This window comes from Liolophura sinensis, chromosome 9 (genome assembly GCF_032854445.1).
Source record: "Liolophura sinensis isolate JHLJ2023 chromosome 9, CUHK_Ljap_v2, whole genome shotgun sequence".
NCBI classification, from domain to species: domain Eukaryota; kingdom Metazoa; phylum Mollusca; class Polyplacophora; order Chitonida; family Chitonidae; genus Liolophura; species Liolophura sinensis.
Window position 1 is genome coordinate 13,532,886 of NC_088303.1, and position 72,089 is coordinate 13,604,974.

Sequence of the window (72,089 nt, forward strand, 5' to 3'; positions counted from 1 at the left end):
GTTGAGTAAGGTTTTATGTGTGGGTCGGTTGAGTAAGGTTTTATGTTTGGGTCTGCTAGCCTCACAGTCTTTACATCGCCTTTATGAAACTTGATGGAAATGATGAACATGATCTGGACGTTTACTCATTTTGACTATAAAATAGGGATGTGTGCATTTTTATTATAGCCAGTACTAGTTCGTTTTGTTGGCCAGGGTAAGATTTTGTTTGGGTCAGATATTCCAACAGTTTTCACATCATCTTTATGAAAATTGGTGTGAATAATAAACAGAATTTGGAGATTTACTCATGTTGAATAATTAGAGATATTTGCATTTTTAGCTTGCTGTGTTCACATTCACTTCACAGACATGACAGGTGTATATATAGCCTCACAGTAAGGTTTTATGTTTGGGTCAGCTGTTCACAGTTTTCAACATATCTTCATGAAACTTGATGAGCTTGATAAGCAAGCCTTGATGATGTACACGTATGAATTTTGATATTATATTGGATTTTTTGAATCCAAATTACCTTGTTTTCTGTAGTAGACACATTTTCTAGAAATTAAGCCTCCATGGAGGCATAAACAGGGTTTCAGTGACTATTGCTTATGAGATTTATGGACTTTACCACATTTACAATTTTTGTAATCAAGAAAAGTTTCATGTAGGGCTACAGTTTTTAGGCACATGCCTACTTACAAGTAGGAGAACAAGAAGGGTATTGGGTTCCTCTGGCGATTTTACCTATTTCCTGTTTTGTGGGCACACATTCAGGTTGACTTCATTCTGTTCTCCTGTAAACATGGATTTCTGCAAGCCTTTCTTGAATGGCTACAGTTTCTTATGCAATCACTTATCTAGATAAGCTTTTTGTCTCTCTAGCTACTTTACAAGATTTGTAGAGTGAAGAATTTAGCTTGGTGTATACCAATTTTGCATATCAAAGACCACTGCCTCAATTTTGAGCACAAACTCCCCACAATGATATCTTTACCACCACAACACTTTACAACTTTTACCTTTATTCTGATTCCATTGTATAGTTGACTGGTATAGCCCTGTTGTTAATAATGTTGTTTTTGCCTTTTTCAGAAAATGTAGCGAGTCAGTAGGATGATACTGCCATAATCCACATCTTTATTAGTGAATGAATGATAGATCATATACACCAGACCTGGTTACCATGGAGATCGTGATACAACCAGGCCACCATACATGAATAACCCGGTAACCTGGATTTCAATAGATGCGTACCTCACCAAGGTAACCATGGAGATCACCTGATGACTTGGATTTGATGTGAACCTTTTGTGTGTGTGGACATCTCATTTTGTCTTTGTGTATTAAGCTGAAAAATATAGCTTTGGTACGTTGAAAAAGTGTCTTGTAGTTGTTTTGGTTCAACAGTAAGGCGTGGCTGGATCTGTTGATCAGAATTCTCTTAGTTTAGGTTTGATCAAACTCACTGGTTTGGCTGGAGAATTTTATTGGTCAGGAGATTTGACCGCTACTTGGAGAAGGAAAATGGTTTTACTCACGGCTTTCTTTACTCATAATCTGCACTAATGCTAAAAACGTTAGAACCTGGTGAGTGAGCGGCTGCTTATGGTGTTTGCTTGACAATCACTGTTTAGTGAAGTGGGGTTATTCCCCCTGTCAGATTGGGAATTTTCATCCTCAACATCATTAAGTACTCATTCAGCTGCTTGTCATCACCTTAAGCTGACCAGACCAATGCAGTTTTGGAACATGTTTATAAATGCCATGGGAATTGTTCTTTTGACATCTTTCAGTTTATTTGATTGGTGATTTACACTCTACTCAAGAATATTTCACTTATATGACAGCTACAGCATTATGGTGGAAGGAAACCATGCATAGCAGGGAGTTACACATGACTATCTGCAGGTTGCTGTCAGACCTTCTCACATATGACTGGATAGAAAGCCAGAATTTTGATTTGAACTCACAACGATTACATTGGTTAGAGGATTCTGAGTTAGTGCGCTGCACTGGCAGGCTAACAACTCTTCCGTGAAGCCCTTGTTAGGTCTATATCATGTACTGGCTGCGGTGGCATAGTGGATACAGATTGTGCCACTGGCTTTGGTGGCATGGTGGATAGAACTTTTGCCACCGGCTGTGGTGGCATGGTGGATAGAGCTCGTGCCACTGGCTGTGGTGGCATGGTGGATAGAGCTTGTGCTACCAGCTGTGGTGGAATAGTGGTTAGACCTTGTGCTACCAGCTGTGGTGGCATTGTGGATAGAGCTTGTGCCTCATAAATGGTAGACCCATGGTTCTATCCCAAATCCAGTTTTACCTAAGACTTAAACATGGGTGATCTTGGCAATAGGATAAGAGGTATGGGCCAAGTACTGGAGCTGGTTTCAAGTAAGCCTTGACCTGCCAAGACAACAAATGTTGTAGAGATATAAAGTGCACTAAGTTAAGGGCTACACCATTAAAGTTAGCTTCATGAAACCGGCCTCTGGTCGGCCTGGTGAAAATGGGTGAAGGAAACTGAGTGACTTGGGTAACCACAACTTTATACCGGAGAAAACCACTTCGCCGCTCACAAAAGAACGGTATACTGAAACTTTGCGTAGTAATTTGCTTTCCTGACTCAACTAGCTGGGGTGGTCTACATTGCAACCCATCTGCTCCTTATGTTTACATTAGCAGACTAGAATCCAGCTCTCGCTAGATGCAGTTTGGCTGCAGCTCAAGATCAAAGTTTTGTCTGGTATATCTGTGATTGTCAAAATACAGTGGTTTCGCTTTCCGGCCAGATGTCATTTAAGTTTATTTTATTTCTTTATTTGATTGATGGTTTACGCCATACTCGAGAATATTTCACTTATACGACGGCAGCCAGCATATATGGTGGGAGGAAATCTGGCAGAGCCCGGAGGAAACCCACGACCATCCGCAGGTTGCTGCAGACCTTCCCACATACGTCCGGAGAGGAAGCCACCATGACATATTGTTGGATGATCTTGAATGAATGGGACATTGTTACCACTGCTGGATTCTTCTCTCCCTTGTTTATATACATGTGCACACCTGTGTAATCACAAATTTCTCCCCATTCACGTCATGATGTAATTCCATGCACATGCTGCAAACATAAGTTGACGTGAACTGGTCCAGCGGCAGGATTAAGTAGAAGCATTTCAAATCAAAAGCCATCTTTCAACCACCACTGTGTGACAAAAACATGCCACAAACTGTTAATTTTTGTTTAACAACACTACCCTAGTATCCCTGACATAAACAAATGCACCCAACAACAGGTTACAAATGAAACTTTCTAGCATGCAATGTATAGTAGAAATTAAACATATCAAATTGATATGCCTACACAAATCAGGTCTATCCCAAAATCAAAACCTTACAAACAACTAATCAAATTTCAACAAAAGGAAAATCTCTTGCTTTCTTTTATTTTATTTTTTAAAATAAAGCAGAAATCCCTAAAATAATGTCAAAAGAAAAATACATTCCTAAAGCTTGTAAAGACCAGAGTTTATAATGAATATGCCACTTCATATATTTGAAAAAAATCTCAATGAAAATACTACTCTGGTTCCAAAAATATAAATGCACAATATGCATATACAAAAATAAAAATACACACCTCTTTATTACATAAACAGAGGATTTTAAGAGATCTCTGACTGACTATGGCTGAAATCTATGGCTAAAAAACATCACTGAATTATCACAATACCCCATTAACAAGGATGTCTGCATTCATATCACATAGGTTATTTGAATGTATTTGAAGATTTTTGTGTCATGCAATGCCACATTTTCTTGATATAGGCTAATATGAAATACTAAGTAAAAATATTTCAATATATTTATGCTTAATGCTAATTAAATTATAATGATATACAGTAACAAGTATTAAACAACATATTAAGCCTTAGTCTACATTAATAAAATTTTGATACAAAGGAATGTCACTTAAAAATATATGTATCAGGCTTCATATTTGGTATAAGTGTAAAGCCTCAAATACACATACATTTCTTACCCTAGTACCTTCTGATATATTCCTGAGATTATAATACATTCATATCACATTTAAGTAATAACATTTTCTCATCTTTAGTTAAATATTTCTAAATATCCATTTGAAAATTTTAAATGTACAAATCTCATGTCAACCTGAAAGGGCTGTAAATTTTCCAAATATAACTCACATCATATAATTAACATAATAAATCAACGAAAAAAGGACAGGGTGAAAAATTAGCTCAGCACTACATGTACATGTATCTCAGAACAAGCACAGATCACAACACAGTCAGTTGATACAGTTTTTTTGAACATGGCTGGTCAGTTAAATATTTGACATCCTATCTTGTAACATGGCTGGTCAGTTACATATCTGACATCCTATTTTTTAACATGGCTGGTCAGTTACACATTAGACATCCTATCTTTTAACATGGCTGGTCAGTTATATATTTGACATCCTATTGTCAAAATGTGACCAACTCTTTGTGGAACATTGCAACTATTGTGAATTTGAAATTGTGTGTATAATTAGAGATTTTTAAACTGACATACTTTTCTGTTCTGCAGTATGAGCGCTCACTGTGAGTTCAAGTCCAGCTCATGCTGGCTTCCTCTCCACCCATACGTGGGAAGATTTGTCAGCAACCTGCTGATGGTTATGGGTTTCCCCCGGGCTCTGCCCAGTTTCCACCCACCATAATGCTGGCTGTAATCGTTTTAAACGAAATATTTTTGAGTGCAGCGTGAAACACCAATCAAATGAGGGCTCATCTCACTAGGTTCTAGTCTGCTCAGATATCTTTACGTTTCTGCTTGAAATGTGGTTGATATCTGTTCTGTGATTTGAGGGCTCATCTCACTAGGTTCTAGCCTGCTCAGGTATCTTTACTTTTCTGCTTAAAATGTGGGTGGTATCTGTTCTGCAGTATGAGGGCTCATCTCACTAGGTTCTAGCCTGCTCAGATATCTTTACTTTTCTGCTTAAAATGTGGTTTGAGGTTTTGAGGACTCATGTCACAAGATGCTGGTTCTGCTCGAATATCTTTTACTTTTCTACTTAAATGTGGGTGGTCTCTGTTCTGCGGGTTGAGTGCCCACGTCCGCTCAGATATCTTTAGTTTCTCCTTGAAATCAGTGCGGAAATGGTTTCATGGTTTGAGGGCCTATGGCACAAGGTGCACTTAGTCTAGTCTACTTAGATATCTTCAGTTTTCTGCTTAAAATGTGGGTGGTGTCTGCTCTGCGATTTGAGGGCCGATGGTACAAGGTTCTAGTCCGCCCAGATATCTTTAGTTTTTTCCTTGAAATGAGGGCGGTATTTGTTCTGGGGTTTGAGGGCCTTCCTCACAGCACACCTGGCCTTCTCAATGTCCTCAATCAGGGCAGGCTTCCTCCAACAGGTGGCTGAATATCCCCAGGAAAAACGGTATGAAGGAGAGAAACTCCACAAACTCTATGCGGCCTGCAAATACACACGTCACTGTTACAGTAATTCGGCCAACTTTATATCACTGACTTAAACATTTAACATCTGAAATTCTGAATATTAAAATTACTTATAGCATCACTGCCACATCTTCTTGTAATAATAATGATTTTTGATACAAATTCCAGAATTCTGATTCGGACTGATTGACACTAGAACCATTTGAATAACAAGGACATGACTGTTCTGCAGCTGACTCACCACTACGGTCACTATCCACTGTTTGGACGATGACATCCACTAGAGATTTGTCTGTGCCAATCTCCTCTGATAAACCAACTGTTATCATCAACATCAGCTCCTGTATACTTAGAGACAGGTCCCTGTCTGTGTCACACAGGTCAAACATCTCCTACAGGACAAAAACACAGCAGTAATGCTATAAACACATTCTCTGTTTATGACAGTGTTATCATCAACATCAGCTCCTGTATACTGAGAGACAGGTCCCTGTCTGTGTCACACATGTGAAACATCTTTTACAGGACATACACAGCAGTAATGCCATAAACACATTCTCTGTTGATGACAGTGTTATCATCAACATCAGCTCCTGTATACCGAGAGGCAGGTCCCTGTCTGTGTCACACATGTGAAACATCTTTTACAGGACATACACAGCAGTAATGCCATAAACACATTCTCTGTTGATGACAGTGTTATCATCAACATCAGCTCCTGTATACTGAGAGACAGGTCCCTGTCTGTGTCACACATGTGAAACATCTTTTACAGGACATACACAGCAGTAATGCCATAAACACATTCTCTGTTGATGACAGTGTTATCATCAACATCAGCTCCTGTATACCGAGAGGCAGGTCCCTGTCTGTGTCACACAGGTCAAACATCTCCTGCAGGACAAACACAACAGTAAATACTGTAACATTCTCGCATGTTTTTGTGTACACAACAACTCTCCTGACTTAAAGCTGGAGCCACCCTAGTGGGAGCTGAATTCGCATCCTCAATGGGCAAAGGCTGCCCTGAGCACAATGCTTAGAAGAGCAAGGTAAGCTAATAAATTCCTTATCTTTTTGATCAGACGGTTACCCTGAAAAAGTAGTTTATTACCTGAGAGAAAATTAAATGAAGTAAATAAAACAGCTTTGGTCATCTACGCAAGCAGCTACCTGCGTAGTTATTTATAAAAGTACATGTACATGTATGTGGTTACATGTAGCTGGTAGATACCTTCCAATGACCCTTACCCCTTCCCCCATGATCACAAATGTCAAACAGTTTACCTTGAAAGCAGTGATGTGGTATGCCAGCTTTGGTAGGTCAAGCTTCAGCAGTTTGCTGTCATCCAACGTCCTGAAAATAAACACATCTCTCCCAGATACTCAGGGTTTATAATATGAAGGATTGCTAGAATCAAACTCTCTTCTCTTAGGCCTGCATGTACATGCATACAGTTCAAATATAGTTCATGCGTCCCGATTCCTCCCCGAGGTATATGTATGATCCTGGAGTGACCAATCTGTGCTGTGACGCTGACCAGTTCCTTTCCTAATATAAAGAGTCCCATAAAATAAGGAATTGCTATCTACACTGTTTAATTACAAATTTGAATTATAAGATCCTCCATTTGATTTGGTGATGCTCAAAAGCAAATGACATTTTTGCTCTTTCCTTTTATAACTTTCCATTGTATAGTACATAATAACGTTTTCATGAAAATTCACAAAATATCCACCTTAAGTGAACAAGCAACATTTACAGCAAGCAAATTTTACTTATTTATTTTTTCACTGGTATTATTCATCAATATCTTCACCACTTGGTTACAAGCCACCTCTAGACTGACATTTAATTATCATCACTCACAATTAATTTTTCACTTTATGAAGGAAAAACTTACGTGTAAAGGAGGTGGAATTAAACCACTGCCCTATCCAAATCAAATCAACCGTTAAAAAACTACATGTACTTTGATTTTTTTATTTGATTGGTGCTTTATGCCATACTCAAAATAAAGCTTTTTTTGACCTAATGGAAGTATTTATTCATTTGATTGGTGTTTTACGCAGTACTCAAGAATATTTCATTATACGACAACGGCCAGTATTATGGAGGTCGGGCAGAGACTGGGGGAAACCCACGACCCTCCGCAGGTTGCTGACAGACCTTCCCACTTACGGCCGGACAGGAAGCCAGCATGAGCTGGACTTGAACTCACAGCGACCACACGTAATGGAAGTATACTTGTACATCAAATGATACGGGTAAGGGTTTAATAGCACTGCTAAGATTCAAAAAGCCCTGCAATTGATTATTTCTACTTCCACTTCAGAAAAGGTGGATTTCTCCAACTTGCTAAAGCCCATTAAACAAAGGCATAAAAAACTCTTACGTGTTTCCGCAAAGTTTGTCATTTAGAGCCGCCACTGTCACAAATTCTCGCATATCAACTGTCCCATCCTTGTTCAGATCAAACACCTGAAAGGAAACGTACAATTTGAGAGATTTACATTTATAGGTCCTGCACAGGAAGAGAGTTGAGTTGTTGTGGACACACCTTGGAAATTGTGTTACGTACATCACATATATATTGTGTACTTTAATCTTCCTGCCAACAATAATACTAACAAGCAGCTTTCGTAAATCAAATTTTGCAACATATTTTCTAAATTATACATTCTTCCGCAATACTCATAGACTATTTTACAATGGTTCTTGAAAAATATATGTACATGTTGTCACTGTTGTTTATTTGTTTGCTTACTTGCTTTGAACTTGACACATTTCAGCATTATTTTGGTCAGACCATGTTGCTGTAAATATTGATAGCAGGTCAGTCTCAATGCCTCCTACACTGGGATGGCAAATGTATAGTGCTGTCTCACTACAACATGATGAAGCTGACACCAGACATGACAACGCAGCAAACCTACACATGTTCCATTCACCAAAGCCTGTCCCCTTTTGTTGAGTACCAGACCAGGAAGTATATTTACCAAGGCATAAATGGAATGGGAAGTGAACTTGGATGTCTGCAGTACAAGACAGGAACAAGTGAGCCCTTTCCAAAGTGATGGTGGAGAGTGAGAGAGGGGGCTGGCCACTCAACTATCAAACACACTTTACCCACTTTTTAATGATATAACATCACCTGTACATGTGCGTACCTTGACAAAGAGGTCAAGGTCTTTCTGAGTGGAGTTCTCAAAGAGCCGAATTTGTAGCTCATTACGTGACACCACCCCATTACCGTTCTTGTCCAGCGCACGAAAGTGTTTCTCAAACACCTGCCTCTGTTCAGGGCTGACGAACGAATACACCTCAGTTTTTACCTGTGAACAAGGATCAGACAGCTTTAATAGTAGCCTAATTGACTGGATGATTAATCACTCTGTGCTGGCTGATTGATGACAGGGTTGAGTTCAAGGTCCTCTTGTGTCTTTCAGAAATAAACTTTTACAAGCTCAAATGGCCCAAAACTCAAAAAAAAAGTTCTGCATTTGAAAGTAAGATTTTGATGGTTTTTCACATTCAAATTAATTAACAGTTAAAATAATCAACTGAAATGTGATGTTTACAAAATTAGCAAGCTTGAAGATTACTATACGATATTCTGAATAATATGTAGTTTTCTTACTTGTGACTTGATTAGTTCTTTTAAAAAACACTGACAATAAATGACTACAATAATTCCTGGATCCATAAAAAGGATGATCTATACATCACAAATTTTTCTAAAGGTGGTTTACAATGCGGCACAATGACAGAGGAGCCTACCACCAATGCTCTCACTGTGAGTTCAAGTCCAATTCATACTGGCTTCTTCCCCTGCTGTATGTGGTAAGGCCTGCCAACTGTAGATAGTTATGGGTTTTGCCTGGGCTCTACCTGGTTTCCTCAAACCATAATACTGACTGTCGTCGTATGAGTGAAATATTCTTGAGTGCAGAGTAAGAGTCCAATCAAATAAAAAAATAAACAAAAGTGGTTTAATGCACAACATCAGGCTAACATCAGTGAAGTTGACCTTCACGAAGACATAATCCCAGACATGAGTATTTTACACAGCTGTCATGCTGTTGTTAATTTGTCTTACCCAGGACAGATCAGAGTTGGTATGAGCATTCAGGTGACTGGTGTTAGCCCGCAAGGACTTCAGTTTCTGATCAGATTTGAAAAATGAGCTTTTCACACCTGTAAATAACAAATTATTATTCAAACATGAATAACAAAAGATGCAACACATTCATCATAAACACGGGACTGATCAGAAAATTTACTGTTTTATGTGACGTCAAGAACAAAAAAATAGTATATAAAACATCATTAAATGATTAATCCTAAAACAGACATTTTTCCCTTTGTTCCTTCACTTCAATAAAAGTATTTGGTCGTCAAGGCTCCATGCTGGCTGACTGATTATTTCCCCCCCCCCCCCCCTCCCAAAAAAGAGGCAAAAAAAAAATTAAATGTGATATGACACACTAACTGTCTTACTCCTGACATCTACAGCTTACATGTAATTCACAGAGGAACCAACACCCAGCACAAAGATGTATGCACACCCTCACACAATGTTACATGCCCATCACCTTTGTAATGTCTATGTGTATTGTCATGGTCGATTGTAACTAAAGCTCAGCACAGAACTATTTTTATTTCAACCCAGCTTGTTAGTTCAATCAAATTTCAGAATTCACTTTGTCCCAGGAAGGTTTTAAGTAAGCTCCAATGATGGCAGTCACATCATCTTTTCACCCATATAACATAAAATTTGCAGTTACATATAGCAATCTGCATTAAAACCGTTTTTTTTTTTTTTCTTTTTTTAGCCACTGACTATTACTGACAAATGAATGCTTGGGGTGTTAAGTTATTCCATACACTTCTACAAAGGTTCTATTTCTCACTAGTCTTATACGATGGCTAAGTTTTCATGGATAGGAGGGGAATGTTTGGTATTGACTAGACATTATAGCCATACAAACTAAATGATCAAACTGTCAATATATATATGCGTGTATGTACACACAGATTGCATGCTTTGATGTACCAGCTTTTGCTGGCGTACTGAGGTACTGCATATTGTAAATACAAATGTTAATCACACACAAAAGTGTTCTTATAAATATAAGAGAATGTCCCAAGTCAACACAGATGATGACATACACCAGATTTACAGATAGCTAAATCCATGTACCAACCAGAATTTAGACTGCGCATGTTCAAAACTTGGTATTGACAAACAGTTATGTGTATGTATAAACGGTATGTATACAATTCACATTTTATGACACGCTGAAGCATTGCTTGTCATAACGGTTCTTAAAATTAGCCGATTAAGGCAGAATAGATATGAAATACTTGCGAATAAATATGAACTTTTGATAGTGTCATAATGCATTGTTAAATATTCGTAAGTCTGTCATAAATGGAGTGCAGAGATCATTATCATACTTTTGAAGTTCATTAAAAATTCAAACAATGTTGTAAAAATGACGTTGTTGATCATAACAGTTTCATAACTTGTTCTTGACTGTCATAAGCCTATTTTGAAATTCCACCCAATTTACCTCTTGCTACACAAGGCAGCAGCAAGTACCATTTCTAAAGTCTTTAGTATGACCCAACCTGGGTTTGATCCCAGGGTCTCCCACTTTGAGACAGAACCTCTAACCATTAGGCCACCGCAGTGGTCCAGACCTGTTTGAATGCACAATTCTACTATCTCATTCAATGACTGTCGATCTGTATAAATTATCTCCTATATATGTATTTCATTGTTAAATACGAATCTTTGTGTGTCTACGGGATTCTAATTATGCCACAGCACTTAGTAATATGAGATCAGAGATTAAACTCATAAATCTTACTGGCAAATTCCAGCATTGTAGCAGTGACCATATAATTATTTGAAGTCATAAATTATATATATCTCTGAAACCACACAAAGGTTCAGTAATATCCCATCACCAAAGACAACGGTCTGAACACATCAATTCCAAGTTATAGAAAACAAAGCCAATCATGATAGCTACCTTCACTAGTTTCCTCATTTGACATATTCAACCACATAAACTATAAACTTTTGAGCATTTCTGTTCTTTTTTTATAATTTAAATTTTTATATTTTAAACTGAAGAAGTCACATAACATAAATTGTACTAAATTATTGTCAAATGAGAAAATGAAAGGTAACCATATTCCAGGTGATCGTTCCAAAATTCAATCTGCGAAATTATTTACCTCGCCTGTAACAATGTGCTGTAAAAATATATTAACATGTCTTATTTAGTCAATTTCTGCTAGAACAATTTACAACTTCCTTGATAATTGCACAGAACTGTTTTTTCATTTTAACATCTGAACCCAAAACCACAACAAACTATAATCATGAACTAAATTCTGTGCTGCAAGCCAAATACGATCAATCGTCATCAGTAGCAGAACGTTATAAACTTTGATGGGGCTAAGGCAGCAGAAGTAGTTTCCCAGTTCATCAGGTGATGACCCAAGATTTGGGGGCTCCACACTGTAATTTCAGAAGGGGTTCCAGAGAGACAGGACATAACATGAATGAGAGAGGTCAAAGAAGTACAAGAAATTCCATAAATATGATTGATTTTGAGCCACATATTAAGATGACTGAAAGAGTATCAGAGATTCTATAGACAGACATGAATCACTGTCTTGTTGCTTAACTAATAACGTTATCGGACACAGTTCAAATAAGTAGAAGAGATAGCATTTTGAGTAATTTTAGACCAGTGATGTCTAATATTAAATGTTAGTACATTGGTACATGTGGAACCTATACCTGAGATCATACGCATATCCCAGTCTGTAAGACTGTCTGAATCCCAGTCCGAGTCATCTGAATCATCACTGTCTTTAGCCTGGGATATTTTCCTCTCTTCGCTGAAATCCATCGCTAAAACACTGCCAGACAACAAAATAGCAGGTCTTGTTATATGCAGAAATGAGGTGCTAAAGAGAAAAAATAAGTTCTGGCCACTAAAATCTCGACTTTGAACTCATCACAAAATTTATTTATTTATTGGATTGTTATATAGCTAAATGCAGTCTTCAAGAATTTACACTAATATAATGGCGGGTAGTAATGTCAGTTTTATAAAAAACACCCTAAATCACAAGTACATACATGAACAATGACCTGAGAAAATAGTTCAAAATCCAAGTCTAGCAGTAGTCGCTGGTGTATTAATAGACAAAATTTATTGAAATTGAAAAGGCTTATGAGAAAACACAGTAGAAAATTACATCAATGCTTGAAGGGGCATAACTTTCAGATATACATGATGTTAACAATGACAATACTGTTCAGGTGTGACATCTGACCTCAAATTCCACCCTGAAGAAGTTTTTTTTTAGTGCAAATAAAGATTATAAAATATTACTTTATTTTTTCAGTAGGTTATCATCCTACCTTCCAAACAAGCCCAAGAACATCTTTCTAAGATAAAACAGAACTCAATAGAATTAGGGAAAATAAGCCACTTAGTCATGGTTGAAATTTTAGCTCAGATATTGTCTAGTGTGTTTTAAACCTAACAACATGCAAATGGTTCAGATATCTTTGGAGATTCAGTGAAAGGAGATGTACAGTAGACTATATATTGACAGTGTTGACACAAGTCAAACTTACTCAGCTTTCCTGGTGCTGACTCCATCTGATGTTACAGTAAATATGGCCATAGTATTGTTTGAAGGTTCTGAATACCTGCGCTGATCAGACACTGAAGGTGAGGAACCATTTTTAATGGAATCTTTGAGAGGTTGCTGTTTGCAAGCCTGTCCATTAGCGACTGGAGTCCGATCTTCTGTGGCAGACTTGGAGCTCCTGACTTTGCTCGCAACACAGGGTCGTTTGTGTACCTTACCAGGGCTCCAAGAATTGTCAGGGCAAGGTGAAGGCTGGAAATCCTGTGGCGACTGCTGCACTTCAACTACCTGACGTGGACTTGCTGCCAAGGGGCCATCACCAGGGAACTTGAATTCAACACTTCTTAAGAGATTGGCTTGCATTGAATTATCCAGCTGGGAGATGTCAAGATTGGTATTTGCCGAAGCAGAGGGCACAACTCTGGATTTCTCAGCATCCCTGAAGTTGGCTTTTTTTTCATGACGACACTCCTGAACCTCATCATTATGCCCATTAAGCTCTACCTCGATGTAACTGTTCCCCCAGGCAGACTTTCCACTCTCACTTTCTTTAAATGGTTCCTGGGGACTGCTGTTGACAGGATTGACAGAGTTGTCTGCCTTGTGGATCACTTTCACAGGGGGCCAATCACTGGCAACACTTGAAGTTTCACTTTTATCATCAAACTCTTTTGCAACAAGCTCTGTTTGTGACAAACAACTGTCATTAACTGGAGCCAGTTCTGTGTTACAATTGGCAGCCTGTGAAGAAGAGGCCAAAGCTCCTTCATGAATGGTCAAACAATGACAGATCAACAAAAGAATATTACTCTATGTAACACTGCAAACTGATGCTAACAGATAAACTTTATGTCAGTGATAAACGTCTGTCCCTTAAAGATGCCATGGACAATTATTTTCTTTATTAATTTGTATTTTGGGGCCACTTTCACAAAGCTGTGTATTAAAAGTCCAATGTTAGGAAGCTTGTATAATAATTAAAACACAATAAGGCTGTGTGATTTACTTAAGAAAAATTGAGTTAAAGAGTTTTGAGAAAGTGGGTGTAAACTACTGTAATTATTCTAATTTTTGGGACAGATATTAGTAGTGTTGAAAGTAGAAAATCACATTTCTTTACCACCCTTTTGGAAAAGTATGTTGTTCATTAGGTGGTCTAACCATGTGAAAAAAAAAGAAACTCAATATTCCTGTTACAATTACATATAAAGTGGCTAAAGTGAGCAGACTTCGTGTTCCAAAATTTAGAGGAAAATTCATGTGATTTTTGTATGAACAGAATATGTATGAAGTCTACCATTATCAATAAATAAAATATATTCACTATTTGAATAAAAGCACCAACATGCTTTACATTATTAACAGAGGTTACATTATTAACCTAACAGAAAGTAGTTAACTGCCATAAATTCCACGTAAATGTTTTAACATATATAGGCCTATATATGACTCTAGCTGGTCATTCTTTACCTGGTTGGTTTCCACTAATTGCTGATTAATGGGCCAATCATTCTCTTCTGTCTTTACTTCTGACTTGGACTCTGTAACATTGTTAAACGGTAATCCTAATAATATGCATTAGAGATTTGTTGATCATCAATATAAACAAGCTAAATCTCAACAGAGCAATAAAATAATTGATAGAAAAATGATTTTATTCTTCCTTTAATATAATTATATCTGCACAAATAGGTAATACTAGGTATTTCCTAGTGTATAAAAAACATGAGAATTAATTTATACTAGTGAATGCTATTTACCTTGATAGTAATGAACGCACACACAGACAGACATGACAGCAACACAGGCCTTTTCCCTTTACCTTTATTGACAGGTAATCCACCAGTAATCTGCATCCCCCTTCTTGGTGTCTTCTCTGACTATCAGTCAAAATATTACACATGTATTTAAACATGTAAAAACAGGAAAAGCAATACAATGTAATGTGAGAACTGCTTCATTACTGTTTAATAATAATGCTGAAACTGAACAATACATTGCTTGTATTATATAAAAGAAGTGTCAGTGATTGATCAACGTAAACTTGCATGCTATGACAACATGAAAATGTACATGTACACTGACAATGTGCAATTAGATTTGCAATGAACTCTAAAGACCTTTGTAATTCGAAAGGCGAAAAACAAAATATGGCATGTGATTAACTCTTATAAATCAACCTGGTGACAATGAAAATAGCTGTTTGTCCACATGGAAGGTAGTGATCAAAGAGTTAGAATCATGTAAATCAAAACTTCTGCGAAAAGCCCAGGTGCATCAGTGGAACTCTACTTTAACTACGTATTTTTTTTTTTTTCTTTTTTTTTTTGGTGAAGTTTCATTTTTAATCAGAAGAACATAAGTGTTGTCAACAAAAGTTTCAGTTTAAGGTCTTAATGTGCTTCTGAAAGCGCATTTTGAAAGGTCAAACCTCAGGTGAAATCCATTAATGATGACCGCATGCTAGTTACATGCAGTGGAGATTTCCTACATTGTGACACATACACCAGTAGCACACAATTTTCTCTCTTTCTCTCTTAGAAGCAACATCAGGAAGTGCACGAGATCTACAGGTGAACATGGCTAGAGTTAAACACCATGTTTATAGCGTACAAGCTGATACAGATAACAGGCATTCTCCAAAGAAAGAGCATTTCAGTGTAAGTTCATTTGAAGAGACACTATTGTGGAAAAAGTGCCACACATCAGACATTTAAGATCAAGACAAGAATTTATTTTCAAGTAAAGAAATAAAACAAAAAAACAAAATGTTTTTTGTTCTCGTTGCTTATTCTTGAAAGAATCCAACTCAGCATCATTATTACACGTCTATGAAAAATTTAAAATATTCTTTTTTAAAAATGGAGATCTTGTAACAGACTATGTTAAACAATAAGCTTTATTCATGAAATTAAAATAAAAATTGTTTCTTGTAAAGTATGTGATTGACAAACGTTACCTACAAAACCATACAAAGTAACTCCCCAAAGCTTTTACATTTCAGATATATTCTAGACTGTTCTTGAGTGATACTCATGATCAATGATATAGGTAATTAAGCACGATATCCATGCAACGCAATCATCTAGAACACAGCATGAGTTTCCATATAATGTATTTCATTCGGTTATTTCTTGATTCATGCACAAGTTGAGGCTACAACAAACATGTAATACCTCTGCCAAATGGGTTTGTAGAATTGTAAATCAAATCAAGATTTACAGTACTTGTTGGTATGAATTCAGTATGCAGTTTTTGGAAGCACTGGATGAGGAGTCCTGATGTACGTACATATATGTATGCTCAGGGTTTTACGTCACACTTAACAATTTTTCAGTCATACAACAATGACGAGTCATTAGGATGTATGTACATATACTGTGTAAGAGGAATCAAGATAAACATGTGTTAGACAGAAAAGATGAAAACGAACATGTGCCGGTGAACACAGGTGAGGACTTACCTGAGCTAAGGATGGTGGGGCACAGGCTGGGGCACTTCTATCAACAATATCAGACATATACATCAGTGAGTGCATGGCAGCAAACAAATATATCTATGTACAAACACTGCAATAGTCAGAAAGAGTACACGTTGTGGTCAAAGCAGTGTTCACAGTGTGATTTGTGGTATCAACTCGTCAAAATTTGCCTTGTGAAACAAAAAAAAAACAAAAAAAGAACAAATTTTCTGCAGGTATAATTGCTTCTTATAAACTAGGTTGGTATGATATATCAGATGTGGCAACATGGACATGCAAAAACAGAGGACAGTTCTGTGCACGTCTGTCAATTCGATTCATCCTGTCACATTTAACATGCTGAATCAGCATGTACCTTAAAATCAGCATGTACCTAAAAAAAACAGTACCTGTGTGACATAATGTGGCTGTACCTGGCTGACACAATGTGGCTGTACCTGACTTACACAATAAGACTGTTCCACGTTGACACAATGTGGCTGTCTGATACAATGTGGCTGCTCCTGGCTGACATAATGTGGCTGTGCCTGGTTGACACAATGTGACTGTGACTGTGCCTGGCTGACACAATGTGACTGTGCCTTGCTGACATAATGTGGGTGTGCATGGCCAACACAATGTGGGTGTGCCTGGCGGACACAACGTGACAGTATCAGGCTGACACAATGTGTCTGTATCTGGCTGGCACAATGTGGCTGTACCTGGACGACACAACATGGCTGTACCTGGACAACACAATGTGGGTGTATCTGGCTGACACAATGCAACTGTGCCTGGCAGACACCATGTGACTGTACCAGCCTGACACTATGTGGCTGTACCTGGCCGACACGATATGGCTGCACCCGCCTGACAACAGGCTGACACAATGCAACTGTACCAGGCTGACACTATGTGGCTATATCTGGCTGACACAATGCAGCTGTGCCTGGCTGACACAATGTGACTGTACCTGGCTGACACTATGTGGCTGTATCTGGCTGACAAAATGTGGGTGTGCCTGGCGGACACAACATGACTGTACCTGGCTGACACTATGTAGCTGTACCTGGTTGACACAATGTGGCTGTACCTGCCTGGCACAATGTGGTTGTACCAGACTGACACAATGTGGCTCTACCTGGCTGACGCAGTCTGACTGTACTTGACAACAATGTGACTGTATCTGGCCGATACGATGTGGCTGTACCTGGCTGACACAATGCAGCTGTGCCTGGCTGACACGATATGGCTGTACCTGTCTGATACAATGTGTTGTACCTGACTGACACAAAGTGGCTGTACTAGATAGGCACAATGTGACTGTACCAGGCTGGCACAATGTGGCTGTACCTGGACGACACAATATGGCTGTACCTGGACAACACAATGTGGCTGTATCTGGCTAACACAATGCAGCTGTGCCTGGCAGACACCATGTGACTGTACCAGGCTGACACTATGTGGCTGTATCTGGCTGACACTATGTGACTGTACCTGGCTAACACAATGCAGCTGTGCCTGGCAGACACCATGTGACTGTACCAGCCTGACACTATGTGGCTGTACCTGGCCGACACGATATGGCTGCACCCGCCTGACAACAGGCTGACACAATGCAACTGTACCAGGCTGACACTATGTGGCTATATCTGGCTGACACAATGCAGCTGTGCCTGGCTGACACAATGTGACTGTACCAGGCTGACACTATGTGGCTGTATCTGGCTGACAAAATGTGGGTGTGCCTGCCTGGCACAATGTGGTTGTACCAGACTGACACAATGTGGCTGTACCTGGCTGACGCAGTCTGACTGTACTTGACAACAATGTGACTGTATCTGGCCGATACGATGTGGCTGTACCTGGCTGACACAATGCAGCTGTGCCTGGCAGACACCATGTGACTGTACCAGGCTGACACTATGTGGCTGTATCTGGCTGACACGATATGGCTGTACCTGTCTGATACAATGTGTTGTACCTGACTGACACAAAGTGGCTGTACAAGATAGGCACAATGTGACTGTACCAGGCTGGCACAATGTGGCTGTACCTGGACGACACAATATGGCTGTACCTGGACAACACAATGTGGCTGTATCTGGCTAACACAATGCAGCTGTGCCTGGCAGACACCATGTGACTGTACCAGGCTGACACTATGTGGCTGTATCTGGCTGACACTATGTGACTGTACCTGGCTAACACAATGCAGCTGTGCCTGGCAGACACCATGTGACTGTACCAGCCTGACACTATGTGGCTGTACCTGGTCGACACGATATGGCTGCACCCGCCTGACAACAGGCTGACACAATGCAACTGTACCAGGCTGACACTATGTGGCTATATCTGGCTGACACAATGCAGCTGTGCCTGGCTGACACAATGTGACTGTACCAGGCTGACACTATGTGGCTGTATCTGGCTGACAAAATGTGGGTGTGCCTGGCGGACACAACATGACTGTACCTGGCTGACACTATGTGGCTGTACCTGGTTGACACAATGTGGCTATACCTGGCCGACACGATATGGCTGCACCCGCCTGACAACAGGCTGACACAATGCAACTGTACCAGGCTGACACTATGTGGCTATATCTGGCTGACACAATGCAGCTGTGCCTGGCTGACACAATGTGACTGTACCAGGCTGACACTATGTGGCTGTATCTGGCTGACAAAATGTGGCTGTACCTGGCTGACACCATGTGACTGTACCTGGCGGACACCATGTGACTGTACCTGGTTGACACAATGTGGCAGTACCTGCCTGGCACAATGTGGTTGTACCAGACTGACACAATGTGGCTCTACCTGGCTGACGCAGTCTGACTGTACTTGACAACAATGTGACTGTATCTGGCCGATACGATGTGGCTGTACCTGGCTGACACAATGCAGCTGTGCCTGGCAGACACCATGTGACTGTACCAGGCTGACACTATGTGGCTGTATCTGGCTGACACTATGTGACTGTACCTGGCTAACACAATGCAGCTGTGCCTGGCAGACACCATGTGACTGTACCAGCCTGACACTATGTGGCTGTACCTGGCCGACACGATATGGCTGCACCCGCCTGACAACAGGCTGACACAATGCAACAGTACCAGGCTGACACTATTTGGCTATATCTGGCTGACACAATGTGACTGTACTAGACTGACACTATGTGGCTGTATCTGGCTGACAAAATGTGGGTGTGCCTGGCGGACACAACATGACTGTACCTGGCTGACACTATGTGGCTGTACCTGGTTGACACAATGTGGCTGTACCTGGCCGACACGATATGGCTGCACCCGCCTGACAACAGGCTGACACAATGCAACTGTACCAGGCTGACACTATGTGGCTATATCTGGCTGACACAATGCAGCTGTACCTGGCTGACACAATGTGACTGTACCAGGCTGACACTATGTGGCTGTATCTGGCTGACAAAATGTGGCTGTACCTGGCTGACACTATGTGGCTGTACCTGGCTGACACCATGTGACTGTACCTGGTTGACACAATGTGGCTGTACCTGCCTGGCACAATGTGGTTGTACCAGACTGACACAATGTGGCTCTACCTGGCTGACGCAGTCTGACTGTACTTGACAACAATGTGACTGTATCTGGCCGATACGATGTGGCTGTACCTGGCTGACACAATGTGGCTGTACCTGGCTGACACAATGTGGCTGTACCTGGCTGACACAATGTGGCTGTACCTGGCTGACACAATGTGGCTGTGCCTGGCTGACACAATGTGGCTGTACCTGGCCGACACAATATGGCCGTACCTGCCTGACACAATGTGGTTGTACCAGGCTGACAAGATGTGGCTGTACCTGCCTGACGCAGTGCGGCTGTACCTTTTGTGACAATGTGACTGTGCCCAAGTCACAGTACTTCTGTGACACAATGTGAAAATAACTGTGTGACAATTTTAACTCTACTTGGCTGACACAATCCAACTGAGTGACATGATATGACAGCACACATGCAAAACCCCGTCACAGTTAATGAGTGACAGGACAGGTAAACTCTATATGTACCTGACTCACATGTTATAGTATCTGTGTGACGATGTGATTCTTCCCTTAATTTAGTAGCACCTGTTTACAGTGACATCCGTGTGACAATACCTTAGCAGGGCCAAATACACGGCCACTTTGGCACACTTCAGATGTGCCCCAAATTACAGCATACCCTAAAAAAAGACCAAATTATAGGAAACACTGTCTAATAAATTTAACTTAAATGTTTGAAAAAATTCCTTACATTCACGCCTAATGGCTGTCATGCGGTATTTAAGGTATTCGTTTCAGGTTTCTTGGTATCTGGAAACATTTTGGCCAAAAATAGCCCATGGACAGAGTGCCCAAATTAGAAACTTGTATTTGACCCTGCTTAATGTAAAAAGTGGAAACACACAAGAGCGACTGTCACACACAGGGCGGGATCGATAAGACAGGGTCTGCTCATTAAGAAATGATTCAATATGCTGGCTCTTACAAAGTATTTTTAAGACCACTGGTCAATTCCATCTGATCAGTAGAGCTACATATACAATTCATGACACATGAGGACTAAAAATAACAAGATTTGCTCCTTAAAATCTATTACAAAACCATTTAATTCAGATGAAAACATATACTGATGGTGTCTGTCGACACCAGAAATACGTTACTGGCCTGAGAAATTCAAGTACGTATATTTGATGGAAATGCATAAATACTTTATCACAAATAAAAAGATTAGAATAATTCCATAGAACACCCAGACAGATTTGTCAAATTTACTGTAAAGTGCACAATGTATTTTCTATTCATCATTAAGTCTGAGGCAGTATTATCTAAAAATGTAGTGTTTATGTAATTATTTACAGAATAATCCATCTCTTCTTCTTCTTCAAATTGACAGATCTCACATGAGAACAAAAAAGAAAACAAATAAAAATCAGCATATTGAAACTGAGAAATACTCCCAAACAACCACTAAGTAGCTATGTAAATTTAGATGCCCTTATCAAATGGGCAGATTAACATTGCAACTCTCACAACATGAATCTACAATTAACAGGAGTAATATGGACGTCATTAAGGAAAGGGGTCAGACAAAGGGGCAGAGAGAGAGATGGGGTGAAACGAGAGGGAGATGGGGTGAAACGAGAGGGAGATGGGCTGAAGCGGGGAAGAGAGAGAGAGACACAAGCTAAGCAAAGAGGTCAGTGACCTGTCAGGATACAAACATGTAGTTCTCATTTAACTATAGGAGAGCAAGTTACAGAAATTGCAATTTACTATCATTGCACAACAGGATTAGAGTTCTGTAACCTGACAAAGTTACAAGGCTTTGTTAAATGCCGTTTCTAGGTTAACTTTTTGGCCATCAACACAAATGTTTAATGTCTCTGGGCAGCCACTACGACACTCACACTTCACAGGAGTGTGGTCTCGCTGATGTAATACACGGCATTCTGGGAACTGGTCAAACAGCACGTCACCCTCCACTCGCTCTACTCTGTTTCCCACTTCAATCTGTGTGCTCATCACCATACCTTTGTCCAGGCGACTGTCTTGATGAAACCGTATTTTATAGCACTGGATCTTGGGTAACACCTTATACTCCTGATTGTCTTGTGCTTTCTTGCCTTTCACTTGTCCCAGGAGATCCTTCTTGCAGTTGCGCCCACTGACTTTACCAGGTAATGTTGTTCTTGGATACTTCCTCCGGGCAAAGTTTGAGCAGCACCTTGGTGAGGGTTTAATAGACTTTTTATTGGATGGAATGAATTTTTTCAGCGGAACATTAAGCTTGTACTCTCCTTTGTTGTCAAGGTCTAAAACATCTAGTACCTTAGGGTCAACATCCAAAACACTGAGATCACTTTCAGACCAGCTCCTTCGAGTCCGTAGCCAGACACACCGCTTCCCCTTGGCTGACGGAGACCTCCTTGTTGCACTTTTCTGCTTGGGTGGCGGCTTCTGGCCAGATTGAGGTAAATACTTATCTATTAGTGCACCCAGAGTGATCTCCCCTTCGTCGTCACTTGAAGTTGCCTGCCCTTGCCTGCATATAGCTCTGATGGAACGGGGTGTTGGTGAGTAAGGGTACCTGGAAGGAGTCTGTGGTACCATGTCTGATGGTAGCTGGTAGAGGCAAGGTACAACATACTCCGGGCAAACGACACATGAGTCTCCGGCAAGTTCAGCTGTTTGCAGTTCAAATGTGTAAGCCTTAATGTGTCCAAGTTTTCTCACCTCCTTTGCATATGGGCTTTTCATAACCTTGGGTGGTGAACTTATTGGGCTGAATGGGTTGGGCCTACTGTTGATAGGAGTGGTTAGAAAAGAGAAGGTAATGTTAATAAAGCAGAAGATCAACTGAGTAACATGTTATAGAGCAGGGGGTTAAAGAAAACAGAGCAAACCAGTCACAGTTTCTGAATGAACAGAACAACAATGTAGAACTCCCATGCACAAGAGAGTATGTTCCAAAGAGTATTAAAATTTAAAGGAGAAATGCCAGAATTTTAACACTAAATGTTCCCAAGGCACAGCATTAATGTTATATTTGTATGTAAACTGCATTTAAAAAAATATTATTTGAACTAGGTCCACTTAAAAAAAACAAAAAAACTGAAGTTGAACTGCCTGCCTATCTTGTCTGCCACGGAGCCCTGGCCTGGTGACATCATGCGGTGAAGACCTGCTGGGATTATGTATTGCAAAGCGCTGCAAAGCACTGACAAATCCACTTTGCACTGTGCTTTTCCAAAAGCCTTGGTATAACCTTATCTATAAGTATCCCTATATGTACATTTCTTCATTAGAACCTTGGAAGTCATATAAGTAAAACAGTTTAACAACCAATATTTTGACAGTTGCATTAGATCGGTGAAAAGCACGTACAGCATAGCCAATGGTTGATACCATGACTGATTTAAACTCGCATGATGGTTCCCCTAAATGACACAAACATCCTCCCGTCTGGTTTGTCTGACACAAATTGGACATCCACAGAATGATGATAGTACACAAGGAGAATTTGGCACGGTTTGTGAGTTACAGTGATGACAACAGCCTGTCACTCAACACGGGTGAAGTTATAATTAAGATAATCCTTATGTTTTAAAAGAAAGGATCAACGGTAAAATTAATAATGTGTGAAGGGAAACACCGATCAGCAGCTCATAGAAATGCCAATTTAAAATTTGCCTGGGTTCCCATAAGCAGCTTCAAGGTATGGCATGCAGTCTGGATGCATGTGCACGGTGGCCTACAGGCAAGGTGTGAACTGACCTGGCGGGTGACCGGCTGCCCGTACTCCTAGTAGCTGTTGTAGGCTAGCGGCTCTCTACAGTTTGTGTACCAGATTGCTGTTTCAAACAAGCAAGTAAGAAGTTTGGCATAACCGGAGTGAAATTCAGGACTTTCTTCTTCACTTGGCTTTATTTTGGCATAAGCCTCGCCCTTCGGCATTGGTTTGTAGTAGCTAGGCCTGACTGAATTAGTAAGTCTCATATGAAAAGGAGTGCTAATCAAAAGGTGTTTGCGATGAGATGTTGTCCATATTTTCTCAATGTGTGGCATTTTTAGGCCATGTGTGTAACTTTACAGTATCATGCGTTGTGCTACTGCAGTTGCAAGCCACACTCAGGCATGCAATAATCTCGAAATTAGTTGTAAAAGACGAGCAATTGTCTCCTGTGGTCTGTGTTGTACACACAAAGAAGCCTCACATGCCTGCAGGGAATGTACCGCCATGACGTCACAAGGTCAACAGTGGCTGGATTTAATAGTACAGTTTCAAATTCTGCCATTTTTCTTCCGTTTCAAATATTTGGAATCAATTCAAGGGACCCTCAACTATCTATCTTCAGTTTGACAGTCCAAAAGCTGGGGATCTACTTTAAATAAGGTGGTCAAAACCTAAATACCTGTACAGCTTTCAACACAAAATGAAAATCTACGGGACTAAATTAAATATCCAGTTGAAGTCTTTATGCACTTTGGAACCGCTGACCTCATACCATTTTGTTATACTGATGTTAGCATTTGCAGTTACAATACTTTCCAAAAGTTCCAAATATGAAGTTTCCATTTACTGTGATTTTCCTTGAATTAGATGATCTGATAACTACAAAAAGCAACAAGCCAGACTCCTGTACATGATGGTGGTTTAAATAAACCAAAATACAGAAATCCAAGATGCCCGAATACTTATCTTTCTAAGTTGTGACTGTATCCCAAGAATATTTCATTTCAATAACAAATAATCAACAAATTATCTCTGTATAAAATATCAAGATACACTGATATTAGTTTCTTTAAGGGTCCATGTTTATACTACTAGTATTACCTCTGGTACATACTAAACATGGTACGTTATATACATCATCTAATGTTCATATATGTACAGGTCAGGTGTGTATTATACAACATGCACATATCTTCCTGGGCCAGAATAATACATGTTTCCACAAGAGCTTGGATTCCATGGGCATGTCAGTACAGGAAAGCAAGAAACAAAGAGAGGGAGAAAAAATGAAAGAAATGTTGTAAACATTGCTGAATGCCGTGCATGTTCTAATCCCCTCTGCTTATTTGGTACACAGGTTCAAACAATGCAATGTGATAATCTGCAGCTCACTGCACAAGCGTGCAATAAGTTATGTACTTAGAAGCAGCTTTTCTGATACTGTAGACACCCGGACTACTACATGTACCCAGTGTGATAGTTTTATTAAACACCAATGTCTCGCCACTTTTAAAAAAATAACCACTTCCCCCTGTTCCACTTAAACCGCTATCTACAGATATATGTACTATTAAATCAGACTTTGAAAAGCAAAATATACATAAATTCAATGCAATCTCACCACACACAATATTAAACGTTTGCATTAGAGCTTTGCATGTTGCAAAGCCATATGGTTAAATTGGCTATCAATTTCCTTTTTGAAAGATCTAGGCAACATTTGTGTATGGATTTAAAATAACTCACTTTCATCATCCTCCACTATACATGTGTGTATTTTCAAAAGAACAATACCTGCAGTCTATGTGTAGATGATATGAGATATAAAAAGTATGTTACAACAGACAGAGTACAGATTAAAGAGTAAAAGAATCTGCTGAAATTGCTTAAATTCACTGTTTGTATACATGCTTGGGGATTTAAGTAATTCACCGTTTGTATATATGCTTGAGGATTTAAGTAATTCACTGTTTGTATATATGCTTGAGGATTTAAGCAATTCACTGTTTGTATATATGCTTGAGGATTTAAGTAATTCACTGTTTGTATACATGCTTGAGGATTTAAGTAATTCACTGTTTGTATACATGCTTGAGGATTTAAGTAATTCACTGTTTGTATACATGCTTGAGGATTTAAGTAATTCACTGTTTGTATACATGCTTGAGGATTTAAGTAATTCACTGTGTGTATCATCAGATGTATCCAATACAGATGGCAGTAAAAGTGGGGACAGATGTAGTCAAAACAGATGGCAGGGATTTATCTATTTAGTTATCTGATTGCTGTTTTACGCTGTACTCAAGAATATTTCACTTAGTCGACATCAGCCAGCATTATGGTGGGAGGAAACTGGGCAGAGCCCGGGTGAAACCCATGACCATACACAGGTTTCTGGCAGACCTTCTTAAGTATAGCTGGAGTAGAAGCCAACATGTGCTCAACTTGAGTCACTGCGACCACATTGGTGGGAGGCTCCTGGGTCATTGCACCGCGCTGGCGTGCTAGCCCCCTTGGCCACAGAGGCCCACGGATGGTAGTGAAGGTGGGGACAAATGTAGTTAAGGCAGATGGCAGTAAAGGTGGGGACAGATATCTTCATTTCAGACAGCAGTAAAGGTTGTAACAGATGTAATGATAACAGATGGCACGCAACTAAATCCATGGATACGCACTTTTCTCAAAAATGATTGTTTTCATCAGAAAAACAGTGCAAATCATTCTCAAACCATGGCACAGGAGATTACAGAGGGATATGTTTGGCTTTCAGGTGTTGATGTGACTGTGTGACACTAAGATACATACATGTATCTGATTATAAATCATCCTACAGGTGTGACAGAGTGTGACTCACCTGGTGGAGGGTGTGGTAGTACGAGACCGTAACCGAGACTGGGCCAGGTCCTGCAGTGCCAGTAGATCCTCGTCTTGAACGTCATATCGCCTATGGATTTTCTTTGGTGCCCCGGACATGAAGTAAAAGCGGTCCACACGATGTGGGATGATCTACAACACCATCACCATGGTTACTCCTTGCTCATGTTTGTAATCAGCTACACTATAAGTTACAGTAAGATACAGTGTGTATATTCTCACAATTATGTATGTCACATTCAACTTACTTCCACCAAGAACATCTGACTCATTGTAGTTTTATGGTAACCCAAGATTCTTATACACTCGACATTACGTCTAAAGCAGATGAAATCAACTTGTTTCTGAATCATGACCACATGCATGTATGTTTTAAGTATGCTAGGGATTTCACGACGCACTTTACGATTTTTCAATCATATGACAACGAGGAGTCATTAGGTGTGTGTTCATACACTGTGTCTTCTTGAGGCAGGGCGAGCTAATGCGTCCAAAGTGCTGCTGCCACTTAAGCATCACGTCGAAAACACCAGACATGACATCCCACCCAGTCACATTATACTAACACAAGGCCAAACAGTCCTGTTTCCTTGCTCTAACCCAAAGTACTGAGTGCCAAGCGAGGTAACAACAAGTACCATTTTTAAAGTCTTCGGTATGACCAGCCCAAGGTTTGATCCCAGATCTCATCTCAAGGCTCTTCATTCTCCAACGAATACTGAACCCCATATATTCAAACACTTCAAATAAATTTTTTCAGCTCTCTACACACCTACCAATACATGTACAATGTATTAAAGTCACTTAAAGGCATCTATCCCTTTAGTTTTTCATAATTTTTTTCATCTTAAGTTCACCTGAACAGAATATTTCACGCAAAAAAAAAAGCTTATAAAATATAACCTCATTTGTGTACAATTGAAACATTGATAGAATGAATAATTTAAGTTAACATCATTTACTAGGTAATATTGCAGTGATATTATGGACAGAATGCAGATAGAAATGAAAGTTCACCTTTCACATCTCAATCAAACAACAGTACATATTATTTATACCTCTTGGTGGAAGCATATTCAAGAGGTCCTTTTTTCAGGTACCTGGCAAAGGGTTAAAATGACCTGATCACCAGTGTACAAGAGAAAAATTCTTGATTATGGCTTTGAACACTAATAAAATAAATAAACATAAAAGCTATTTATCTGTGACTCAAACAGGTTGGTAATGACATACCTCAGATGTTTTTTTAAGATCCCGGCACTTGTTCAAGGCTCCAATTTCCCTCTCCAGCCTGCCGGACTGATTGGTGAATGTCCAGACTGAGGATGGACGTTGCAGTCGTTCCCTTGATGGCACTGGCTATAAACAAATCATGGTACATTCAGATGAACTCAAGTGAGTGACTAGTATAAATAAATAAAACATGAAATAATACATACAAGATGTCATAACATTTTTATTTATGGAACTGTTTTGCTTCTCAATAAATATCCTGTATTTCACCTAAAGAATGGTATGTAAAAAAGCACTTTCAGAAGCACCTTAAAACGATACTTTTGATGACAACACTTAATTTTCTTCCGATAAGAAATTAATCAAACCTCACAAAAACCTCTTAAGTGGCCCTGTAAGACGGATCAATCAAACAGAATCAAACAAAATGTGTCACTTAGGAAATACTAAACTTTAGGTGACAAACAGTAATTCAAGAAACATCTAATGTAACATATGCAATTAAATAGTGCATTACATTTGCCCACATCATGTTTTTGAACAATCAATAAATAAATAAGTTTGCCAAAATCAAGTCAGGTGTATTTTAATATGACAGTATTGTGCCTTGATATTGAACATCATGAAATTGACAAGTGCATACATTTTTGGTGTTTAAACTTACCGTTATTTTTTCAGCATAGTATGGAAGTACTGGCTTACAAGTCATGGGAGAGGAGTCTGGGACATCGGGAAGTTGAGACTTGACTCTGCTATTCTGGCTTCGTGATCTAGGTAGAGATATGAAGTAGATGTGACTAGCATAACTTTGCATCTGCAGATATGTACACTCTCTTCCCCTCTACTTAAAATTATTCACATATAAACTTTTTGACAAATATATACACTGCTATGTACACAAAAATGTAACTAACAAGATGATTAGATCCTTGTGTTTCAGAGATAAGATGTCTTAAACACATGTCCTTTAACGACATAGATTTCTCGGCTATTCCTTTACTTGTGTGATTGGAGTTTTACCAAACATTCAAGAGTATTGTACTTGAGCTTTCAGGTCAATGGAGAACATTTAACAGATCCTTGACAACAAACAAACAAAAAACACAGCTGATGTAAGGTTTCAGTTAAAAATGTACCAGAGTTGAATTTGTACACGGCTTCATTGGAAAACAGGCAACATTTCGGACGACCTTGGGGGATGTGTTGTGATAAGATTTCAAGGTCATTATTAAAAGTATCATGAGCCATTACCATAATGTCCATGTACATTACCTGTTGGTCTGTGAGGAATGCTTTCTAGAGTCATCTAGATCCTCGTGCTTGCTGCCCAGCTATTTAACAAACACAATAACAGAAATGTGAGCTCAAAATTCATAAAGTTTTCTGGAACATAAAACCGTGCTTTTAGTCCAAACAATCACCATGATGATGTTCCAGACTGGTGGGAACAGTAATCGTATGATCACCACTGTTTAAACTTTAACAAATCTACATTGTGTTTATTGAGACACAAACTGAAGGAACTTTGCTCTCTTGAATTTAGAAAATTACACTTTTTTGTGAAGTTCTGAGTATGGCCATTACAGGCAGCCTACTATTTCCTCAAAGATGGATTCACCAATGTCAATAACTTGTATTCAGAGTAAATTAGGGTAACTGCACGATTTGATCAGCATATCCGCATATGAGGTAAATGACCAGTGCATTCGTGATCCTGTTTTTCTGTGTTGTGCTGGGTAATGTGGGAGATTTTGGCTGCTAATATCAAAATTCATTCAAAAAATTGCCTCTTTTTTAAGGCCAATAATTCCAATAGGACATCATCATACCCTCCAAACAATCCTCAGAACACCTTTCTAATACCAATATAACTCTCAGAATTAGGTAAAATGAGTAACTTGGACAAAATTTTAGGTCAAATACAGTAACTGTCTTTGTACACAAACCTTGTTCTACTGCAATACTATTTTGCCAAATAGAAAAGAGGAAATAAATCCCTTGAACCATGACTTTTAATAAAACTTTTGTTCGTCTAAACTTGCTCTTGGTTTGTATTGATATGTTCATTTGTTGTTATTTTATCCCTAATCCTTAATGACTGACATGAATCACTGAACATGCATGGCTTTTCACATGTTAGCAATTAGCACATCAAAAATTGAGAGGAAATATTTGAAAAAACTTGCACCAATTACAAAGGTAAGCAAATATAGTATGCACAAAGGTCAATGCTCTTCAGCCATGGATACAAAAGTGCACGTGCAAAATAAACAGCTTTACAAAGTTTCCTAAAACAGTACATCTACATCAGTTACTTACAGGGAAAACAATGTTTTCATAAATTGGATGAGTTCGAAAGCGAGGTTGTAACATGGTTGTCCTTGGTCTGTAGTGAGATGAATAGGGTATCATGTGGATAGATTTAAGGTGTATGCCGATCTTGTTCACCCGGTCCAGGTTATCAAGACCAGGCATGCCAGGTGTCAGAACTCTCCTGTAAATCTCCTCTACCCCTCGCAATGACCCATTCTTCAAGACTGTAAAACATCACAGCTCTCATGTAAATTTGTCTTTGGCTCATCCTGACTATATTTACAAGAGACAATTCTTGTCAAATTGTTTCCCTAAATATGCAAATCATGTAATACACAAAAGACAAGAGAAAGAGGCCTTATAAGCAAATATACTGGTAATCCTTTCTGATTTTCTGAAACAGAAGTTAACCTATCTTAGGTTAATTGTTAGACCTTTATCATATTTTATCACAAACAGCAGTCCTACATACATGTGTCCTTATGTACATGTTACAACTTCATTAAAGACTCAAACATTCACCTTGCCTTAGTTTACACTAAACTAAGGCCAAATTTATATATACATCAATAGCGCATCTCACAGGGAGTTTTAAAAGCGTTACTTCTTATTTTCCTGATGTTGAATTCATAACCAATATATTGCAGTTTAAAGTAAGCAAAATTATGCATGATGAGACAACCAAATCGCTGACATGTTATCAGATTAAATAAATTTATCTAACCTGAGGAAGGAGCTGTTTCCGCGTAAATCACCTGAACCCTGTTTTGCCTTGTTATCATTTATGTAAAAACAAAATAGGTGACATCCTGTCTTTCCATGTGAAGAAATCAACTCCTTGAAATGTGTCCAATTTAACAATTCAGCCTAGCGTCATTTTACTTCAATTTGGTGTTTAGCGCAGCATTATGACTTAGACGCCTCTCACCAAGGTGGTCACCGTGAGTTCAAGTCCAGCTCATGCTGGCTTCCTCTCCGGCTGTAAGTGGGAAGGCTTGCAGCAACCTGCGGATGGTCGTGGGTTTCCCCGGGTTCTGCCATGTTTCCTCCCACCATAATATTGGCCTCTGTCGTATAAGTGAAATATTCTTGAGTACGGCATAAAATACCAATTAAATCAAATAAATGAATTTGGTGTTAAACCTGAAAACTGTAGTTGGTCAACAGAGTTGCAAGTTCACGAACTTTCAAAACTCATTAAAATTAAACGTAAAAGGTAAATAAATACTGATCGAGCTTTCGTGGTTTGCATGCTAGTGTAACACAATGACTCTCACCAATGTTGTTGCCACTGTACCAGTCAACAGGTGAAATTTTCTTGAGAAGTTGGGGGGGGGGGGAGACGTAATGCACCAATCAAATAAATGAATAAATAAATAAATATAAAAATAAAGTCATGTGCTAACGTGACTTTATTGTTTCAAATGGATATTTTTTTGAGCAGCTGAGTCCATATCAGTATATTAATTATAATATGACAACACAATGACAAATGCAAATATTTACATGTACGTTCGCCCTTGGACGAACTCCCCGCCATGCCTGGACTGGAGTGGAGTAGAAGTGGAAAATAGAAATGTACAAGCCTCGTTTGTTTGTTATGACTTTCCAAATGAGTAGCGCCTCACTTATTGTCACCCGTCAATCCAGAATGTCGTATGCTCTTGAGCCGCATATTGTATTCGTCAGTGGTGCTGCTGTCGAGAAAGGACAGCCATGGACTGTTTTTGTTTAACTTGGCTATGACTTAAAATTGTTAAATAAGTTCACACTGTCCGCCATGTTTCAACGATGGGACAGCCACGAATGACGTCACAGTTACTAAGTTACACACGTTCACTCTCCACTCCATGGCTTTTTGCCTCTCGGTGACAGCCGTTTGAGCAAGACAGCCTCGCTCTATCTTCACGAGAAAGGGTTTAATTACATACTGAGGGAAAACTAATGAAGTTATAAAAACAAAAGTTAATGATACACTATCATAATGTTTCACCATGCTGGATCATGCATGATTGAACCAGCTTAAATTCAACAGTGTTGGAGCTATCAACTCGGCATGCACCCTTCCACCCCATCCCCCAGCTCCTCAATGTGTCGGATTAACGGCAAGGAGCATTTCCAGCTGTTTACACGCGCAATAAATATTCCCTGGCATAATTTTATGACGTTCAGACGCCCCCGCGTGCATTTGGCAAGAGAACAATACATCGTTACATTTATAAATCCGCTAGCTGATTTTTTAAAGTTTCACCTCTCTATTCTCGGCTGTCGGTAGTCTTCTTTTTATATGGCATTTAGAAGTTGAGTTGGATAACAAAACGAATATATGGACCTTAACATCTGTTTACTCAGTGAGCGACGTTTCGGCGTAGGAACTACTGCCATTATCAAGCACAATGATCAGGTGATTACAGCAGTGGGTATTTAAAGAGAGGCTAAGTTGCTGATCTCAGGATATGGCCAAAGACGAAACGTAGCCTACAACAGATTGACAACAGATTGAGTGTTACATTGTTGATCAAGCAGTTGAGTAATAGATGAACCATACAACAGAGGAAACACACATCAGTTAAATAATAGTCATTGAATAGTGTAATCAGGATTGTCGGTAGTAGATCATTGCAGGCAGGGGGAATTAGGAGTTCATTGTCTCGGTTAATATGTTACTTTGATCGGCGTATTTCAATGGCTTCCATCAGCTTTCTTGCAATGGTGTTGGTTGTAATAGTTTTTATGGGTCTGACACGTGACCAGTCAGTCGTATGGTGGGGATTTAACATAATATATTCTGATGTGGCAGATATGGAGTCCTGTAATTTTACTGAGTTTTGGTGCTCCTTGCATGGTTCTAAGTGATAACGGCCGAGAGGTTTCTCCGATGTAATGCTGGTTACATGAGCATTTAGTTTCATAAATACAACCTTTTGGGGGTTGGCGGTTGGTTGGAGGTCTTTTCCTGAAGCGTTCGAAAGGTCTTTGATGGTGTTACTGCTACTGAAAATGGTGTCGAAACTGCTTTTGCCGATGAATAAATAGGATTTGTGATCCATGCATTCGTTTTGTTATCTCTCAGTAGTGTTTTAAATTTAAAATAAAAGAATAATATAATTTTCAGGGACCGATTTCGCAGAGCCAGTTTTGACTTAAGTGTATATTTGAAATATGATTTTTGACCTTATTTTTAAGCTATGTAAATTAAAATTTTACCACTTCATCAATATTATGTTAAGACGAATGCGTGAAAATTTCAACTCGATACAAAGCTACTGTTGTTGGCTTTGTTGTGGGCCTCCACCTGGCTTTGTTCGATTTCCTCCCATTAAAATGCTTGCCGCCGTCGTGTAAGTTAAATATTCTCGAGTACGGCGTAAAACACCAGTCAAATAAATAAATAAATAAATGACAAAAACAAACCCATATGCTCAGACTGAACGTGAACTTTGGGGAGATGTAGTTAGCCATGAAAGGGAATAGAGTAGATGTACTCAAAGTAAACGTATAATCGTCGTTGTATTGGCTTTCGGAACATGGCAGTGTCACTACCATGTACCTCCCACGCATGAGCAATCTGTGCTCTGTGCTGCTCTCGGGCTTGAATGGTCCAGTCTTCCAGATCCTGGAATTCCCTGCCGCCATACACCAGGGCATCAGCAAATAGCTTTGGTGTACACGGTGTTGGTGCCGTGATCTTCAACCATTCACAGGGTTGCAATTTTCACCCTTAGGATGCACGAATCGCAAAACACAGTTAGCGATTTACAACTGTATAACATACGAAGTGATCTTTATGCAACCCGTAAATAGCCACATATTTGTTACAGCACAATAATTTTGGCCTGTCTTGTTGATTTAATGACAAGATCTTAACACTATCCAATTTGATAATAATATCTGTACATGACAGTGTCATTCTGCTTTATTTTGGTTTAGAGGTCAGTATTTCAACGTATCACCTCACTTAAGTTGAATGTAACATACAGCACATCTCCGGGTACAAAGCTATAGGCTACCTAGTGATACAAGTGTTACAAATACCACTCAAGCCATTATCGACTTAGATGTATGGACCTCCTTCCAGGGAAATGGACGATGATTCCGTACATCGCCTAGACAATCATAAGGTTCCGGGCATTTGCATGGGTGAGACAGTGGGCCTATGACAAAGTGCGGCAGGACCTAAAGCAGACCATGTCATCAAACACATTCCAGAACTCAATGAGCCTTACATGGATGAGCCCACACTGTCTTTGTAAGTAACATTATCTTTGTTTACAGATCTTACAGATATGCTTATATGTTTTGTAGTAGGTCATCGCAATAGGATAGTCGCAGAAACCGTTATTGTTGTTGTTAGCTACATAAAGAATTTACATAGATAATCACAAAAAATGTATAGAAATTTACATCACGTAAAATGAATTAAATATCATGGATCAAGTAACCATTATTTTTAAATATTATAAACATCACAATAAAACTAGATAGTTGCTAAATCCCATCTTCACTTTAAAATACAACTACATGCACTTTTGATGGAGATGAATTGGATAAATTGTGTGTCACTTACCATGCACGTGTACAGTGCTTAGGTTATTCTTGGGGACCAGTAATGATGGGTGTACCGGGAGACGAGAGTGAGTGAGTGTTGTGTGAGCCAAAATCATGTTACTGTATTCATCTTGTGCGTCATTAGATCACCGCTTTCAACATATGAATGTAGTTGAATATATGAATATATGTTGAATTAGATCGCCTCTTTGGATACATGAACTGTTGCAATCAAAACGCTACTGAGATACATATTTAACCCGAGGTTAGTGACTATATTCATCGCGGTGAAATGGATCTCCGCTTTGGATATATGAACAGCTGCAGTCAAAGCGCAACTTTTTATTATCGACAGCTTATATTCTAGCATGGTACACAATTTGAATACTGATTTCACTCAGTCTCCTAGAAGATACCTTGCGTCTTTCCTAAATACCTGAAAACTATTCACTGTTTCTCTTTGTGTGAATCCGTATTATTTTCGTACTTTGTATGCTTTCTCAGTCGCACTACTGCGACGAGACGTCCAACCATCAAAATCAACGAATATTTATGAGTTATATTTACAAGGAAGTGTATTATCGAAATTTGACTGAAGACTGTTAAAAAAAATCAGCGCAAATCTAACCATGGCCGCGATGAAACAACTCACCGCCGAACCTGAAACTGGCTCAACTCCTGGGATACGGCAGACCTAGATCGAAACACTGAAAGAATTTTACAAGGTTTATAAATCAGCGACCCAAGTAAGTGTTTTGCACAGCTACAGGCCAGCTTCGGTACTCAGATAGAACAGATTAATGTCAATATAACGACGTTGACAAAACGAGTCAATGCGGTGGAAGACTCACCTGAGTACACTAACCACGATTTTGTTAAAATTATAGAGAAAGAAATTCTTAGTATCAAAAATATTATCTTTTATGAGGCAGATCAAAGATGAGAAATTAAATCTGTGGGATCGAGAATGGAATTTAATCACGAAAAGAGTACATGGTGAAACGCCTGAATCCGTCACGAATACAGATAAACTTTTTCAACTGAGAATTTTTTTTTTGAGAGGTTAAGATTACCACGTCGTCAGGTGATAGCTGTACATCGTCTCTCCGGGGTCCAGCACGTTACAAAAGTATCACGGTTCGATTCTTGATACTGTATGACAGAGATCTGATCCTAGTTACAGCTCTCTCCCAAATTTGCGGCCAGTTTTCAGCCAGAAACATTATGACCAAGTACAGAAACTACATCTATTGCTTCCAGAGAAACAGGCCAAGAAAAAGCTCGTGTATCTTCATCTTTCGCTACTAATCCAAAATAAAGGTGATCCAGTGACACAAATACAACAACTTTACTATTTCTAATCAATGCGACTGTGTATGCATCATATTAGTAAATTAGTAATTCATAATGATGACCTCCAATCAACAGAGGGACGAGTGCGCCTGTGTATTTCAACTGGTTACAAATTACCAGAGCGAGGTAAACCTCTTGTAATTGAGAACATTCAGAAAAGGCTAAGGAGTATTTTAAATTTAGATATCTTCAAAAATTGTGTAAACAAACTGACAAACAAAGGGCTGAAGATGGCAGTGTTAAATCTGTTCCGCAAGCTTACCATGAATGGCCCAAATTGTACGAAGGCTTTTTGAGCAGCCGAACTGAATATTGTGTGTTGGTTACCCCAAGAAAATGATACTTACCAAATGGCGGGGCCTCCGTTCCTCAGTTGGTTAGCGCGGTAGCGCAGCGTAATGACCCAGGAGTCTCTAACCAATGCGGTCGCTGCGAGTTCAAGCCCAGCTCATGCTGGCTTCCTCTCCGGCCGTACGTGGGAAGGTCTGCCAGCAACCTGTGGATGGTCGTGGGTTTCTCCGGGTTCTGCCCTGTTTCCTCCCACCATAATACTGGCCTCTGTCGTATAAGTGAAATATTCTTGAGTACAGCGTAAAACACCATTACGCCATCATTTAAGTCATTAGTGGAAGAGTGATTTATGAGGAAGGATACAGCAAGTGAGTATGCAGCATTCCATACAACCTCGCTTCAAGAAGAACATGGGTAGCCGAACTGGCAGCTAGAAATACTGCCCTTAAGAAAAAACAACAGATGGAAGAGTTAGAAAAACAGCTTGGCCTTAATACTGACATAGAAATAACTAAAACTAGAGCACTTGTGCTTGATCAGATAGAAACCCACAGTGGTGTTACTAGATGTTTTGTAAATGGGGATCGTCACAATGTGTCCCTTAATGTTCACAATCTTATTCCAAATGTGTCTGAATCCGTTCACGCTGGAAATCTTCTTGTTGATGTTAACCATGATTCTACCCATGTTAAACAGGTGTATAATCTGAACTCTTCTAATCGTGTTTACCAGGTAGTTCAGGTAATGTTTACCGTCCCAGGTGTGTGAATGTTAATCCAGCTATTAGTGTTACCCATGGCATGTATGAAATGCCATATCAGTTCAAGCAGCGGCCAATGGTTTCAGACAAGCACGACGTCACCAATATAAGGCCGGCTGAACAAACTGTCATTTCAGTGGTGCATCAGCTTCGCAAACCTATGCCAGACATCAAGAAGTTTTAGGCTATCCGATGGAATACCAATGATTTATTCGACAGTTTAAAACAAAAGTTACGAATTCGGAGGACTGTAATGAATGCCTAAACTACCTGGATCAATTTACTAGAGCTGAAGCAAATAGTAGTGTCAGTGGATTTGCCCATCTAAGTTCGGAAGAATAAGTTTTTTGAAAACTTTTAAAAAAACGATCTTTATGGTGGCATAACGGAGACACGAGTCAGGGTCCAGTGGTGTATAGGATGATTGTCCATTTGTTTGGTGCTGTATCGTCACCAAGCTGCTCTAACGCTGCGCTAAAGCGAACTTCTTCGGACAACCAACGCCACTACAGTGATGCTGCAGTCATTAACAACAATTTCTGCGTTGACGATTGTTTGGTGTCCGTTGACACTGAGGACAATGCATTGAAACTGGTGCAGGAAGGAACATCTTTATGCCAGGAGGATTTCACCTTGCAAAGTGGATAAGTAACAGTCACAACGCCATGGCATCGATTGCACCAAAGGAACGTTCCAAGGGCGTTAGGCAGCTCGGACTCGAACATGATGCCTTGCCCTCCGTACGTGCCCTTGGCGTTTATTTGGCAGTGGAAACAGATACCTTTGGATATTAATTTGCGGAAACGCATCAACATTGTTCCAGAAGGGAGATCTTGTCTGTTGTGAGATCCGTATATGATCATTTGGGACAAGCTTTACCCTTTGTTCTTTCTGCTAAAATCCCTCTACAAGAGCTGTGTCAGCAGAAGATAGGATGGTACGAAGCTTTAAATCGAAAGAATCTACATCCTTGGAGGCGCTGGTTATCTGACCTTCCCAAACTTGCTGATTTCCAGTTGGTCCGATGTTACAAACCTCAAGGGTTTGGCCCTATAGCAACGAGGGATTTACATATCTTTTCCGACGTCACTGACAATGGATATGGGGTTGTGATTTTATATGCACTTTCTGAAAACCACAGATGATGAACACTGTTCTTTCGTGCTCGCTAAGTCCAGAGTGGAACCCTTACAGAAGATTACAACTCCACGTAGGAAACTGGCTGTGGCCACCGTAACAGTTCGTCTGAGCTTAATGGTAGCTAGAGAGATCGGTGAACCCATCGACAGGATATGTTTCTGGAGTGACAGCGCTTCAGTTCTGCGCTATAGATCAATCGAATCAACCAGATTTCACACGTTTGTTGGAAATCGGGTGAATTTCATCCGTGAAACCTCTAAACCTAACAAGTGGGATTATATCTACTCCCAAGCGAGCCCAGCAGATTGTGCTTCAAGAGGAATGATAAGGGGTAAGTTAATACGCAACCAGGGATGGATACTAGGACCCAACTTTCTGTGGAGACTCAAAACAAACTGGCCACATCACGACCTTAGCAGCACAATATCCTTCGAGGACCCTGAAGTCAAGAAGGCTACTCTGTCCACAGTAGTCAGATATTCAACAGATCATATGGAAAATCTGTTGACTTACCATTCCGATTGGCAAAAACAGACGAATATAATATAATTAAAGACGTAGAGCACACAAAGTAACACCACAGCAGCGACAACAGTGTGATAACTGGCAAATGGTAACACGTAACCAATGAAATACGGCCTCTTGTCAATTTATGTTACTCTGGGTTTTATTTTAACTGTTATAACTGGGTTGAGACCCACACAGAGCAGTATAAAATTTATTTATGTGTTTCATACTTGTTTAACGCCTTACTCAAGAGAATCTCCACTATGGTTTATGGGTGGAGAGAACCATGGAAAACTATCGGCCTTTCACAAGTTACTGACGATCTTCCCCAAGTTACTGATGATCTTCCGCCCACATGAGACGTACAGGTACGTGTTACAAATGTTTAAGTGTAGTGCACATCCATTTATCCCTGCATATTGTCATTGTAGGTTTTAATTGTGACAATTTTCCATCAATAGTACAAATTTACACCGTCCCTGGATTAACAGAACTAGATAAAAAAAAATGCAGTGATGTTAAGTGCAGTGTATTACGCGTCACTGGTATAGAATTACTCAAAATACTTTAAAAACACCGTCATCACATTAAAACACTGCAAAAAGACCCGTTGGGTGGATCAGTTTAGTATTGAGTTACTGTTTCTGCTGTGTCATGCTGTATAAGGCAGTGTAATTAGCTAAGAACTGTAAATTCATTGTGTATTGATACAGCAATATGAACGATCTTTGGTGAAATGTATGGAAGGTCGTAATTGCCATAATGCTATGTCAAGTGTATTTCCGCTACTTTAAGGCCTACTGTACACATAATACGGAGAAACCGTAAGGTTCTGTTTACCATTACGGGTGAACTTACCCATTTCTTTATGACAAACTATGTTGAACACAATATATTTGTTTTAATTATTTTATTGTTATTTATTTTAAAAATTACACCCAGCCCTAAGTTGGTACGGATTGATCCAAATCAGTCCAAGCCTACCAGGTTACAAACAAAAGATGGCAAACTTGCCTTTCGAACGCATCACCCCCTATCAGCTTTGCTTCATCAACGTGGGAGTGGATTAGTTTGAACCCTTTGAGGTCAAGCGCGGAAATTCTTAAGTTTACCTGTATGATCAGCCAGACAGTTCATTTGGAAGTTGCCACGGCACGGACTCTTGTGTAAATGCAGTGCGTAGGTTCATAGCTAGAAGGGGACCAGTCCAGTCGATCAGATCTGATAACGGGACTAACCTAGTTGGTTGTGAACAAGAGCTGTGTGAGGAAGTAGACCGTTGGAACAAAGCAACGATTCACCAGACACTTCTTCAAAGAAACATAACATGGATCTTTAATCGGCTCATTTTGGAGGTGTATGGGAACGCCTGATTAGTTTAGTGCGAAAGATTCTGCTACGGTACTTTCTTCTGCGCTAAAAGTTCTTCAACTTGATGATGAATCTCTACGAACGCTGTTTTGCGAAGTGGAATCCACACTGAATGGATGTCCGATTACAGAAATACCCAGAAATGCAATAGACATGGGGGGGGGGGGGGGGAGGGGGTAAGACCAAATCATCTTCTGTTATTACGATCCGGCTAAATCCTTCCTCCAGGGCGCTCTGATGCTTCTGATAACTACCCTCGGCGCAGATGGCGTCAAGTACAATATCTCTCGGGCTTATTTTGGAAAAGATGGATCAAGGAATAGCTACCTTTGCTTCAGAAATGGATTCTGCCTGGGAAGAACATCAGCAGTGGTGATCTTGTTCTCATCGTCGAAAATACACCAAGAGACTGCTGGTCTCTTGCAAAGGTAGTAGAAACTATTCTTGTGTATGCTATATAGATGTGAGGTCGGCCATGTTTGTTGCAGAAAGAATTTCAACCAAAACGCCAAATTCCGCCACACAGTTGTAACAGTTTATTCGGTTCTGAGAAACACCGGTGAGAGGAAAAAAAACCAGGGGAGGTCACCCTGACCTGAAACGACAATAACAATACATACTATAAACCTTCCATGTATTTACCATACATAACATAGGCTTACACCCAAATATCCTGTACCTATATACTGTCCTAGAATACACTTATACCATATATCAACACTAACTTAATAGTCATGTACCATGGTGAAGGGTTATTATGACCGCAACCACACGGGTAACTTGATAATGACTGTATATGCTATGGCCATGGACATATATAGACGTGTAACAATTACAGCACGAGTATTTAAACCTGTCAGTGCTATACATTGTTCCTGTATTGCCACTTAATTATAGACCGGTTCCAACTCAAACAAACTGATAGGCATCTTATATTTTTTACAGTGAACAAAATATTTTCAGTGTACAGACACAGAATAAAGCTAGTAGCGAATGACTAGTTGTGTAATCACCACTCCATTAATTACCAAGAGTGAAACATTTAACTTCGTCGGACCTTTCATTTTGGATCTACATATAATACCCATATTTACTGAATGTAGGGCTCGTAACATGCATTTGTCTAAAACATCCGTATGCATCTAAGAATACAAAAAAATATTCAAACACATTTCTGAAATGCTATTTAATCTCTCATAACTCTCTACTAATAACTAACAGTAAAAGCAAATACTCGCTTAGGCGTTTCTGTTTTTCACAAATACTAACTAGACAAAATATGTTGCGCCGTAAGAACCAAGGCGTTGTGTTACTGAGTGCTCAATTACCGTTACATAGCGACACTCGGCTACGTATAAACTTTTGGCATTTACAACTCGCACGTTCACAGTTACAGTCGAGCGATTGCACTCGAAACATCGTTAAAACATCCTTGCATAACTAAAACGGTCATACAAGTTTACTAAGCTTCTAAAATAATATACATTACAAAGAAAGTTCAATTTACCTGCTGGTCAGTGAATCGTCATGCCGATGACGGTGCAGGGATTGCTGGGTATACAATTCCTACCTCCTTTTACAGAAAACTTACCAAGGGGGAATTAATCATACGCTAGACCTGTTACATAGACAAGAAAAGTTTATTTAGGATGGCAAAATTGAGTCCAGGAACTCTCTTCTCCTTCGCCCTATGACTAAGTTATGCCTGGTGCTGGTGGCTGATAGGTAACTGCAAAACTGCAGTGCTCAGTATTATCTTTCTGATCTTTGGATCTTCTAAAACTATAGTCATTGATACTGTGATCATTCGGCCTGAATAATTTTTTTTTTTTTTTTTTGATTGGTGTTTTACGCCGTACTCAAGAATATTTCACTTATACGACGGCGGCCAGCATTATGGTGGGTGGAAACCGGGCAGAGCCCGGCGGAAACCCACGACCATCCGCAGGTTGCTGGCAGACCTTCCCACGTACGGCGGCCTGAATGAAGTTATAGCAATGATTGATTTGATTGTTCTTCTCAACTAGAGGGCCGACATGTAACAGTCAAACCTCTGTTTATGTAAAGTAATGTATTAATTAATGTTGGTCGCCATCGTATAAGGGAAATATTCTTGAGTACGGTGTAAAATACCAATCAAAGAAATAAATGATTGTTGTGTAGCGTTGTAATGATCAAAGGGAGATAAATCATTCTTCTTTCTCATTCACTCAATGCACACTGAATGCACACTGAACGGATTAGTACATGGGAAAATTTGATCACGATACCCAGGTCAAAAAAAAGGTAAATAGTTAGTTTTGTGTTGATTAAATGTTTGTACCTGTTTTACAAGGTCACAGTTATTGAACTCATGTATACTGGTATCAGCTTAAAATTCAAATACTCTTTGAAAGTTGATTCCCTTACATGCGAAAATGTCACGATCGTTGTGCAACGACACATGTTTATGATATGTGTAAACAAAGAATGTTACTGCAGGTTGTTGAAGCATATAACCGATACACAGTGATACAGATCATTGATAGATAAGAACTGATGGTGTGAGACGATGTGTAAGATGTAAGCAGTGATATACACGTGATTTGTATATACACGGCATATACATATGTAATTTGATTACTGAAGGTCGTATAAAGTCATGATTGCATTTGGTGTTTGTTGTAGTCAATCTCTCTTTCTGAATCAAATGAATAGAAAACCTAACCGTAATTCATAACGATGGAATAAAACGAAGACAGTGATTTGACGGAGTTTCGGTATTTTACGTCTACTTTTCGGGTAATATGAAAATCCTGCGATATGAGAAGCTCCAAACAAGCAATGAAGCGATGTTTTGGTCAAAATATGGAAAAATGGTATCCTACTCCAGTCACACTGAAATATCTTTCGCAATAGACACAGTAGAGTGGGGAAAATCACTGCACCACCAATGTAACTTATTGAAAAATCTCGAGTTACGTAGCAATAAAATAAATACATAACTTTTAGCCTTATACTTCCGGTCCGCATGTCAAATATTGATGATAGCTAGACGACGGCATGTGCTCTCTGTAAGGATTCGGGTATGATTTTGCTCTAGTTGCCACTCGTTACGTAGTAGGCCTACCATACCTTAACAGTTATCCATTCTAATTCATGATAACACTTATTTAACTCAGATCAGCCTATGTTTTTAATCACACAAAAGCATGCTCCCAAAGAAAAGAAAAAAAGACCCACGAAGATTTGAACTTATACTAGAGCTGCAATCTGTTCTCCACAATGACTTTGTTAGGAATGAGGGATTCCTGGCATAAAAAGGCAGAAATACGCACTCCACACTTGACAAAATATGACAAAACTGATCACATCATAAAGTTTATATTTTAAATACAAAGACAAACATTAACAAAAAGGAGACTTTGGCAGCACCTAGAAATACACACATGAACATTCAGTAAAAATATTCTTCTTGTTAACATGAATTTAGAACACAGTCCCTCGTTTGAACGAAAAATTGGCCGTTTTGATGGAGAGTGCAAATTTGAAGGATGATTATTAAGCAACCATCTTTTTTATGGCCGTATAAGTTTTATGGGTGCTTTGATCAAGTTTTAAACTGGACAACACACATAAATGAAATCTGAAAGAAAATTTCTAGGAACCTCGGAGTCATTATTCCTGATCTGTCAAATTATCCCAAGTGGAACACTTAAGTTGGTTAAATTCTCTGATTTGCACATCAGAGTTCAGATAGATGAGACACATAGAGCAGTATAACCAGCAGTATGAAATTTATTCATGTATCTGATACTTGTTTAACGTTGTGCTCAACAGAATCTTCACGATGGTTTACGGGTGGAGGTAAGCGTGGAGAACCATCGACTTTTCACAAGTTACTGACGATCTTCACCACGCGAGACGTACAGGTACGTGTTACCAATGTCCAAATGTAGGGCACATGCATTCAGCCATGCATATTGTCTCTGTAGATGTTGGCTCGCGCGTAATAAACAGATATCTGTTTTGTTTAGATTCTGAGCTTGTTTAGTTTACTTTGCAGGTTCAAACTGACATTATTCCAACGGAAAAGAAACATTCTCCAAACAAAGTTCAAAACTGAATACACGAAAACTCATCGCATATCAGCGGTGATGACTTACAAAAGCCCAAGCACATCAATTAGCCTTGTTTTCTCAGAAATCAAGGCAGTGTATAAATTTAATATTACTACACACAGATGCAGCTGCTACAGGTAAAAAATAAATGAAACGACCAATACCAGAAATGTCTTAAAGTATACATGGCGTCAGTTTGAATAGTTGGTGTGGGGCGTACAGAATATTTGTCAAAGGTAATGTCAGAGCAAGTTTAAATATATGACCCTTATATTATCATCTCTGCAGATTGTTACCATGGCATCTATCCATAAATCAAACCACTTTCATCTTTTCCCAGAGCTTATCCATTAAACTGTCCGTTTCTGCTGTTCCTACAAGAAACAGTTTCTTTGGTAACAACGCTAAAGCTTTTTCAGTTTCCGTTTCTGTTTTGTGAAAAGCGTTGGTGGCGTCCCTCCAAACCAGACCTTTTACTTTACTCGCCAGGATGCCGTATACATAAACGTCATCTAATCGATAAAAAGGGGTCGACTTCGCCATTTCAAACAAGTGTGCAGCTAAAGACGTCGTATAAAATGCTGCAAAACCGTAACAAAATGGCATAGGATACTTGTTTAAACCACTGAAGTAAGACGCTGGCATCATCCACTTTTTAACGTTTTCGTTAGGATCTCCCTCTCGGAATATGAACGCGTGAGGCTCAACTGAGCACACCAATTCCAAATTCCTTTTGGCAAGGATTGGGAACACATGAGTGCTGACGTCACGTATGTTGACGAACACGTCGTCATCAGCTTTAATGACGTTATCGGCGTGAGGACAATTTTCTGTAATCCAACGCAATCCCATCACAGCTTTCAGCGTAAGGTTTCTGTAATGGTCTATAAAGCTCCCTTGAACAATATCACCAAACTGATCATTTTCCCTCAGAATGTCTTTTTGTAGTTGTTCGTTAGTTGAACTACCGAGGAGGAATACCACTCTACTGTTGAAAGAAGGAAATAAATTTTGGTTCGCCCATGTTCTTCGTAATCGTGAACGCCTTTCATGATGACCTACAGCTGAATGTACGATGATTACGTACTTCAATTTCAGGAATCCGGAACAGACGTATTGGTTTGGGATGATAAAACGGGATGAGGTTGTTATCGGGATTTCTGCCTTTTGAGGAAAAATTGTATCAGTCTTGAAAATAGTAGACTTGTTTAACATTGCCCAGTCATTATGTTGTATGTATTCGTCTTGGTTAGACATATACAGTGAAAATAAAAACCAAGAACTGATGAACACAACGCTAAAGGGCAGCATCAGTTTTAACAGGCATCTCATTGCATGGCGAATCCTCATTGTATCACCTTTGTAGTAGCAGGCCAGCAACTGAGCGGAACTGAAATGTGACGAAAGAGTGCATATCAGAAGACAACAAAGGCAACAGCGAACTCATAATTCGTATAATCTAACTATACTCCAACACATATTATTTCGGAGAGATATTTTATTCTTTACATTTTTAAAACATATACTTTGTGGATGTGTATTAGGTTTGTGATAAAATATCAGTTGTTTGTATTTTTATAGACGCTTCATCCAACTGAAAATGCCCCAATGTTCATTTGGGTCAGTTTGATGCAATTTTGGACACCTTAAATCAATAATAAAGGGCTGACATGGATGTTGTGCCCCAGAAAAGTTTGCAGAAGATTTATATGAATACTTCCAGCGAAAGATATTTTTGGGACACGACTTCCTTGATGGTTCAAATAATAACTTGTCTATTGTTTTACGAGAACTCTTTGACACATTGATGTTATCTACATTGGGTTGTAGTCTTTTAGCTGACCTCAGCTTTTTGTTGTTGTTTTAAACAATTTGATAATTCAAAACATGTCATGTAAGTTTAATATTTTTATGTTGATTCGAAGAATACACACGTCTACAGTACATACATGTAAACGCCATCCTGTCTGATGACCCAGTTTGCAGTTCGGAGTCAGCCAATGATTGACGGCTAAAGTAGACATGTCAGTCACACATAGATTCGACACTCTCGTTTTCAACACTGGGCCAAATCTCGCCTGACCGCCCCACTTCTTTTGGTTATTTAAAGACAGTGCTACTGTACCTCTATCACTACAATGGCACTGTCGATACTATGTCTTAATGGACAAATATTAGCATATATTTTCACTACAGTAACAACCCACTACTGCTGTTTGTAGTAAATGTTCAATCAATACCAGAAGGTTTATCTTCTAACTGAAAGGGACCAGAATTTATCGTACATTAAATTTTGCCGTAATTATGTTGCTGCAAATTAATGTTACTTGTCGGTGCAAAAATTTTCGATTTAGGACAGTACTAGGAAAAGAGCCCAAAACCATGACAGAAGTCCGCCAAGCAGCTCTGCACGCGGAAGGCTTGCATAGGACAATTCCACAGGCGAGTGTGGGCGCCATCGAAGTGGACAAGATGTCTGCATTAATAACTCCTGCTCATACAGTAAATGCCGTCCAGTCTGGAAACGCTTGGGATGGTCAACTAGAGCCCTGGACATCTGGGTTCAAATCATAGAAGAGGAGCAGGATCCAGGATGTCATTCTTTCCTCCACGTCAACCCAGGCCATCACCCAAAGCAACAAATGGATTTTGGCAGTGAATACCTCATCCTCAACAGCAAAGAAAAACCTGTCACAAGTGTGGTGAGTCAAACTGTGCGTCAAGGTCTTGTATAGCCGCTCGTGCTTATTGTATCGTATGTCGTAGGACTGGACACTTCGAAAAATTATGTTGGCATCAATATGGATTTGCGCCTGTCCACAGGTCGACCCCTAGGGAAAAGGGGTCCAGAACAGAAACAAGACCTAATAAATTGTACACACAAGGACAACACTGTAAAACTCATAGTGCCCCTACAACAAAGTAATGTTTTTGTCCGAGTAGGAAAGGCAAAAATCAGCGCACTTGTAGACACTGGTGCAGCTGTATCATGTGTTACAGAATCCTTTCTACACAAAACAGGTCTTTCCTCCCTATCACTGTCAGCACCATCTATTGCAAACATTGTAGGAGTAGTTAATCACACTCTTTCGGACTCACCCTGACTCTTCCTGTAACAATAGGTAGCATTTTAATTACACATCTCTTTTGTGTCATAGACAATCTTCACACACCTTTATCCTAGCTATTGATTTTCTCACATCTAATTTAGCTATCATTAATATGGAAAATCAAACTTTATACCTGCCATATGAAAACACAGTGCACACCATACAGACAAACACAATTCCGGCTAAATCTGCAAAATCTGTCAGCATTCCTGCAAGTCACGAACATGAAAAATCTTGTTACCTTGCCCAAAAAAAAAAATGGTTCGGTTGTACTGTTTGAACCTTTACCAACATTGCCAAACAAAAAGGACAAGGTTGGTGCACGTTGCTTAGTAAAAGTCAACAAACACATTTAGGTTTAATTAGAATCATGAACCCTGCAAACAAAGAAATCCATATTCGTGCAAACAGTTCTTGCCTTGTATCAGATGTAATATGAACCAATCACGGCACAGTGACGTTCCTTTAAAGAAAAAGGTATGTGAACCTTTAAACCTTCCTCTAAGTAACTCAGACTTGTGACGTGAGCAAAAAGAAACCCTACAGTTCTTTCTTAACCAAAACGAAGATGTCTTTGCCTCTGATTTTTCAGAACTTGGAGCTACATCCTTGTACCATCATCGTATGGAAACAGGGAACGCCACACCTGTTCGACGACAACCCTATCGAACTGCACATGAAGTTAAAAATGAAGTGGATAAACAAATTGATGAAATGCCTCAGCATGGTATCATTGAGCCATCATCCTCCCCATGACAGAGTTCGTTCCTTATGGTGAAAAGGAAAACAGGTGAGTATCGTTTTGCTGTTGACCATAGACGATTAAATGCTGTCACTAAGCCGATGTCACTTCCTCTTCCACGTATAGAAGATGTATTTGATGCAGTGGGAGAGTCACAAGCTCAAATATTTTTGGTTTTAGATCTAGCATCCGGATTTTGACAAATTCCGATGGATCCTGACAGAGCGCATAAAGCAGCATTCGTAACTCACAGTGGCGTATATCAGTGGAAACGCAAGCCGTTTGGACTTATGAATGCCCCGGCAAGTTTGCAAATGGTTTATGTCAAGAGCTCTTAGAGGTCACAATTGGAAGTCGGTTCTAGTCTATGTTGACGATATCGTAGTCTTCAGCAGATCATTTGAAGAACATTTGCAACATTTAAATGAAGTTTTCAACCAGTTACGAGAAGCCTATCTGACCCTTAAACCTTCCAAATGTAATTTTGCACCAGAGAAAGGTCATTATTTGGGACATATTTTAACCAAAGATGGTGTACAAGTCGATCTTCAAAAGGCGGACGCAGTGCGTTTGTTTCCAACATCACAAAATCAAAGGGACGTTCGTAGCTTCCTTGGACTTTGCAATTGTTACAGAAGATTTATATCAGGCTACTCCAAAATAGCAGCACCACTGTCACAACTATTGCAGAATGACAAAGTCTTCGCATGGTCAGAAGAGAGCTAAGCTGCGTTTACTAACCTCAAACATGCACTGACTTCCCCACCTGTTTTGGCATACCAAGACATGCAAAACCCCTTTGTCTTCACTACAGACGCATCTGGTTATGCAATACGTTACATCCTTGGCGATGAAAATGGACGTGATTGGGTTGTAGGGTATGGGGGGCAGATCTTTGAAAGGTTTAGAAAAGAAATGGTGTGTATCGGACTTAAAATGTCTAGCAGTCATTGGAGGTATATACCATTTTCACATTTACCTTGCAAATTAAAAATTTCCGGTATTTAGGCCTACTGATCATAAGGCGTTATCTTGTTTGAGAAATTCTAATCATTCTACCGGACGCCTAGCTAGATGGTGCATCCGCCTTGAGCAGTATGATTTTGATATCATACATAAGCTTGGCATAGCAAATACAAACGCTAATGCTCTGTCAAGAACGCAGTATGATAATGACACTACACCTATAGGTACAGATGATTTGCTAGTTATACCTTCACCAGTTTCTCATATCAGCACGATACCACAGATACCAAAGTAGAATTCTTTTATGAGCACGTAAATATCAGTAATGTTGCGGTAATAAACGCTGATCAGACTCCCATCAGTTGTTTTGAAGAACAATCTAAGGCTGACTTGATAAATCTTCAAAGGCAAGACAACGACTTTAAACAAATGATTATATATCTCTGGGAAAATACGTGGGAAATTATGTGAAATCATGCATAGCTTGTCAAAAAGCTTAAACAAATAGAAAGCTTCCTCACGCTCCGCTTGCGCCATTGCCAGTTGTGTAATGGCCAAAATGCCTTTTTGTGTTTGTGAAAGTGAGATGTTGTCTTTTAGCTTTAGTGCATGCGTTTTAACGTATCATCAGTTAGACGACTAAGGGAGGCTATTTCCTTAAGTGTGGCTTAGGTCTGTTTGAACGTGGGAATGTCAGGCACAAACATGGCAAATCCCTAGAACAGACAGCGTGAAAACGGAAGAACGTAATGAAGCCCAGAAAGGGGTATGCAGTTTATTATTGGCTCAATGTAACATGCAGATATTTACATGTATATCTCTGTGTATAAACTGCATATATTTTGTGTCTGTGAGCGTCGTAACTTCCCTGGGTTAAAGTAAATAGTTTTCTTCGTTGACACGGCTTGCTCTCTCTTAACTGTGCACTGCATTTCCGCCTTGCTGGCATGGTATAACCCCGAGTTGTTCCCCTTTATCTGAGGTACAGTTGAATGTGATAAAAATACCGTTAAACGTACGCAGTGAAATGCGAATGTTTTCGAGCCATTCTTTCAGTATTCTTTCCTTGTTTTTACTTTATCTGTTTTGTTCTAATTTATGTAACTGATCATGTATTTGATCACGTTGGCGGTGGCTTTTGTGAAACGGGCATTAAACTGGCCACCTATCAAGCCGGACAACCCGAAAGCTCTTGACGATTACGGAATTTTCTTGTCCGAATGTGCGCATGCTATCCAGAGTATTTCGGCGTTCAGGGTCTTTGAATACCCCGTATTTCTTACATGACCTGTGGCGTAGCACCATAGAGAAGAATCGGGAATTGTTTACCGAAATCAAGTTTTCACAGTTTGTGAAGTTTGTCCGATCAGAGTCACGCAAGGCCAACGACCCCATTTTCGGAAAGGACCCATTACGACCAGAACAGAAAGATTTTACTAAGAATAAATCAAAGTCAAGCTGGCAAGCTCAAGGGAAGTTTTGTAACTAACGTTACCGCCAGACCCGAACCTCAGGTCTCAACACCTGCACCAACGGCCTTGACAACTGAATCGAAAGTTCCGAAGATTGCTGCATTTACCACCCCATGTGCCTTTTGCAAAAAACTCGACCACAGTCTTGAAAAATGCAGGAATATCTTCAACCTGACATATCAAGAACGAATCGACTCTCTGCAAAATAGAGGTTTCTGTTGTGGCTGTTTGAGATTGGGCCATAACCGGAAGGCGTGTGGAAATAAAGCTGTCTGCAGACATTATAATGGGCGACATCCTTCAATCTGCCATTTGGATGGTGGCCAACCACCATTGTCCAGAGACAGTAACAGAGACAGTTATGTCAAACGCGAAGACCAAGCTTCCGCAAGTTCCACGACCGAAGCTGTCCAATCTTCAAACGTAAAGGAAACAGACTGCACAGTGGCCATTATTCCCTTAGCAGTGAAGATGAAAAATGGATTGAAGGTGGTCCGCACCTATGCTTCCATGAATCCTGGGAGTACAGCGACTTTTTGTACTGAGAACTTACTGAAGGAACTTGGATGCACTGGAAGGCCATTGGAGATCACACACGACACCATGGGTCAACGCTGTAAATTGAACACATCTGCTGTCATAAAACTGCACCCAGTGTATACAAAGGACAAAATGCCTGTCACTGATGCTCATATACCGACGTCAGACGACATTCAACAATGGCCTCATCTAAAGGACATACACCTGCCGGATATAAAAGGAGAAATCGGGCTCTTTATAGGCAATACTGTTCCCGACGCCTACACCCCCCCCTTAGAAGTACGAACCGGTACACGCGGCAGTCCCCATGCCACCAGATCGCTGTTGGGATGGATTCTCTGGAATGTGTGGAGGGATGACAGGCAATGCGGTACAGCGGTAAATACAGTGACCGTACCGAGATTGTTGCTTTTCAAGATATCGGATAGCTTAATCGACCTAACCGTCAAGTGCAAGAGGCTGTACAGATGGATTTCCCAGAACATTTGGTGGACAATCGGAAGGAGCCTTCCCAGCACGACAGACTGTTTATCGAAAAGTTCAACAAATAAATGATCTTTGAATCTTTTTGCCGTTTAAGAATGATGACGTCACCTTTCCGAACAATGAAGTGGAAGCACGTCAGAGGCTGAGAGGATTAAAAGCTAAGATGGCGTCAAGTTCCAAGTATGAAGAGGACTACAAACCTTTCATGCAGACAATAATTAATAAAGGCAATGCGGAGATCGTACCCGAGAATGAGCTTGGACGAAATGACGGGCGGGTGTGGTACATCCCACACCACGGGGTGTACCACCCGAAGAAACCGGATAAGATTAGGTTCGTTTTCGACTGTTCTTCCACATATCAAGGAGCCTGTCTCAACACTGCCCTACTGCAGGGACCTGACCTCACCTCAAGCTTGATATCCGTTTGTCTCTGTTTCCGTCTGGAGCCGTCATTGGAGACATTGAATTCATGTTTTAGGAAGTGAACATCCCTAAAGACGATTCGGACTGTCTCAGATTCCTTTGGTGGCCATCAGGAGTCATTGAGCAAGAACCACAGCCGATGTGTGAGTTTGGAGGTTTCCGGCTAACTGAATGGATCAGTTCCAGTTGGAAAGTCATTAAATCAGTTCATAACGATCGCCGAGTGAAAGGTGCTCAACATATGGATCTGGACTGTAACAATCTACCGAACGAACGGGTGCTTGGTGTTCACGGGATCACTGAGGCAGACAAGCTGGGTTTCAACTTGCAGGCACGTAATCAGCCTTACACTCGCAGAAGGATCTCCCGTCGAAGTTAAGTACTGCTGACCTGGCTTCACGTGGAGCTCATCTGGACAAATTTTTGAAGGATGAAACTTGGTTTAACGGCCCAGAGTTTCTAATAAAAGCATAAAAAAACAGAATGGCCTCAACAGATCACAGCAGAGCAAAGCCTCTTAAAAGAAGACCCTGAAATCAAGACAACAGCAGCAACTACATTGTCAGTTAAATCATTTTTTGTCTTTAATGATCTCGTCACCCGTTGTTCCGACTGGCTTTGTCTGAAATCCATCTTGGCTTGGGTTCTCGTCGCAGTTGATCGTTTCAATGGTTTGATCTCATGGCAAAGAAGCAGAAGCAACTGCAAATGAAGACTACTTATCTTCCAGAGGTCAAGTTGAAACAAGCCGAGGAGATGTTAGTCAGACACGTTCAACGGATACACTTCTCCAGAGAGATTGGCCTACTTACTGGCCAAGACAAGACAACAAGTAAACGAAGCCTTCTAAAATCAAGTCCAATACGCAAGTTGGACCCCTTCGCCGTCGATGGTTTCTTAAGAATTGGTGGGCGATTGCAAAGCACACATTCCTTATGAAGCTCGTCACCTATTCATTCTTCCAAGGAATGGTATCTCTTCTCTTCACTTGAAATATATTCACAAGAAAGTGGGCCATCTGGGACGAAACTCCACCTTGAACACTGCTCGGCAAGATTATTGGATCATCGGAGCGCCATCAACTATCAAGAAGCTCGTTAAAGGGTGCGTCGCATGTCGACGCTATCAAACTCAAGTTGGCGAGCAGAAAATGGTGGATCTCCGCCCAGAGAGACTACCGTCGCACCAGCCACCATTTGTGTCTGTCGGAGTCGATTAGTTTGGGCCAATAGAGGTCAAGCGAGGTCGCAGCATTCTTAAGAGGTATGGAGTAATATTCACATGCCTTGCAATTCGGGCCTTGCACCTTGAAATGGCCTGCACATTGGACACGGACTCCTGCATCTGTGCGCTAAGGCGACTCATAGCAAGAAGTCCGGTTGAGCTTATCCTGTTGGATAATGGAACCAATGTGGTCGGTTGCGAACGCGAGCTGCACGAAGAGATCTTGAAGTGAAGTAAGGCCAAGATCCAGAACTGGTTGTAACAAAGACACGTCAAGTAGATCTTTAATCCACCAATGGCCTCGCATCACGGAGGCATCTGGGAGCGTATCATTCGAATTGTGCGGAAGGTCTGGTATTCGCTTTTTCGTCAGCAGTCTCGACATTTGAACGACGAATTATTCATCACGCTCCTCTTTGAGGTGGAGTCGATACTTAATAGCCGCCCTTTAACTGAGGTATCGTACCACTATCAGGATTTGGACGCACTCACCCCAAATCATCCCCTCTTCATGAGATCGAGTGAGAAACTTCCCCTGGGCCTTTTTGACACAAAGGACAATTACCATAACCGGAGGTGACGGCAGATACAATACTTGGCAGCCGTCTTCTGGCGCCAATGGATGCTGGAATACCTACCCTTACTGCAACAACGACAGAAATGGCACCAACCCCGACGAAACTTATGAATTGGTCCTCGTTGTTGACATCACATCACGGAAGTCTTGGTGCCTCGGTACAGTTCTGGATACCACGAAGGATAGACATGGATTCGTGAGATCTGCTACCGTGAAGATAAAATCGACAGCCATAGTGCGACCGGTGGACAAACTGTGTTTACTCTTAGAAGTTGACATTGACACTTCTTAAGTTCAGAATGCAGATAACCAGTAGACACATCAGTTTGAAGGACGCTTTCTAGCCATGTTGCACACTGTATACATTTCTACACTATTGTCCCCTTTTGATTAAGTGATAAATTTGTGTTTTCTCATAATCATCAATTTCAGTTGCGGGATTTTGTTAACATGCACTTGTAAATAGGTTAGTTTATTCTTTTTTGTAAAATTACTCCGTTTCATACTGCGCAATTTGGGGCCGGGTATGTAATGGCCAAAATGCCTTTTTGTGTTTGTGAAAGTGAGATGTTGTCTTTTAGCTTTAGTGCATGCGTTGTCACGTATCATCAATTAGCTGACTAAGGGAGACTATTCCCTTAGGTGTCGCCTAGGTCTGTTTGAACGTGGGAATTTTAGGCACAAACATGGCAAATCCCTAGCATAGACAGCGGAAGAACGTAATGAAGCCCAAAAAAGGATATGTACTTTATTATTGTCTCAATGTAACATGCAGATATTTACATGTATATCTCTGTGTATAAGCCGCATATATTTTGTGTCTGTGAGCTTCGTAACTTCCCTGGGTTAAAGTAAATAGATGTCTTTGTTGACACGGCTTGCTCTCTCTTAAAGGCGCACTGCATTTCCGCCTTGCTGGCATGATATAACCCCGAGTTGTTCCCCTTTATCTGAGGTACGTTTGAATGTGATAAAAATACCGTTAAACGTACGTAGTGAAATGCGAATGTTTTCTAACCATTCTTTCAGTATTCTTTCTTTGTTTTTACTTTATCTGTTTTGTTCTAATTTATGTAACTGATCATGTGTTTGATTAACAAATATGTACACGCGCAAATTGTACTGTTTCTTGTTTGTCATAACGGGGAATGTGTGATGTAAAGCTGACATGTAAAATGTTATCGTCTATTTTGTTTACAGTCAATCACGAACTGAAAGTATCACGTACTGACCGTGGAGCACTGACGGACCGAATGTAGCCCAACTACGTGCACTGAGTTCTTTATTACAAACCGTTACGTGTTGAATCAACCTTTAGTTGATGGCATATGGACATTATGGGCCCACTCACTAAAACATCTGATGGTTGTCAGTACATACTTTTAATCATGGACAGCTTTTCGCGATGGACAGAAGCATTATTCCCTTTAAAAAAAAACCAGCAAGCAAGTGAGATGGCAAAAGTTCTTTACAACGAAATTTTTACGCGTCATGGAGCCGCACGAACTCTTGTGTCAGACAGAGGTAAGAATTTTATGAGTAAGCTTGCAAGTGCGATTTGTGCAATCTTTCAGGTTACTAGACCCCATACTAGTAGTAAGGAAAAATACGGTGAAAAAGCTTCTGAACCGGTTTTCAAATTGAATGAATTGGTTCTGTTGTTCACACAGAAAGTCCCTAAAGGATTATCAAACAAGCTTCATAACATGTATGATGGACCATATTATATAACATGGATTGGTCCATCCTATACATATAGATTAAGGAAATGATCGGACAGTGTTGAAGTAAAAAGTCCGGTTCATGCAAATCTCCTAAATGCATATTTTGACCCAAACTCGGTCAGACAAAATATAACTGAAAATCGAGAAGAAGAAGCAGTTACCATGAAGGCAAGTCCAAAGATTACCAGTCGCCAAACATCTAATGAAACCTCATATCGGGTTGAAAAACAACTAAAAAGCAGACGAATGAAAGGTAGGAAACATCCTGTACATTGGAAAGGATACACGGTCAAAGACGCAACTTGGGAAGTCTCTGAAAACATACCAGATGATCTAAAAAGACAATTTCACACAAACGAAACCCACAGCCGTCGGCGTCTTAAACGACGATACTGATCAAAACTATAAAAAATCTCTGTTCGCGGTAAGGCTCGAATAATTTCGGATTTTGAGGTTGTTCTACATTATCATACCTTGATTTTCGCTCCTGTGATTTTTCAAAACAATTATTGCTAGAAGGACTTAACGTTACCCTTCATCCAAAATTCACTGGAATTTGTTTTGTCTTGTAGATAGTGGAAGAATAACCTGGTGAAATCTTCTGTTCATTGCCGTACTTCTGTCGTATGTATGTCCGATAGCTACGGTTGAGCCATCGGTCGAACAAAGAATTAATTATGGGGTAGTACTTCATAACAAAGGAAATATATATTTTTGGCCACATTATTGGTATCATACTTATTAAATTGAATTGCCAGAACCGATACGCTTGCCAAAAGTATCTATTTACCAATCTAATGACAACAGCTGCCCGTTAATGCGAAGTATGTTTGGGCATATGAACCCTGTTAAAGATAGAATAGGTGCACAGAACAGTTCTACTGTGCAGCATATTCATAAACTGGTTCCGCACGAAGCTTTGGACGCAGAAGGAATTAATATAGTTATTAATATAACAATTATATTGTAATTGTAATTATATTGTATATCAAATATGTCAATATATATAGCCTAACATTGTATACAAAATATGAGTGTAAGTTATGATTGTAAACAATTAGTACTCTATTTGTTGTGAATTGTTAGTATGAATTTAAAATTATTAATGTATTAAAGTCGGATATATTTGTCTTAATATACAGTATACATATATAAACCACTTTCCCAACATGGGGTAAAAATGATTACCCTGGCAGTATAATAATCACTGCATTGGTAGACACCATGATAACCATTACTCAAGAGAGACTTGTTCCTACCTGTACTGTGCGTGCGTTGCCACGATGGTCAGTTATAAAATCTAACACAGACGGGAAAATCTTCACCTCCACTTGCGTGATCAATGAATGCCTGACTGGCTTCGTATTTACATTACAGGCATGTGACATGACTGTCGAAACGTAACCCAACATGTCAAATTATACATCCAATAAAGACTTCCATTTGTGTGCTCGATCATTGACTAACTGGCTTCGTATTTATATAACAGTTCCGGATACCACTTAGTTCTGTAAACGGGCAAAAGCGAGTCGTAGACTCTCTGATACTCGACTATAACACTATGTCCGCAAATTCGTACTCAGCTATATCTTCTTTACACTGATCTTTACAGGAATAAAAATAATTCATATCACATAGAGAATACACACAATATATACCAACATGAATTAAGACACACGTAATAAAATGCTAAGATAATAGTTTGAACTCACATATTGTGTAGATGTTTTTCCATTCTCATATACAGGTGTAAATTAGGTACAGCGGTCCTAACATATTCATATAAGGTACCCTGTTTGTGGCTTTCCCAAATTCCATGGCCCATATCTCTGAATGTATTACATAGAGTCGTGTAACTGAAGGTAAACAATCAATTTTGAATGATCATTACTAACATAGATTTTCAAAACTATTGATAGGGTAACCTAGATGGATATATAGGGCTTGCTTTGGGACTTGGTCTGGGTCAGTATATAGACATAGTACTTGATTGTAGGATGTGGAAAACGCTCTGCACGTTTGGGCTAACCTATCACACCGTCTTACAAAGATAATTATAAAGCACCTGAAAATGCGTAAGTGTTTGAACAAAACTTCAGGCAAGCAAAAGATTTGAAGATTTTTATCAAATACCACATATATATATATACATTTATATATATTACGGATATCTTAATATGGGTGGTTAACTTCAGTCTGGCTCAAGAGTGAATCTAGAACCGATGGATTTAAAAGGGGTCTGGTTATTGTGCAGTACAATTGCAGGATTACAATGTATTAGTCGCACATAGTGATGCACTGGCGTACCGAGCAGTACTGAGGCACACTGACTAGTGGTACTAAACGGTAGGAAAAACGGATCTGTGACTATCGGCTGCAAAACATTACATTTAGGACCTACATTCATGGTGTGACAATGAATGTACGGTAACGTAGTGGATGAAATGAATTTCTTCTGCCTCCGACGAGGGCAAGCCTGTAATACAGAACCTAGTTTCGGTAAACGGGAACAGCCCAGTGATTTGTGCTCGGCAATGTTTGTCTCCAGAAGGAAATACTCGCATTTAACAAAAATTGAGAGGGCCCGAATTTCGCGACGCGGTCATATTACTCGCAACAAACATTTTTTTTTAAATCATGGTCTGGTTCAATCACTGGATATGCGACCATTTCGTAACATGCAGCTAAATAATGAGTGCGAGCAGACAACACTAAACTTTTATTGTAAAAAAAATTAAATTGAACGGCATTTTATGAACTAAGCATTGTGCTTTACAACGATGGTCAGGGTGGGTTTACATACCCACACAGTAGAAAACCTTACAGAGATGCTAAAACACACCGAAGCAGTACACTCTAAAAATGGAACTATTTCGGTAAATCTGACAATTTTCACCACCTCAGAAATTCCCCCATAGGACTCTTCGGTTCCAACCCCCACTCCCCCGCCACCCCTTCCAATAGCCCTTCATCCTTAAGTTGGTTACCATATCCCAAATATAATTTTCACCCTGAATGAATAACCAGTAGCTCTAGTATATATGAGGTCTTTGAGAAAAGGCAAGGGAAATCTTATCAGGCAAGAGAGAGTACCCGTATCATTGAAAATATGCATGTACACAGGTTATCAGAGTTATCTATATTTATTTTTTTTATTTGATTGGTTTTACGCCGAACTCAAGAATATTTCACTTATACGACGGCGGTCAGCATTATGGTGGGAGAAAACCGGACAGAGCCCGGGGAAAACCCACGACCATCTGCAGGTTTCTCGCAGACATTCCCACATACGGCTGGAGAGGAAGCCAGCATGAGCTGGACTTGAACCCACAGCGACCCCATTGGTGAGAGGCTTCTGGGAGTTATCTATAGCCTCATGAATTAGAGTGCTTGAGTGCTTGGGGTTTAACGTCGTACTCAATAATTTTTCAGTCATATGACGACGAAGGAATCATTAGGGTGCATGTACGTGTAATGTGCCTCCTTGTTGCAGGACGGATTTCCACCGCTCTTTTATTTAGTGCTGCTTCACTGAGACGACTTACCGAAGGCAAGTAAGCCGCCCCGCCCGAGCCATTATACTGATACGGGTCAACCAGTCGTTGCACTATCCCCTTCATGCTGAACGCCAAGCGAGGAAGTTACAACTTCCTCTTTTAAAGTCTTAGGTGTGACTCGATCAAGGATTGATCCTGGATCTACCGGTCCCGAAGCGGACGCTCTACCTCATGAATTAGACGCTGTATGCTAACGTTGAATTGTATCATTAGCACACATCGTCTGGAATAAGATGGGGTTACATCGAGGACGCGAGGCCTGTGTCAGCCGACTGACCAGAAATGCGTATAAGTAAGAATATTTTAAAATTTCAGCAATAACATCATTAATTGTAGTTGGAAGTTAAATATTTATTTATGAAATATGCTTTGGCTACTCAGAATTGCTGTGCTAGTCTTAATGTGTAGACCTGTACACATGCCCGTACATGTATTGAACACTGTCAGTTGCAATTTAAAAAAAACTGGTTTGTTTTTCCTTCCACGTTTATTAGATAGCTAAGTACTACGCCTCGAAAAAAGGGCCTGACTAAAGAACAAAGGCATGGAAATAAACTGTCGTCGATTCACACTGAACACTCCGATATTGTTTTAGGTACCCTCCTCCGGACCCTCGATGATAGTGGTGAAACTCCTCACAGTGATAGAAACACCGCACACGCATAAATTTACCTTACCTCAAGCGATATGCATTAACCTTAAGTACACATTTTCCTTAAGGACTTTTTTCTAAAACAGATCCACATTACTGTAGCTTGAGGCAGATTACCCAGTGTATATTATAGGTATAGGCCTATGAGACATTTGAACACCTACATGTATATTCGAATATTTCCACTGAAATATGCTCACATTATTGCAAATTAAACAACAAACGTTGTAGTCCGGTGGGTGCTGGTCGAGATAGAGTAAAAATAAAGCACCATATTTTGTGTATAGGCTCGTTTGGACATACGGAATTATCTCAGAAGGGGTGCCCATTTCTCCAAAAAGTCCCGTGGTTTGCATAAATCCTAACTGAACGCCACATTACATTCTATAGCCGTCTGTTTGTGATTATTTCTCTATGGAATTTTTTTTATCATCATGTAACTTTCCTAGGGATGAAGAAATATTTATTTATATATAAATAATGACTGTGCCTCAAATGGATGCTTGTTTTCGGATAATAGGGAAGATATATGTATCTTGAAATAGTTTACCGCCATGGTGGTAGAAAAACGTTCCCCTCATTCTCGGGAGGTAATACAGACTTTACAGTATGTTACTTTTAGCTTCATGTTTTGTGACTCAGAATTAGAATGGTTATCGGCTGTAGGAACTTTGTTCTTGGTAAACTCTGATTGGGTGGGATGCATTCTGACTGGCCTGTGCCTGGATATGCTGTCATTATGTGTCCGAAATATTGCGTTCAAAGCGAACGTAAATGCTAACACTGATAAACCATTTAGATCGTAATATATTACCTACATGTAGATACCATAAACACTCATAAGTATCAGATATCAGCGGCATTCATCACTTGTGTATAACACAACCACCATATATAGTAACACATATAAATATGTTCTTAGTACATAACTATGTAAAACTGTGATTCGTCCGGACAAAACGAACATATTTCTTGCCACTATCTGTGCACAAAATCATGTGCATTCATTTCTACATATCTGCGTGTTACCTGAACCATAATGCGCTAGCTTCTCTTATGTTGAAAACCACCCTCAACAAAGTGAAGCGAATGTCATTTGCGACCTCCTTGAAGAAATATAGTAACTATTTTATTTGAACTGAACGTGTTTTTTCTCTTTCACAACCCACAAAACTGCAAGTGGAAAGTATCCATTGAAAGGCGTTCCTGTTCGTAGCCCCTTTCTGACATTAACGGTTTACAATAAACATTTCACGAGGCTGATGTCGTTTTCTGCTGGCCAAGGATTTGACGTTTGCGTGGTCCGTCAGATATATCATACCAACATTATCGCATTTAAAATATGTGGCCAAAGCATGCCTCACCAAACTGAGGCGATGAAATTTGAGTGGCCACACTGGTTGGCCTTATTCTGAATAAAGCACTTTCTCAGATTTCTGGCACCATGCTGTACTTTGAGAGGAGATACAAATTCACTGGCTCATATCCTCCATGTAATTAAACAAGTTATGAAAATATGGAGGCCTTTTTTTATCCGAGACGATCGATCGGAATGCAAGTAGAGAATAGAAGTAATTCACCCAGCTAGTATACCTTGTGTGATTAAATTCACACCGAACTATGTAAAACTGTGACTCGTCTGAACAAAACGACAATATTTCTCGCCATTATCTGTGCACAAAATGCTCAAAATGAACAGGTTCTCTCTCTCTCTCTCTCTCTCTCTCTCTCTCTCTCTCTCTCTCTCTCTCTCTCTCTCTCTGTCAAGTCAGAATACTGTCAGTCGAAAGTACCCATAGAAAGGCGTTCCTGATCGTAGCCCGTACACGCATAGGTAAGGCTGTCGACACATACAAAAGTAAAAATCTAGCAGCACTTTTCGTTTGTGACATTTGCGCTTTATAATAAACATTTGGTGGTACTGATGTCGTTTTCCGCTTGCCAAGGAAATGCCGTTTGCGTGATCCGTCTGATATCTCATACCAACATTACATAGGTAAGACTCTCAATTTACACGTACAAAAGTAATATACATGCAACTTTTTGGCATACACGCATGGTTGATCACTACTTTATGGAGTTAGGTTGTTCTTTGCTTGAAAAAGGAATTATTTCTGCGTGGTCCGTTGGATTTATCAATTCAGCATCTTTCTTTTCTTGATGACAGCCACGATATTGTTGAAATATTGCCGAAGTGGCGTTAAGCCCTAATCATTCATTCAACCTCGATGGTGACTGCTTCGGTGGCTTAGAGTGTCCACCTCGAGGGCGAGAGTAGCCGGGATCAAACCCGGATCGGGCCATACCAAAAGGCTGTAAAGATGTAACTTGCTGCTGCCTCGCTTGGCGCTCAGCGCAGAGAGGTTAGAGCAAGGAAACTTGATTGGTTGGTCCGGTGTCCGTATAATGTGACTGGGTGGGGTGACATGTCTGGTGTCTTCGGCGAGATAGCTCAGTGGTGGCAGCACTTTGCCGGTATCGACTCGACCTGTCACAAGTACACAGCGTAGCCTATACATGTACATACACCTAATGATGACTCCTCGTTATATGACTGAAAAATTGTCAACGAGGTCCCATGGACAGTTAGAGTGTGGAAATAAACAAGAACCAGTCTTTCAATGGCTAGGACACATGGGTGTGGGTTCAAACCTAGCCATAGAGAGGGAATTTATACATTGTCCCCATTCTCACTGCTTCTGACGCCATGGTGACTATAAGTGTTGCCATTTGCGCAGTGTGAAGTTCATTGGAGACTACTAGCTTTCCACCAATATGGTGTGCATATCTGTACGTCTTGTGTGGGAAAGTTTGTCTGCACCTTGCCAAATTTTGTTGGTTCATCCCACGCACTCCGATTTTCTTTACGTAAAAACTAACTACCATAAGGCCATCCCCAAAATTAGGTTTGTGGTGGATCACCCAAGCAACCCTTTCAAAAAATAAGATCATACAATATTTATGAGGCCTTTGGCGTAACTTATTTTTACTTTTCTCTCAACGTTAACTTCAAAATGCCTATCTTTCTCATTGGCCAGAATAAAAGAAAAAATTCCCTACCAGCTTACCATCTTTTTTCTGATTAAGTTGGGTTCAATAATCCCAGCAATGACTTTTTTAACGATGACCTCATATAAGTAAAAAATTCTTGAGAAGGGCATCAAAAATCAAATAATATACAATGGTGACAAAATAATGATTTTGGCAAGTTATGTTTACATGGCATCAAGGATAGAACCCCCCCCCCCCCACCCCCACCTCCACCCCCTCCCCACGGTAATGTTGGTATGATATATCTGCCGGACCAGGCATTTCCTTGTCCATCTGAAAACGACGTTAGTCCCGTGAATTGTTTATCATAAACAGTGGATGCACAAAGGAAATGTGCTGCTAGATTTTTTCTTTCGTACATGAAAGTGGACAGCCTTACCTTTGGGTGTAGGGGCTACGAACAGAAACGCCTTTCAATGGATGCTTTCCACTGACAGTATTGTGACTTCAGAGAGACAAAAAAATGTTAAGTTCATTTTGATGATTTTGTGCACAGATAGTGACGAGAAATATTGTCGTTTCGTTCCGACGATTGACAGTTTTACATAGTTCGGGGTGAATGTAAACACACATGAAACAAAGTATACAAGCTGGGTGAATTATATACCACCCTTACTTACTTGTATTTTACTTTTCGCGAAAGGAAAGATCGGAAGGCGCTTTATTCGGTATGCGGACAAGTGTGGCTATTAGCGCCACAAATTTCACCGCCTGACTTTGCTGAGGCATGCTTTGGCCACATGTTTCAAGTGTGATAATATATCCGACGGACCACGCAAACGTCATTTCCTTGGCGAGCAGAAAACGACAGCCTTACCTATGGGTGTAGGGGCTACGAACAGGAACGTCTTTTAATAGATACTTTCCAACGACGGTATTCTGACGTGAGAGGTTGATTACTATATTTCCCCAGGCTTGTTGCAAATGACATTCGATTCACTTTTGTGAGGGTGGTTTCAAGTTACGTAAGAGCAACATATTATGGTTCAGGGAAAACGTGGACATGTAGAAATGAGTGCAGGGGATTTTGTGCACAGATAATGAAGAGAAATATGGTCGCCTCGTTCCGACGAGTCACAGTTTTACATAGTTCGGCCTAAATGTTAACATACATGAAACATAACGTATGCAAACTGGGTGAATTACCTCCTTTCTGTTGTTGTATGCTTATCGATAGTCGCGTATAAAAAAAGGCCTCCATATTTTCGTAACGTGTTTAATTACATTGAGAATAGGAGTCAGTGAATTTGTGTTTCTCCTGAAAGTACATAATGGTGTCAGAAATCTGAGAGGAAAGCGCCTTATTCGGAAAGTGGCCAACCAGTATGGCCACTCGATCGGGCCTCACTCTGGGGAGGCATGTTTTGGCCACATGTTTTAAGTGCGGTAATGTTGGTATGAGATATGCGGCGAACCAGGGGTAAAGTCACTTCTTTGGCAAGCAGAAAACGATATCAGCCTCATGAAATGTTTTTCATAAACCGTGAATGCCGAAAAGAAAATGTGTTGCTAGATTTTTACTTTGATACGTGTAAGTGACAGTTTACCTATGCGGACATCATGTAGGAACAACGAACAGAAACGCCTTTCAATGACTACTTTCCACTTACAGTTTTGAGCAGTGTGAAAGAAAGAAAAAAACCAGGTTCAGCTCAAATAAAATAGTTACTATATTTCTTCAAGGAAGGTCGCAGATGACATTCGCTTCACTTTGTTGAGGGTGGTTTCAAGCAACGTAAGAGAGGCTAACGCATAATGGTTCACGTGACACGCGGAAATGTAGAAATGAGTGAATATGATTTTGTGCACAGATAGTGACAGATAGTTTTGTCCGGACGAATCACAGTTTTACATAGTTATGTACTAAGACTAGTTTTATACATGTTACTAAATATGATGGTTGTGTTCTACACAAGTGATGAATGGCGCTGATATCTGATACTTATGAGTGTTTATGGTATCTACATGTAGGTAATATATTACGATCTAAATGGTGTATCAGTGATAGCATTTACGTTCGCTTTGAACACAATATTTCGGACACATTACGACAGCATATCCAGATACAGGCCAGTCAGAATGTCGGCGTACATATAACGATGCCTGCATGAAACATTATGTCCAAGACACCTGCATTCATTAAATCTCACCCAATCAGAGTTTACCAAGAACAAACCTCCTACAGCCGATAACCATTCTAATTCTGAGTCACAAAACATGAAGTTAAAAGTAACATTTTGTTAAGTCTGTATTACTTCCCGAGAATGAGGGGAACCATGGCGGTAAACTATTTCAAGATACATATATCTTCCCTATTATCCCAAAACAAGCATCCATTTGAGGTACAGTCATTAGTTATATATAAATATTTCTTCATCCCTAGGAAATTTACATGGTAGTAAACAAAATTCCAGAAATAATCACAAACAGACGGCTATAGAATGTAATGTGGCGTTCAGTTAGGATTTATACAAATCATGGGACTGGCTCTTTTTTGTAAAAATGGACTAGCCTATATAATGAAAATATGGTGCTTTATTTTAACCCCATCACAATCTCGACTAGCAGCCACCGGACTACGACGTTAGTTGTTTAATTTGTAACAATGTAGGCATATTTCAGTGGAAATATTCGAATATACATGTAGGTGTTCAAGTGTCTCATAGGCCTATAGCTATAATATACACTGGGTAATCTGCCTCACGTTACAGTAATGTGGCTTTGTTTTAACTCGGAATGCTGGAAAATGAGGAAAAAGTACTTACTGAGCGCAGAAAGTATAAATGTGTCCTTAACTTTAATGCATATCGCTTGAGACTTGAGTTGAGCTCGCACGAGATAAATTTATGCATAAATCTGAGAAGTTTAAAGGGTCACTAGTATCACCGAGGGCCTAGAGGAGGGTACCTAAAACATTATCGGAGTGTTCGGTGTGGATCGGCGAGCGTGTATTTCCATGCCTTTGTTCTTTAGTCAGGCCCCTTTTTCGAGCCGTAGTCCTTACTAGTATCTTTCTAACAAACATGGAAGGAAAAATAACCATGTTTCTAAATTGCCTCTGACAGCATTGAATAGGCATGTCCGTGCATATATGCAGTTCTACACATTAAGACTAGCACAGCAATTCTGAGTAGCCAAAGCATATTTCATAAATAAATATTTAACTTCCAACTACAATTAATGATGTTATTGCTGAAATTTTAAAATATTCTTACTTACACGCATTTCTGGTCAGTCGGCTGACACAGATCTTTATGACTTGGCGATATGTGGCCATGGGATGGGTCTTTTTTTTAAGAGTTTCGTTTTTTGTAATCTAATGTAAACTCGTTCCTCCAGGTTATTGTTTTTTTTCACTGTAGGCTGGCTCAGGGTATATGTATAGCGATTACAGATACGAGGAGGTTCAAGAGAGGCGCCAAACCCAATGTACTTCATTTAAATGGTCTATGTATCATATATTTAAATTGTGCTATAAAGTTAATTATAAATTGCTTTGCCTTTCAAGTTTGGTACCCCTATCTCCGCGAATCACGAATACAGTTAAGTAGCATACAGTGCTCTGCGCTGCGTGTTAATAACCTTGATCTATGTAGGTAGTTTTAAGTGGCATAGTTTCGCATAAGAGCACCGACAGAAGCCTAGCTATTGTAAAAAGGATTGTCTGCTAATAGACTCCATCACACCTTTCTTGTCTACCTGAAAAAACCTTTAGTCCCATCATCATGACATCACTTCTTACATACCTTCTGTCCATGCAAGCTTTTCCTGTTTAAGTTCTACGTAGCTCTGTAAACATCACATCTCTTCAGCTGGACTATACTCACTCCTATCTAAATGACAATGAACCCATCAGTGCATAACCGTTCGACTTCCTATATAAAGTAGTGTATATTGGTATGTATGTAAGGACTATCACGTTTCATTTTACGTGTTTATTTTTTATAATCTTAATATACAGAAACGTTCTGGCTCAGTGCATATGCATAACTAAATATATGTATATGTATAATATACATATATTTAACGAAGAGGTTCAAGAGCGGCGTTCAATCCAATCTTCTTAAATTAAATGATCTATGTATTACATATTTAAATTGTGGTATAAGTTTAAGTGTAAATTCCTTGCCTTTCAAGTTTGTTAAATTTTCTGAAATTCATTTCAACTAAATGTCGGGTTTGGCTTGTATTTGATTTATTTATTTGATTGGTGTTTTACGCTGTACTCAAGAATACTTTGGCCTATATCCACCCAACACAAAAATGTAGCAAGAAATAGGTTTTAAACTAAGCATGTTGAGATTTTTAACTTAAGTTTGAAAAAAATGAAAGCATTATTGAAATCAGCTGTCTTTTCAGAATATATATACACATATATGACTATTAGATCGTTATACGTCGGGTTATACACAAGGCAAAATGTGGAATTTTGCTTAAGAGGGTTCTAGTATCCCTTTACAGCATGTAAGATCTTTGCTTTATATATATATATATATATATATATATATATATATATATATATATATATATATATGTATATGTATGTATGTATTTCCACGTAACGTGGGACTATAGCGGCTGTTATTTTGTAACACGAGGCGGTTTTAATATCGCCACCGTGTTTATATTAACAGTTCCAACTAGGACTGCTTGTAGTTCCACGGCTTCCTCCACTTCGGGACCGGTAGATCCAGGATCAATCCTTGATCGAGTCACACCTAAGACTTTAAAAGAGGAAGTTGTAACTTCCTCGCTTGGCGTTCAGCATGAAGGGGATAGTGCAACGACTGGTTGACCCGTATCAGTATAATGGCTCGGGCGGGGCGGCTTACTTGCCTTCGGTAAGTCGTCTCAGTGAAGCAGCACTAAATAAAAGAGCAGTGGAAATCCGTCCTGCAACAAGGAGGCACATTACACGTACAAGCACCCTAATGATTCCTTCGTCGTCATATGACTGAAAAATTATTGAGTACGACGTTAAACTCCAAGCACTCACTCACTCACTCACTCCACGGCTTCCAAGCAGTCTTCACTAATGGTTTACATCAGCTGTTGTAATTCCATGGCCACCAGACAGACAACACTTAAAAGGCTGAAAATTGTTGTACCGTTCTGCGCCTATCGACAGCTCCAAATGTCGTTAAGGGATAAAACTGATCTGTACTGAAACGGAGACCAAAACCTGGGTGTGACTACTACATGGAGAGCCGCGAAACTGCACACAGTTCTAAGTTTATTAATGAAACTGATCTTTGGGAATTTGACTGTGGAAATTGCACGCTTTTCCGACTTAATACAACAGTGTTCATTTTTGTGGGTATAAGAGAAACTTGGAGTGCCCGGAATAAACCATTAGCCTTGAGCAAATAGTTAGGGAAAATCCGTAGATGCATGTGAAGCAAAGATGTTTATTCGGAAACCGAGGTCAGTGTATATATCATGTTGAATGTTTATTCGGAGACCGAGCTCAGTGTGCATGTCATGTTGAATGTTCATTCTAAGACCGAGCCCAGTGTGCATGTCATGATGAATGTTTATTCGGATGCCGAGCTCAGTGCGCATGTCATATTGAATGTTTATTGGGAGACGAGTTCAGTGTGCGTGTCATGATGAATGTTTATTGGGAGACTGAGCTCAGTGTGCGTGTCATGATGAATATTCATTCGGAGACCGAGCTCATTGTGCATGTCATGATCAATGTTCATTCTAAGACCAAACTCAGTGTGCATATCGTGTTGAATCTTCATTCTGGGACAGAACTCAGTGTGCATGTCATGTTGAATGTTCATTCTAAAAGCAAGCTCAGTGTGCATGTCATGATGAAGGTTTGTTCTAAGACCAAGCTCAGTGTGCATGTCATGTTGAATGTTCATTCTAAGACCCAGCCCAGTGTGCATGTCATGATGAATGTTTATTCGGATACCGAGCTCTGTGTGCATGTCATATTGAATGTTTATTGGGAGACGAGTTCAGTGTGCGTGTCATGATGAATGTTTATTCGAAGACCGAGCTCAGTGTGCATGTCATGATGAATGTTTATTCGGATACCGAGCCCAGTGGGAATGTCAAGATGAATGTTTATTTGGAGACAGAGCTCAGTGTGTATGTCAAGATGAATGTTTATTCGGAGACCGAGTTCAGTGTGCGTGTCATGATGAATGTTTATTCGGAGACCGAGTTCAGTGTGCGTGTCATGATGAATGTTTATTCGGAGACCGAGTTCAGTGTGCATGTCATGTTGATGGAACACAAAAGTTCTCCAACAATCTTCACACAAGAATCACAAAACAGCCCCACGGGCTCTGTCATTCGTTTATCCCCCATCTCCAAAATCCGATCTCCAAAATCCAGACTCGAAAATTCATTTTACTGAAACTAGCATCTTATGGGTACGAACCGACGAAATCTGAGACAAGGCCCAGAAAAAGCATGAGAAGGCCCGATTTCACCAAACGTCTAAATTTGCAGAAAGAGGCTATACCCGAGATCTTGGGTAAAAAAAATATCGCACAACGCACTCGTGCATGCAAATCTAATCCAATTTTTGCTACTATTTTAAAATAGCGTCCCAAATCATTTACCATTCACAAATACCAGCCTCGTTTGTGTATATGTATATATGTATGTATGTAGGTATGTTTGTATGTGTACATATAATGTGTCTTCTTGTGGCAGGTCGAGGCCATGCCGCCAAAGTGCTGCCGCCACTGAAGTATCATGCCGACGATATCAGACATGACATACCACCCATGCAGGCAATAAAGTGTCTAAAAGTTGATCGCTTTGTTGGTTTATTTTGATGTCTTTCTAAACGTTTTCAGTCATTTTATGGCAATGTCCCAAAACACGATTGCCCTGAGTAATTTCCATAGGAACTTGTGTATGACATGTCGATATTTGCCGTCGCTACACGCTTAAAAAAGGATGTTTCAAAGGTTCTTTGTAGTAGGTATGGTTCTTCAAAGAACCTTTTAAAGAAAATAACGCAGTTGGCCAGTGCAAAGGTTCTTCGTCGTAGCTAAAGGTTCGTTCTCGTAGCTAAAGGTTTCTCAGATTGAATGAAAATGGGTCTCATTTGGTCCTGTGAATGTGCATGATCGTCTTCATCGTAGCCTACCATTTCTGCTTAAGCCAGCCATTGTCGAACGAAATATTTGAAACGCCGCGCAGCTTTTGCCTGACATCTTTATTAGAAGACATCCAGTCAAGTTCATGCTGGCTTCCTCTCCGGTCGTACGTGGGAAGGTCCTATAGCAACCTGTGGATGGTCGTGGGTTTCCTCCAGGCTCTGCCCACCCACCATATAGCTGGCCGCCGTCGTCTAAGTGAAATATTCTTGAGTGCGGCGTAAAACACCAATCAATCAAATAAATAAATAAGCAAGACATTGGGGTTGACTGATTACTTGTGATCGGTAAGTGTAATATGAATGTGTTGCATTGTCACACAACTCATGCTCATACCTTTGTTTTAACTGCTTTAGTAACGTTGATAAGATAATTTTAGTGCTAAATATTCATCTCCCGTTGTCTATAGTGTAGTGCAATAATTTTCGAATGAAATACTATGTGATTCTGCTTAAATTTGATCCTACCAGATCGTATAAAGAGGTACATTTTGGACTGATTGTGTGAAAATAATTCAAAGAAAATTATTTCATAGTGGAAGAAGATGTTTCCTTTGAAAATTTATACTTTAATTCAATTACTTCCCCTGAGCTATTATATCCCTTCATGCCTTATGGATTGAAATGATTTTCACGTATTTGAAGTTCTACTTCTTTAGGGCGTTTCCTCGGGACAAAAGGTCGTGTTTTCCTGTAACTTTGCCCTAAGTTCCACAACACTTGTTATTGTTATGGTGTTTTTATTCTTATCCTGTGTCGATGAAGCGATTATCTCACATACAAAATGAAATGGGATTTTCGGTCATGGATACCCGGACTAGATATCGTATCTTTACTCTCTTCGTTGTATGGAATTTGTGCATATAGTTAATACAGTCAGCCATTGTACAAAATGAGCAGTAACATAACAAATGCGGTTTGATTTGTTGAGGGAATTTTCAGTTTTTTGTGTTTGAACATGTAAACAAAGACTCATCAAGTGGCCAGTTTTCGTTCTTGAGCAGTTGCGTTGGCATTCAGTTATAATGCCTTTTGTAGAGAACTGATTCATTAATCTATTTTTTTCAGGTACCTGACAGAGCAGACAGGATTAGGCCTTACTGATATAATTTATGACAATTTCAGGAGTTGCATATTGTAAAACAAATCGGAAATAGGTCAACATTTCAGGAAAATTTTCTGTATCTGCCATAAATACATGACCCAAGAAAAAATTGCTTCTGTGTTACTTCTTTTTATACTAAAAACTACATTTGATGCACTTTCTCTTGCCCTGTAGGCCTATTCTTGTTTAATTCTCTACTTTAAATTTGTCAAATAAATGTGTTTCAATATTATAATTTGTAACTATTGCACAAGTTACAAAGCCTGTAATGGAAATTGGTAAGACATTTGAGACCAAATTTTTTCTATCTTCCAAAAGTTACAAATAAAACTGCATACCTTGATGTGCAGCATTTGCATGTTCATGCAAAGTCTTGCTGTATTTGACCGGCCCGGATAGCACAGTTGGTAGAGCGTTCATTGTAAGTTGTAGCTTCCTCGCTTGGCGTTCATTATGAAGGGGATAGTGCAACGACTGGTTGACCCGTAACAGTATAATGGCTCGGGCGGGGCAGCTTAATTGCCTTCGGTAAGTCGTCTCAGTGAATCAGCACTAAATAAAAGAGCGGTGGAAATCCGTCCTGCAGCAAGGAGGCACACTACACGTACATGCACCCTAATGATTCCTTCGTCGCCATATGACTGAAAAATTGTTGAGTACGACGTTAAACCCCAAGCACTCACTCACTCACTCTCGCTGTATTTGTGTCTTCGGATCACAACTCAAATGCTGCTTCTTAAAATAAGTACATTACCTAAATCAAAACTGAATCCTGTATGAGGCAGTTGCACTCTTTAACCATAACCATTTACTATCTGTAATTGGGCAATAAATCAGAATAATGAGTTTTCAATGATAAAAACTGTTATAGTGATTTAAATATAGAATGAAAAAACTTCTGGTGCAGTCACTCAAGCCTGGGCATATTTTTAATTGTTCTCAGTCTTATTTTATTCTAAAATCTTGATTGCCTA

At 39.8% G+C, this 72,089-nt stretch overlaps 1 protein-coding gene across 1 annotated transcript; it reads right to left on the minus strand.

Moving 5' to 3' along the window:
* Nucleotides 1-3,490: 3,490 nt before the first annotated feature.
* On the minus strand, nt 3,491-32,072 carry LOC135475477 (uncharacterized). The gene is made up of 17 exons (XM_064755390.1): nt 31,795-32,072; nt 30,295-30,512; nt 29,248-29,306; nt 28,640-28,745; nt 27,976-28,101; nt 26,723-26,874; nt 16,611-16,647; nt 14,970-15,027; nt 14,618-14,688; nt 13,131-13,888; nt 12,282-12,403; nt 9,561-9,658; nt 8,632-8,796; nt 7,857-7,942; nt 6,748-6,817; nt 5,702-5,852; nt 3,491-5,476 (listed from the first exon to the last, which is right to left on the minus strand). The coding sequence occupies exons 1-17, from the start codon at nt 31,826-31,828 to the stop codon at nt 5,388-5,390; spliced, it is 2,400 nt and encodes a 799-aa protein (XP_064611460.1). The 5' UTR covers nt 31,829-32,072; the 3' UTR covers nt 3,491-5,387.
* Nucleotides 32,073-72,089: the final 40,017 nt, after the last annotated feature.

Excerpts from the sequence above, each read along its gene's own strand:
- LOC135475477 (XM_064755390.1), bottom strand. The coding sequence starts at position 31,828 with ATGGCGGGGAGTTCGTCCAAGGGCGAACGTACAT. Across the intron at positions 16,648-26,722 it reads ACTACCACACCCTCCACCAG|AAGTGCCCCAGCCTGTGCCC; the intron begins GTGAGTCACACT and ends TATTGTTGATAG. Across the intron at positions 13,889-14,617 it reads AATTAGTGGAAACCAACCAG|GCTGCCAATTGTAACACAGA; the intron begins GTAAAGAATGAC and ends TCTTCTTCACAG.